Source organism: Sitophilus oryzae, unplaced genomic scaffold (assembly GCF_002938485.1).
Source record: "Sitophilus oryzae breed Bouriz unplaced genomic scaffold, Soryzae_2.0 scaffold_1058_pilon_pilon, whole genome shotgun sequence".
NCBI classification, from domain to species: Eukaryota; Metazoa; Arthropoda; class Insecta; order Coleoptera; family Curculionidae; genus Sitophilus; species Sitophilus oryzae.
The window spans coordinates 893,842-965,930 of record NW_022145680.1 but is presented as its reverse complement, the minus strand read 5'-3'; the positions used below and the strand labels follow the sequence as shown (position 1 = coordinate 965,930).

Sequence of the window (72,089 nt, the reverse complement as noted above, 5' to 3'; positions counted from 1 at the left end):
CAAAATTGTATCAAATTATATAAATTTATACCTAAAAAAATAAACCATTTTCGAAAAAAAAATATTTCAGGGGCTTAGCCGTGGGGCAGAAAATTGCCACTAGTGCAATAAGTAATGTAACCAAATCGGTAGAATATATCCAAAGCAAATTGGACGTGTTTGGGACTCTTAATTTGTTTGTCCAAACAATGCAAAAGAAAGTCAGTCCCGAAATTAAGAGTACCAAACCGGTCTAACTGACTTTGGAAAAACTATATAATAGGTATATTTGAGTTTGAATAAAATCTACATATTTCTAGTAGACAAGCAAACCCAATGTCCCTATAAAATGATACCAATTTATAGAAGGCGATTCTAGAACGCATTTGTGTTAACAAATGATGGCAATGTAAGATGTCATCCAGTTAGAACATGTTTTTTTTCTGTTGAGTGCACATTTACACCTGCCAGTAATGCTATTGGTTTAGAAAAAAATCTCACTATAATATAGTGACTATATGAAACAATAATATACGCAATATCCTGAAAATATGGATTTTGGGCAGCCATTGTTGATCATATCACAACTCCTTTTTTCACTTATAGTAATTTGAATGGTGATAATTACCACTGCTACAAAATAACACCATGCCTAGGATTAAGAAGTTCGAGAAAAAACCAACTCCCACAAAATTCAAGAAATCAATCCAGCCGAAAAGATATTTCCAATATATTTTTATCTTGAAGAGGAGGAGTTTCAGTCAAAACTTTCTAACAAATAACACCTCCAGAACACCACCATTTGCCAGGTAACCTACAATGCAGCGGAATACCATAATAAAGTTTTCTTCACAAATAAAATTGTATTTTAAATTTAGTTAGTAGTTAACGTAGCCCCTGCACTGTTGTATTAACATCTTTTAACTGCCGTACTATAAAATAAACGTTTATCCTCAAATTTGTTTTTATTTTAAAATATTTTTTATTGTAATTATAGAACATAAGTTTTTTCTTGCGTTAAAATTCTCAATCCCAATGAATGCACATGTTTATAGAAAACAAAATTGTATCAAATTATGTAAATTTATACCTATATTTTTTCGGCGATTTTTTTATTATAATTACAGAACATAAGTTTTTTCTTGCGTTAAAATTCTCAATCCAATAAAATTGTACCAAATATGTAAATTTGTACCTAAAAAAAATAAACCATTTTCGAAAAAAAAAATTTTCAGGGGCTTAGCCGTGGGGCCGATAGAAAAACTGCCACTAGTGCTATAAGTAACGTAGCCAAGTCGGTAGAGTATATCCAAAGCCTATTGGACTGGTTTGAGACTCTTAATTTGTTTGTCTAAACGATGCCAGCAAAGCCAGTGCCAAAATTAAGAACCCTAATCCAGTCTAATTTACCTTCGAAATACTATACAGATATATTTGAGTTTACAGAAAACACACATATTCCTAGTAGATAAGCAAACCCAATGGCCCTATAAATGATACCATCTCATATGGAAGGCGATTCGGGAACGTATTGGTGTTAACAAATGATGGCAATGTAAGATGTAATCCAGTTAGAGAATGTTTTTTTCAGATAAGTGCACATTTACACTTGTTAGTAATGCTATTGGTTTAGGAAAAATTCTCACTATATAAAACAATAATATACGCAATACGCAATATCCTGAAAATGTGAATTTTGGGCAGCAATTGTTGAACATATCACAGCTCCTTTTTTCACTTATAGTAATTTGAATGGTGATAATTAGCACTGCTACAAAATAACACCATGCCTAGGGTTAAGAAGTTCAAGAAAAAAACAACTCCCACAAAATTCAAGAAATCAATCCAGCCGAAAAGATATTTCCAATATATTTTATCTTGAAGAGGAGGAATTTCAGTCAAATCTTTCTTACAAATAACACCTCCAGAACACCACCATTTGCCAGGTAACCTACAATGCAGCGGAATACCATAATAAAGTTTTCTTCACAAATAAAATTGTATTTTAAATTTAGTTAGTAGTTAACGTAGCCCCTGCACTGTTGTATTAACATCTTTTAACTGCCGTACTATAAAATAAACGTTTATCCTCAAATTTGTTTTTATTTTAAAATATTTTTTATTGTAATTATAGAACATAAGTTTTTTCTTGCGTTAAAATTCTCAATCCCAATGAATGCACATGTTTATAGAAAACAAAATTGTATCAAATTATGTAAATTTATACCTAAAAAAATAAACCATTTTCGAGGAAAAAAATATCTCATGGGCTTAGCCGTGGGGCAGATAGAAAAGTTGCCACTAGTGCAATAAATAATGTAACTAAATCAGTAGAGTACATCCAAAACAAATTGGACGTGTTTGGGATTCTTAATTTGTTTGTCCAAACAATGCAAAGAAAGTCAGTCCCGAAATTAAGAGTACCAAACCGGTCTAACTGACTTTGGAAAAACTATATAATAGGTATATTTGAGTTTGAATAAAATCTACATATTTCTAGTAGACAAGCAAACCCAATGTCCCTATAAAATGATACCAACTTATAGAAGGCGATTCTAGAACGCATTTGTGTTAACAAATGTTGGCAATGTAAGATGCCATCCAGTTAGAACATGTTTTTTTCTGTTGAGTGCACATTTACACTTGCTAGTAATGCTATTGGTTTAGAAAAAAATCTCACTATAATATAGTGACTATATGAAACAATAATATACGCAATATCCTGAAAATATGGATTTTGGGCAGCCATTGTTGACCATATCACAACTCCTTTTTTCACTTATAGTAATTTGAATGGTGATAATTACCACTGCTACAAAATAACACCATGCCTAGGATTAAGAAGTTCGAGAAAAAACCAACTTCCACAAAATTCAAGAAATCAATCCAGCCGAAAAGATATTTCCAATATATTTTTATCTTGAAGAGGAGGAGTTTCAGTCAAAACTTTCTAACAAATAACACCTCCAGAACACCACCATTTGCCAGGTAACCTACAATGCAGCAGAATACCATAATAAAGTTTTCTTCACAAATAAAATTGTATTTTAAATTTAGTTAGTAGTTAACGTAGCCCCTGCACTGTTGTATTAACATCTTTTAACTGCCGTACTATAAAATAAACGTTTATCCTCAAATTTGTTTTTATTTTAAAATATTTTTTATTGTAATTATAGAACATAAGTTTTTTCTTGCGTGAAAATTCTCAATCCCAATGAATGCACATGTTTATAGAAAACAAAATTGTATCAAATTATGTAAATTTATACCTAAAAAAATAAACCATTTTCGAGGAAAAAAATATCTCATGGGCTTAGCCGTGGGGCAGATAGAAAAGTTGCCACTAGTGCAATAAATAATGTAACTAAATCAGTAGAGTACATCCAAAACAAATTGGACGTGTTTGGGATTCTTAATTTGTTTGTCCAAACAATGCAAAGAAAGTCAGTCCCGAAATTAAGAGTACCAAACCGGTCTAACTGACTTTGGAAAAACTATATAATAGGTATATTTGAGTTTGAATAAAATCTACATATTTCTAGTAGACAAGCAAACCCAATGTCCCTATAAAATGATACCAACTTATAGAAGGCGATTCTAGAACGCATTTGTGTTAACAAATGTTGGCAATGTAAGATGCCATCCAGTTAGAACATGTTTTTTTCTGTTGAGTGCACATTTACACTTGCTAGTAATGCTATTGGTTTAGAAAAAAATCTCACTATAATATAGTGACTATATGAAACAATAATATACGCAATATCCTGAAAATATGGATTTTGGGCAGCCATTGTTGATCATATCACAACTCCTTTTTTCACTTATAGTAATTTGAATGGTGATAATTACCACTGCTACAAAATAACACGTTCGAGAAAAAACCAACTCCCACAAAATTCAAGAAATCAATCCAGCCGAAAAGATATTTCCAATATATTTTTATCTTGAAGAGGAGGAGTTTCAGTCAAAACTTTCTAACAAATAACACCTCCAGAACACCACCATTTGCCAGGTAACCTACAATGCAGCAGAATACCATAATAAAGTTTTCTTCACAAATAAAATTGTATTTTAAATTTAGTTAGTAGTTAACGTAGCCCCTGCACTGTTGTATTAACATCTTTTAACTGCCGTACTATAAAATAAACGTTTATCCTCAAATTTGTTTTTATTTTTAAAAAATTTTTCGGCGATTTTTTTATTATAATTAAAGAACATAAGTTTTTTTCTTGCGTTAAAATTCGCAATCCAATAAAATTGTACCAAATATGTAAATTTGTACCTAAAAAAAATAAACCATTTTCGAAAAAAAAAAAATTTTCAGGAGGCTTAGCCGTGGGGCCGATAGAACTGCCACTAGTGCTATAAGTAACGTAGCCAAGTCGGTAGAGTATATCCCAAGCCTATTGGACTGGTTTGAGACTCTTAATTTGTTTGTCTAAAGATGCCAGCAAAGCCAGTGCCAAAATTAAGAACCCTAATCCAGTCTAATTTACCTTCGAAATACTATACAGATATATTTGAGTTTACAGAAAACCCACATATTCCTAGTAGATAAGCAAACCCAATGGCCCTATAAAATGATACCATCTCATATGGAAGGCGATTCGGGAACGTATTTGTGTTAACAAATGATGGCAATGTAAGATGTAATCCAGTTAGAGAATGTTTTAACATTGAAAATGTTTCTGTTATCCTATATAAGGGCGCCCAAATCGAATTAAAATGCTACATTTGCCACACCATGACGTCATATATACAAGGGTATAGGAAATCTCGGCGCAGCGGCGGCAGTCGGCCAGCGCGCGCAAAAACCATTACATCGCTAATTGTTTATTGATATATCTTTATTAGTTTAAAAGCAAAAATATGGGGTTTGCTTTGATACCTTGTCAAGACATAAGCAAAACTTTTAAATTGTTTCTTTTTTTCATTTAGGCCTTCGTTTTCGTTAAATGAAAGTTATATTAAAAAAATCTATTTTTAAAACCAAATTTTTCGCATGATTGAAATGATTATTCATGTTTAAAAAGTTTTTTTGGTCATAAGCGCTAATGGAAATGTTTTTCGTAAATAATTATAAAAAATTACTCCCTACGAAGACTTTATTGTGTACTGGATCAAAAAATAAGTATTTGTTTTCTCTATAAGGTGGTATTAATATATCGATTTTTGATGATAGTGCCCTTTTACCCGGTCTAATTTTGTACTACTTTCGGAATATGGGTCCCCATATCATGTACTGTATATGTATACCATATCATCTACCTACATCATAGGTAGGTGTAGGTACTCTAGGTATATTCTACCTAGACAGTAGCTGAACTAGCTGACAGTAGTAATTAATTTGTTATTCGATAAGTAGTTGTCATTATATAAGTTTAATCATCTTATAATACCTCCTATAACGGTAGGTTTTGGATTTTTCCTGATTGTTTTTTTATCTATCACATTTATCTATTAAAATCGAGATTAAAATAATAAACTTGCGTAACATGTTATACACGAGATAGAAAGTTTCAGAATCGATTAATACGCAATACGCTACGCAGTCAACTTATTCCTATGCGCGGATGAACGTCTTCAAGACTCTTCCTTCGGCCAGGGTCACGACGCCGCCGAAGAGGACTCGGCCTACGTTTGGCTAAACAGGCTGGACACGGTGGAGTAGTCGATATTAGGGATATTAGCGAGTCTGAATATTTATAAAAATTTGCAAAGTAAAATATGTTGGAAAAATAATTAATCCATACATATATAAAACCTCAAAGGGTTTTTTTGTTGCATCCATCCCGCCGAAACCGTTTTACCAATATTGATTCTTTTTTAAATGAAAGGTATATATGTGTAGATTTGTTATGAAGTATTTTTATAGTGCTTAATGACTATTTCTTTGTGTAAAACGACTAAATACTAAAACATACCTGAAAAACACCTACACACAATACCTCCAGAAATAAATTATTTGTCATTGTCAGTGGTGTGTCAGTTAGATTATATATTACGTTTTTAGATATTTTAGAGTGAGTTCATGCCGCCAGCTTTAGATACATAAATATTAGCACAAAGGTTCGTTCAAACGACATTAGTGAATTAGCTACACAAAGCGATTTTAGGTAATTCATCCTCTTAGAGAGTAAAATTATCTCGGAACAGTTTGTTGTATGAAAATTCCTTACTATTTGGTCTAGAAGAATGAAATCCTACAAAAAGAATTAGAAGAAATTTTTGAAATTCATCAACCAAATGGGTAAAGTTAGTAAAATTTATATAAAACTTGGTGACCTCTGGATTATACACATAAAAATTGGCACAAAGGTAAAGCAATTTATGAAATTTATACCCTTAGGGAGTAGAATAGGGAATGAAAGTTTGCTGTACGAAAATGCAATATTATAACATTATAAACCAGACAGTATAAAATTTTATACAAGGGGTTTATTTAGTGATATCATAACGAAATATATCTTCCTCAATTATCCTTCAAAGAATAAAAATAACCTATAAAGAGTAGTGCTCTTAATAAATAAAAAAGATGAAAAATAAAAAACATCTATGCTCACTAGCTCTCTCTATAAAGAAGTAAAAAATCATTTAAATCAATGCATGAACGATTCGAGGTGTGTAACGCAAACGTAGTCGCGAGAAAAAGCTAGTAATTTTATTAAATTATTTTATTTAACTCATTAATTTTCATTGAAAAGGAATTTTTGTAATTCGCCACTATATTAGTTAAAAACTAAAGAAACTCATATCAAATTTAAGTTTTGCGATTTTGACTTATACTTTTTACAAAATCTGAACACATTTTAAAAGAAAAAAAAAGTTTTTGATAATATTTGTGTAGATTGACTACAAGTTGTATAACATAAATTTCTACGACCGGTCTATCTAGTGGTCTGCAGCATCGCCTTGTGGTGCAAACGTGGGCCTGTGTTAATCTGTGACGTGACGCACAACAGCCAAGAAGAACAGAAGCGTGGCTAAGAATTTAGTAATTTAAAAAAAAGTCTTTTAGATACAGTAGTAGGTATTAAAAAGTTTTGTGTTTAAATGGGGTTGCGCTTTAACAGTTAAAAAATTATATCGTAAAGTGTAACTTTCCGTAAAATTATTTTTTTGCTTGCTTGTTTACGGATAGGTGCGATCGCATAATTATTATTGATAATGTTTTATTTAATTTTAACATTACTACTTTTTCAGTGAATCTTTAAATCTGTTGTTTTTTGTTAAGTTCGTTATTTAAACATATGTATGTAATACACTCATATTAACACTAATCATATTTTTACGTTTTTATTCATCATTTTCAATGCCCCCCCGGTTGCATCTTTGTAAAGGACTGTGAATTTTTTTCAGATAAGTGCACATTTACACTTGTTAGTAACGCTATTTTTTTAAAAAATTTTTCGGCGATTTTTTTATTATAATTAAAGAACATAAGTTTTTTTCTTGCGTTAAAATTCGCAATCCAATAAAATTGTACCAAATATGTAAATTTGTACCTAAAAAAATAAACCATTTTCGAAAAAAAAATTTTCAGGGGCTTAGCCGTGGGGCCGATAGAAAAACTGCCACTAGTGCTATAAGTAACGTAGCCAAGTCGGTAGAGTATATCCCAAGCCTATTGGACTGGTTTGAGACTCTTAATTTGTTTGTCTAAACGATGCCAGCAAAGCCAGTGCCAAAATTAAGAACCCTAATCCAGTCTAATTTACCTTCGAAATACTATACAGATATATTTGAGTTTACAGAAAACCCACATATTCCTAGTAGATAAGCAAACCCAATGGCCCTATAAAATGATACCATCTCATATGGAAGGCGATTCGGGAACGTATGTAATGTAAGATGTAATCCAGTTAGAGAATGTTTTTTTCAGATAAGTGCATATTTACACTTGTTAGTAATGCTATTGGTTTAGGAAAAATTCTCACTATATAAAACAATAATATACGCAATACGCAATATCCTGAAAATGTGAATTTTGGGCAGCAATTGTTGAACATATCACAGCTCCTTTTTTCACTTATAGTAATTTGAATGGTGATAATTAGCACTGCTACAAAATAACACCATGCCTAGGGTTAAGACACTCAAGAAACCACCAACTCCCAAAAAACGCAAGAAATCAATCCAGCCGAAAAAATATTTCCAATATATTTTTATCTTGAAGAGGAGGAGTTTCAGTCAAAACTTTCTAACAAATAACACCTCCAGAACACCACCATTTGCCAGGTAACCTACAATGCAGCAGAATACCAGAATAAAGTTTTCTTCACAAATAAAATTGTATTTTAAATTTAGTTAGTAGTTAACGTAGCCCCTGCACTGTTGTATTAACATCTTTTAACTGCCGTACTATAAAATAAACGTTTATCCTCAAATTTGTTTTTATTTTAAAATATTTTTTCGGCGATTTTTTTATTATAATTAAAGAACATAAGTTTTTTTCTTGCGTTAAAATTCGCAATCCAATAAAATTGTACCAAATATGTAAATTTGTACCTAAAAAAATAAACCATTTTCGAAAAAAAAATTTTCAGGGGCTTAGCCGTGGGGCCGATAGAAAAACTGCCACTAGTGCTATAAGTAACGTAGCCAAGTCGGTAGAGTATATCCAAAGCCTATTGGACTGGTTTGAGACTCTTAATTTGTTTGTCTAAACGATGCCAGCAAAGCCAGTGCCAAAATTAAGAACCCTAATCCAGTCTAATTTACCTTCGAAATACTATACAGATATATTTGAGTTTACAGAAAACCCACATATTCCTAGTAGATAAGCAAACCCAATGGCCCTATAAAATGATACCATCTCATATGGAAGGCGATTCGGGAACGTATTGGTGTTAACAAATGATGGCAATGTAAGATGTAATCCAGTTAGAGAATGTTTTTTTCAGATAAGTGCACATTTACACTTGTTAGTAATGCTATTGGTTTAGGAAAAATTCTCACTATATAAAACAATAATATACGCAATACGCAATATCCTGAAAATGTGAATTTTGGGCAGCAATTGTTGAACATATCACAGCTCCTTTTTTCACTTATAGTAATTTGAATGGTGATAATTAGCACTGCTACAAAATAACACCATGCCTAGGGTTAAGACACTCAAGAAACCACCAACTCCCAAAAAACGCAAGAAATCAATCCAGCCGAAAAAATATTTCCAATATATTTTTATCTTGAAGAGGAGGAGTTTCAGTCAAAACTTTCTAACAAATAACACCTCCAGAACACCACCATTTGCCAGGTAACCTACAATGCAGCAGAATACCAGAATAAAGTTTTCTTCACAAATAAAATTGTATTTTAAATTTAGTTAGTAGTTAACGTAGCCCCTGCACTGTTGTATTAACATCTTTTAACTGCCGTACTATAAAATAAACGTTTATCCTCAAATTTGTTTTTATTTTAAAATATTTTTTATTGTAATTATAGAACATAAGTTTTTTCTTGCGTTAAAATTCTCAATCCCAATGAATGCACATGTTTATAGAAAACAAAATTGTATCAAATTATGTAAATTTATACCTAAAAAAATAAACCATTTTCGAGGAAAAAAATATTTCAGGGGCTTAGCCGTGGGGCAGATAGAAAAGTTGCCACTAGTGCAATAAGTAATGTAACTAAATCAGTAGAGTACATCCAAAGCAAATTGGACGTGTTTGGGATTCTTAATTTGTTTGTAAAAACAATGCAAAGAAAGTCAGTCCCGAAATTAAGAGTACCAAACCGGTCTAACTGACTTTGGAAAAATTATATAATAGGTATATTTGAGTTTGAATAAAATCTACATATTTCTAGTAGACAAGCAAACCCAATGTCCCTATAAAATGATACCAACTTATAGAAGGCGATTCTAGAACGCATTTGCGTTAACAAATGATAGCAATGTAAGATGCCATCCAGTTAGAACATGTTTTTTTTCTGTTGAGTGCACATTTACACTTGCGCACTTGCTATTGGTTGAGTGCACATTTACACTTGCTATTGGTTTAGAAAAAAATCTCACTATAATATAGTGACTATACGAAACAATAATATACGCAATATCCTGAAAATATGAATTTTGGGCAGCCATTGTTGATCATATCACAACTCCTTTTTTTACATATAGTAATAATTTGAATGGCGATAATTACCACTGCTATACAAAATAACACCATGCCTAGGGTTAAGAAGTTCAAGAAAAAAACAGCTCCCACAAAATTCAAGAAATCAATCCAGCCGAAAAGATATTTCCAATATATTTTATCTTGAAGAGGAGGAATTTCAGTCAAATCTTTCTTACAAATAAAACCTCCAGGACACCACCATTTGCCAGGTAACCTCGCAGCCGATTACCATAATGAAGTTTTCTTAACAAATAAAATTGAATTTAGATTTAGTTAGTAGTTAACGTAGTCACAGCACTGTTGTATTAACATCTTTTGACTGCTGTACTGTAAAATTAACGTTTATTCACAAATTTGTTTTTATTTTAAAATATTGCTGCCACTAGTGCAATAAGTAATGTAACCAAATCGGTAGAGTATATGCAAAACCAATTGGAATAGTTTGGACCATGTTCTTATTTCTGATGAGTGCACACTTACATTTCACGAATATGCTAATAATGAAATTGGTTTAGAAAAAAAAATCACTATATGTAACAAAAACATACGCAATATCATGAAAAGGTCAATTTTGAGCAGCAATTATTCGTGATCATATCATAGCTCGATAATATACAGGGTCCGGCAATAGGTGCGTCGGGTATCTGTAGTTCCTAGTATAAAAAAACCTGAGAATTTTTTTTAAGTGCAAACCTAAAGTATCTACGGGGATGTATTTCAGGAAAATATTTTAACTTCTATAGAGTGGCTCAAAAAAGGGTGAGTGAAACGGGATGATTTTTTTTTAAATGGAACATCCTGTATATTATTGCATTTTTAGCTTCCTTTCAGATCACTTCCACATAATTATTCTAAAATATGAGTAAATAGATTTCGATAATTTCAGAGATGTTAATAAATAAATAAAAAATATGTTTTTTCAACTTTCCTTAAAAAAGTTATTACAAATACAAGAACTGTCCTGAAATCTAAAATTATAATAGGTATTTACTTTAGATGGTCTATACTTACTTTTCTATAAATAACATAATCTTAAATCATACAAGGTGTTCAAAATTCTACGCTAAACTTTCTTAAATATAAAATATTTTTTCTATATTATTTTTTTATTAGAAGAGAGTTAAAAAATGAAAGTTTTTGTATTTAAGGTAATTCAAAATGTTTAATGGTTTCGCATATACACGCAGTATTATTTCAAATGGCTCTTTCAACGGTCAAATACGAGAGAAAAATCATTGGGTGGCTTTGGTAAAAATTTACTGTGAAAAAGGCCATATGAAATATAAAACCGCGAATATCTGCGAAACCGTTAAAAATTTTGAAATACTCTAAATACAAATAATATTTATATTTTAATTGTACATCTATTGAAAAAATAATATACAGGGTGTTCCATTTAAAAAAAAAACGAAGAAAAATTATTTTAAATTTTACAAAGTTTGGCATAGAATTTTGAACATCCTATATGATTTACGATTACCATATATTTTATAGCAAATTAAGTACAGACCACCTAAAGTAAATACCTAATATAGTTTTCATTTTAGGTCAGTTCTTGTATTTTTAATAAATTTTTTAAGAAAGGCTAAAAAATAGTATATATTTTTTATTTATTTATTAATATCTCGGAAACTATCAAAATATATTTAATCATATCTTAGTATTATGTAAAGTGATCTGAAAGGAAGCCATAAATACAATAATTTACTGGGTGTTCGGTTTAAAAAAAAATTCCCATCCAATCACACTTTTTTGAGCCACCATATAGAAATTAAAATATTTTCCTGGAATACATTCTAGTACATACTTTAGGTATGCACTTGAACAAAATTCCCAAGTTTTTTATTCTAGAAGCTACATATGCCCGACGCACTATTGCCGGACCCTGTATTTTCGAGCCATGATATAATAATGGTAATTATAACAGTAATTTTTGAATAGCGATATTTACCTGCATGCACTGCTACAACATAATACCATGCCAACTTAGACAAATTTAAATACACATAAATTCCAACAAATACAATATTGTTCCAGCAAGATTGTGCGCCGCATTACGAAATGAATGTCTGCTAGCATCACAAGCGAATATTTTCAAATCGGTAGATATGGATCTCACCTCCCTCACCTCGATGGATTGGCCAGTACGATCCCCTGGTCTGACGTTTATTTCTTTTTCGACTTAGACAATTTGTTGCCACGCGTTATGGCCTCAGCTTGGCTCTGTCAAAGCTCAGTGTCATATAGGTAAAAAAAAGTAACAACAAAAAATAAGATTATTTATTTAGTTAATAATTGAGTTAACTATTGCAAGAAGTCTAGCTACGTACAAATTTATGCCCTAGCTCAGAAAGCTCGGAGGGTAGGGGTAGATTAAAAGCGCCATTGACTTCGAACGAAGACAATTCAGATAACGCCCTAGCTATTTTTAGGGCCTTACAAGTTCCACAAGAGGCCTGTTTACGTCAAAAATAGAGGAAATGTATATTTTATCACTCAGTAGTTTTATACAGGTACGGACAAAAAGTTATTACTCTTCGAAACAGTTAAAATTAAGTAGGTGGCGCCTCCTACAAGTAGGAGTCATATTAACATCGAAATCAAATTCAAATCAATGTCAAAAAACACCCAGACACCAATTTTCATCCAAATATCGACATTACTTTAGAAATTATTTTAAAAAATCGAAATAGAAATTCTACACCCTGTATCCGAAACGATTTGAAGAACTTTTTTATTTATTTTTATACGTGGCGCACCTCATTCGCCTCGGTTGATTATACGAAAACGGAAAGATGTAGAAACACATTTTTTTATGGGTATATGTAGAGAGACAATGTGCATAATTTAAAATTATTTTGAAAGGTACAGGGTGTGTCAGAACTAAGATCCATACCAAAGTTATATTTTTTCTTATGGAACACCCGGTATTTTATTTCACTTTTGGATTCTTGGGGATAAAATAAGGCATTTATTATAAGGGTTTAATATGTTTATATGCTTTGTTTTTTGAAATATTTAAAGATATTTAAATATGTATGCTATAATAATGCCGATGACACGCAAATATATGCAACTTACACTGCTGAAAATGCAGCAGCTGTTTACAATAATATTAATTCTGCTCTTGAGAAAATAAGTAAATACTCATTGAATCATGGTCTTCAGTTGAATCTTGGCAAAACTCAAATGATTTGTTTTGGTAGGGTACCCTTAGCAAAGGGATTATCTGTTAAACTGAATAACGAAATAATCCATCCATTAAAAACTGTCAAGAATTTGGGTTTAGCTCTAGATTGTGATTTTAGATTTCGAAATCATGTCAATTCGATTGTGCAAAAAAGTTATACAGCATTGAGGGGATTGTATAGGAATAAAAATATTATGAGTCAAGCATTGAAACGTAGCCTATGTGACAATCTGGTTCTTAGCCATGCCAACTATGCTGACATTGTCTATGGACCTTGTCTTGACGTGCACTCCTCTTCCAGAATACAGAAGATTCAAAATTCATGTGTACGTTTTCTTTGTTCTCTGGATAGAGGGGAGCATATCTCACCTTTGCTTAAAGAATTGAAGTGGCTTAATATGTATGAACGCCGTAGACTGCATTTGGCTACCTTTGTACACAAACTAATTAAATTACAGACACCATTATATTTAAAATCTAAATTAAAACTGCGCCAAACTGTTCATAGCAGAGACACTCGAAATATTAACCAGTTATATCTACCTCAATATAAGACCTCTTTATATCGACGATCATTTACGTATTCTGCGGTCTCGTTATATAATTCCCTGCCAAGTGCTTTAATAGCTAAGTCCCTCGGTTCATTTAGATGGGGGTTCAGAGATTTATTAATTCCATAATGTGAGTTGAGTATACTTTTTGAAGCCAGCCAACTATGCCTCTCCTCTCTTCATCAACACCAATACATGCCTGTTGCCTTATGTTATTGCATAATGTACTTATAAGTATTAATTGTTCTCTATGTGTGCTCTATGTGTTACACTAATAGTTTTTTTAATGCTTTATATTTTTTATATTTTTTTGTATTTTTCATTGTTTTTTTTTTGTTATTATATTTATACATTTGATATATTAATTTAAGATAAGGTAGTAGATATTGATATTATTTGTTAGGTTATACTGTAATGGTACTCGGTTAACTAAGCAATTATTTACTGAAATTCGCCGAGGATTATTAAAATAAAGACATATTATTATTATTATTAATAAAAAAATTGTCAACACCCTGTACATTACTTTTCAAAGTTAATTCTTGTGCTGACTTTGAAGCCAGAGAAATAAACTTTACTAAAAAAATGTATTGCTTCCTTAAATGTATACAGGGGTATTAAAAATTGCTGGTCTATTTTAAATATTTATTTTACATAAAAACTTCGTTATTTTAAATGCAACACTATGTATTTTTTACAATAGATCGAAGCAGATTTAAATGCTCTTTCAAACTATATTAGGGTTTCCTATACCTATCTGGCTCAGGTTTTGAATAAAAAGCGATTTTTCAATAAAATGACAATCAAGATGGCTGGTGCCGCCATGGCAATTTGCTAGTAACAGTTAGTAGCTATTTTCAAAATCGACATTAGTTTATTGACTATTTAAACTTATAACATTTTACTTTTATTTAATTTACCTACCATAGTTTAATAAGTAAGAATTTATTATTTTACCAAGAAAAATAAAGAAGTAGTTCTTTGATTTATATACGATGACTTATTATAATTAATGGTAAATAAGAATAATTAAATATGGATTTTCTATAAAAAAAAACAATTAAGGCAAATTCATTTTCTTCACTTCCAACGACAGGTTTCTGCCTAATAGGTTTTTCATATTATAGGTACATATCAGCTCTGCGAAATAGGAAAAGTAGTTTTTCAAAGAAACGCTTGTCAAGAAAATTCCTATTTGGATATCTTTGAGCATAAACCTTCAGGCCAACAAGCAATTGTCCTCACAAAATCACTAGTAACATACCCAATCCTTCTGCCAGCAGATACTCCTTCATTTTTCTTGATAAAATAATAAATAATTACTTATTAACCTTATAGTAGGTAAATTAAATAAAAATAACCTGTTATAAATGTAAATAAGGTCCATAAACTAAAGTCGATTTTGAAAATAGGTAAGTGTCACTAGAAAATTGCCATGGCGACAACAGCAATCTTGATTACAGTTTTATTGAAAAATTGCTTTTTATTCAAAATCCGAGCCAGATAGGTATAGGAAACCCTAATATAGTTTGAAAGAGCATTTAAATCTGCTTCAATTTATTTTAAAAAATAGAGGGTGTTGCATTTGAAATAAGGAAGTTTTTATGTAAAATAAATATTTAAAATAAACCAGTAATGTTTGGTACCCCTGTATACATTTAAGGAAGCAATCAAATTTTTTTGTGAAGTTTATTTCTCTGGTTTGAAAATCAGTACAAGAATTAATTCTGAAAAGTAATGTACAAGGTGTTTACAAACTTTTTTATTGTAGCATGCATATTTAAATATCTTTAAATATCTCCAAACCCAAAGCTTTTAGATATATTAAACCCTTATAATAAATGCTTTATTTAGACCCAAGAATCCAAAAATGAAATAAAATGCCGGGTGTTCCATAAAAAAATATAACTTTGGTATGGATCTTAGTTCTGACACACCCTGTACATTTCAAAATAATTTTAAATTATGCACATTGCCTTCCCACATATACCCATAAAATATTTAGTTTCTACATCTTTCCGTTTTCGTATAATCAACCGAGGCGAATGAGGTGCGCCACCCTGTATGTAGAATAGGCTGGCCGAAATTACATAAACATACTGGATGTGTCTCAAAAGTGACTCATCCCTATAATTTTTTAATTTTTTCAGATAAAAAAACGGGATTTAGCACGTTAGTATACCGGGTGCGTCTCAAAAGTTGCTCACCCCCTATAACTTTTTTATTTTTTCAGATAAAAAAACCAGATTTGGTATGTTAGTATATGACATAAATTAGGGTTGATTGACGTATTCAATTGTTTTCTCTCACTTCCTGTTTCACCGGGAATGACTACAACTTTTGATTTTTAAATGGCACCCTCGGTATTTTTTAACTTTATTCGATAGAAAATGACATTCTGAATAGAATGACATATGTCAATTTTTGACATTTTCGCTTAAAACAAAATCGTATTTTAAAATACAATCTAGAGTGCCATGGTTATGTTAAAAACACTAATTCTTAATCAGGGAGCCTTAGCAAAATATATTTGATCGTCTAATGTTTTTAGTGTCTTGTCCTGGCCAGTTAGAAAATGCCCAAATCGTATTTTAAATCATATCTCAATTTTTTCAAATGGAACGAGGGTGGCTCATTAGCATATTTTGAAAAAGCATTTTTTACGAATATTTTGATACCACACACTTGGTATTTCGAGTCAAATTTTCGTTACGAACCGCAAGATATAATTTCAAATAAACCATATGTAAAAATGTCAAAAGTTGACATATGATATGTCATTGTATTCAGAGTGTTATTTTCTATCGATTAAAATAAAAAAAAATGCCATTTAAAAATCAAAAGTTGTAGTCATTTCCGGTGAAACAGGAAGTGACCGAAAACAATTGAATACGTCAATCAATCCTAATTTATGTCATATACTAACATACCAAATTTCGTTTTTTTAACTGAAAAAATAAAAAAGTTATAGGGGTAAACCACTTTTGAGACGCACCCGGTATAACATAAATTACGACTGATTGACGTATTCAATAATTGTTTTTGGTCACTTCTTGTCTCACCGGAAATAACTACAACTTTTGATTTATAAATGGCACCCTCGGCTTTTTTTTCCTTTATTCGATAGAAAATGACACTCTGAATAGAATGATTTGAATATGTCAACTTTTGACATTTTCTCTTATGGTTTATTTGAAATTGTAATATGCGGTTCATAGCGACAATTTTACTCGAAATATACCAACTGTGTGGTACCAAATTATTCGTAAAAAAACGTTTTGTCTAGATATGGCTAATGAGCCACCCTCGTTCCGTTTGAAAAAAATTGATATATGATTAAAAATACGATTTGGGCATCTTATAACCGGCCAGGAGAAGACACGTAAAACGTTAGACGACCAAAACTATTTTTCCAAGGCTCCTTGATTAAAAATTAGTGTTTTTAACATAGCCATGGCACTCCAGATTGAAATTTAAAATACAATTTTTTTTAAAGCAAAAATGTCAAAAGTTGACATATGGTATGTCATTCTATTCAGAGTGTCATTTTCTATCAAATAAAGTCAAAAAATACCAAGGGTGCCATTTAAAAATCAAAAGTTGTAGTCATTTCCGGTGAAACAGGAAGTCACTAAAAAAAATTGAATACGTCAATCAATCCTAATTTATGTCATATACTAATATACCAAATATGTTCTTTTTATCTAAAAAAATAAAAAATTTATAGGGGTGGGCCACTTGAGACCACATGAGACGCACCTGGTATAATTATATTCAATATTGGAAGTACAAATAGCAAGAAAAAATAATTAAAATAAATATGAATTGTACGATACCACAGGGAATCCAGTTAAAACTGCTAAATAGATATAGATGAAGGTACAAATTAATTACCAGTTTGCTTCAAGTAAATATATTGCTAAATTAGTCTGCTGTCTTGGACTAACACTGTCGACTCCTGATCAACTTAAAAAAAGGGTCGATGCAAAAAAACTGCACCTAGAAAATGGTTGAATGAATATTTCTGGGACCCATAAAAACCTACGGAGAAAAAATATTATAGACTTCTTCATAGTACAAAATACTTAAATATACAGGGTGTTCAAAAAACATGTGCCATCTCTCCAAAATACTTAAATATACAGGGTGTTTCAAAAAACATGTGCCACCTCTGGTCGTGAGATTCTTCACGTAAAAATAATATTTATTTTTCATATCAACATAGGTCCGATTCTGCTTTGTTTAGTAGCTACAAGGTGTTAAAGACATAATATTTTTCGATTTGTTATAATTTTCTTCCAAGTACTTCTATTGATTCGAATGAAATTTTAAGGCTAAAAGTTGCTATAAATGGTAGAAAAAAAAACATATTTTAAAGCTAAAAAAGTGTCGACATATTCACCAGAGACGTGTGAGACGTGCATATAGGTTATCACTGGAATATTTTTCTAAGAAAAGCATGTACAGGGTAAAGGAAAACTACAAATACAAATTTCGAAGACAGGATTTGAATGGCAGTGTGTAAGGTTTATTTTTTCGTATTAAAACATTTTTCAACTTTTTTCAAAATGGTGGAAATGAGTTTTTTCACAAAGTCATCATTTTTTTTTCATATTCTATAAGAACATATTTTTTAAACAACTTTCATTAAAAAAGTTTTTCTCTATCTTTATTTGGTTACAAGCTATGTGACTCTAAATTTAAAAATTTTAAATAAATCTCAACTCACCCCGTGATAAGAATTAAGTCGGCCAGGTAACAAATGATCGTTTTAAGCTGATTAAACCAAATAATATTTTGTCAATAGTATCTTTTTTTGGTAAATTAACATTACTAACAATAAATGCAAAATAATTAATAATAATAATAATTAATTTAAAAAAAAAATTAGAGTCCCATAGCTTGTAACCAAATAAAGATAGAGAAAAACTTTTTTAATGAAAGTTGTTTAAAAAATATGTCCTTATAGAATATGAAAAAAAATGATGACTTTGTGACAAAAAACTATTTTTTTGACGTCATTTCCACCATTTTGAAAAAAGTTGAAAAATGTTTAAATACGGGAAAATAAACCTTACACACTGCCATTCAAATCCTGTCTTCGAAATTTGTATTTGCAGTTTTCCTTTTCCTGTTATAAGCCACGGGCAGGAAGTTTGAATCACCCTGTACACTGACTTTTTTTCTCTTGTTAGCGAAATAGTGTAAGCAGTTTAATGCCGATTAATTGATATTTTGTCGATTTCGGTCTCCTTGATTAGATAAACGCAATTATATTAATTTGCCTTGATCCAAGTCTAATAGCAACCTTTAAAAATTTTAATATCATTAACTTGCGAATGTTTTTAATAAGTACTCATTGATTCCTCATCAAAAAATATAAAAAAAGGTTCCTATAAACATGGGTATGGAAATGCATAGTTATTTTTGACTTACAGGACAACTTTTTTAAATTGTGTTTTTTGTAATTATCTTAAATACCATTATTTTTTTTTATTTGAAATTGCTTTATGTTGGACTAATAGTAATAATAAGTAATAGTAATAATATTTAATAATAAATTAGGTAAAATATATAATTTATTAATTTTAGTTTTATTTTAACTTAAAAAATTCATTGTGATTAATAAAATTGCATTTATCTCATCAAGGAGGCCGAATTCGACAAAATATCAAGAGACAACTTTTAATTGGCGTTAAATGGCCTACACAATTTTGATATCAAAAGAAAAAAGTCAGTGGCGCACATATTTTTTTTTTTTGAAAAATATTCCAGTGATAACCCATATGCACTTCTTAGCATTAAAATATGTAGCACTTATAGTAATTTTTACCCTCAAAATTTCGTTCGAATCACTAAAAGTACTTGAAAGAAAATTACAAAAAATCAAAAAACTATTAAGACTTACACCCTGTAGCTATGAAACAAAGCAGAATCGAACCTATGTTGATATGAAAAATTAATATTATTTTTACGTGAGGAATCTTCCCATGAAAGATGGCACATGTTTTTTGAAACACCCAGTAAATAAGTTATTTTTTTAAGAAAATAAAGTTATAAACACATTAATGTTGAAAATACGAATTACGTACTGCATATATCAGGATTTTCTTGCGAGTCTACAGGTGACTTCCAACAATTCTTCCCCCTTCTGCTCTACATGGAATGGAGTAGTATATAAGAAAAAAATCTTAGATTAAATTGTGCTCCCGCTTGGTGATCCACTCCAGCTGCTTGAGGTAGAAAATCCCATAAAATAACTGTAAACAACGTCCAAAAAACAAAAAGGTAAAATGGCGTGCTTGGGTAAATTCTGATGGCGTACTCGAAAATCTCCACGAGGGTAAAAATAAAAAACTTAACAAAAATAACCGAGTGGTCTCTGTATCTCACACTAGCCGAACATAAAATGATCGATCATACGATACCTTGGTGACAGTTCTAAAAAATGAAAACCTGTTTTGCTATAAATAAATACAGATAAAGAGCCCTCGATAAAATATTGACCACAAACTATGAGCTAAATAAAGACAGATATAAATAAAATAAGTTATCTTAGAGAAAAAAGCATAGACAATATCAGTTATTTATGCTCAATACAAAGAAAAAAAATGAAAGCTAGGTATATTGACCGTTTATCAAAATATTCAAAAATTAATTTAAACAAATACAAAGAGGCATTGCGCATTGTTGTTTTATGTGTTACAACAAAAATGTTATTAAATTTTATTATATTACAAAAATGTTATTATATTATATTCGGATCGTCTTTAAGGTGCCGTTACACGGCGCGTGGTTCCCCGAGCCTGAAACAAAAATGTTCGCGCTGCACTCCGTGTGGTTGGCTAGGTGCGACGATCTTCGGGCCACGGACCGGGTATATGTGCAGTTACAGGGCGCGTGGATCGCCGAGCCTGAAACAAAAAATACGCGCCACACGCCGTGCGAATGGGTCGGCGCGCCGATCTTCGGTCAGCGCGTCCTTCCCGTCGACTGGCGGTAAATTTCAAAGCAAACGCGCCGTGCGAGGTCTTCACCGATAATTCTTTTAAATTCAGTTAATTTAATTTGTTACATAATTTATTTAAATAACTCCATTTAATGCAAACATACATAATTTGATATCAGCTTAAAAAAATCTATAAATATCATATTTTAATTAGGTATAAAAATTACTGATAAATACAGGGTATACCAATAAAATCTACCAAGTTATTGTTTAAAATTATTATTTATTCTAAATGCTGTATAAAGGATATACTCGTATAGATAGATATAGTTTATTAGTTCTAAGTACAATAATATAAGTTACATAGAAATACCCCGAAGGGCGTAGAACATGTCAAAAATGTTGACTATTACTAGAAGGGTGTGAACCACTATATACATTTTGCTGAGGTGATTTATGTATGTGTAATAATTGTATTTGATACTTAATTTATACTTCTAAATTTTACAGCAGCTATAGAAATATTAATTCAAGTTTTGTGCAATTATGCTATTTAAAATTTGTATAGCTATACTAATTTATTGGTGGTAATTTGAATGGTGGTAATTGCCGATGATTATAACAATATATTATAGGTACCAATTTATCCCTCAGTGCGATTAGTTCAATACGACAAAAAATTGTTTACTTTGGACACAGTAAATATGTGATACATTTGAATTTATCCCTCAGTGCGATTAGTTCAATACGACAAAAAATTGTTTACTTTGAACACAGTAAATATGTGATACATTTGATTATGTAACCTACCATATCTATTGAAAAACGGAGATTCGAAGAATAATTGATATTTTACATATTTCGAGACAACATGTCTTGGTCGAACGAGACTATATCTGAGTTTTTACCCCTATATGAAAAAGAACAAATAACTTGGAACCCCAGAAATAATGCACATAAAAATAGAAATGAAATACAGGACGGCTGCCTGAGAATACATCAAAAGTTCAGTATCAATTCACCATGAACGAATTAAAAAATTAATTATTTAAAGAATTAAAAAAGAAGAAGAGTTGTCCTAGTCTTTTTAGTTCCAAAAATACAGGACGAATTTTAAAATGTTGCATTTTTCGATTCCATCGTATATCGGTTATCTTATAACTTATCGAAAAGGTGAAAACTCAGTCTCGTTTAGTTTTTTTACGTAGAATCCAGTGATGTTAACTTTTCGAAATCTGACTTCTATTTTTTAAATGAGACACCCAGTATATTATTTTTTTTATATTATTTGACTTGTTATGGGCTTTCTGAAAATATGATATACTCTAAAATTATATTTTCATAAATAAGGCAAAAAAAATATTATTTAACTTTTGAACATAAATAACCCTAGTTAAAAAAAGTATTATTATCTTATTTAATTTAATTTAACCAGATGATTTTGCTTTCCATCTTGTTATCTTAATAAACTGCACTGAAAATAAAGTTGCGGAATAAATTATTTGATTGTATGAATTTAAACCCAATTTAAACCGATAGTCTATGTTAAAAAGGTATATAATGTACTTTTTGTCTCTCAATCGCAAGTGCGAAAATACGCATTGGCGCGTCCCGGCTCGGCAATTCGCGCGCCAGGCGCGTGGATCGGCAAGCCACACGCCGTGTAATGGCACCTTTAGAAGAGGAAAAACTTTTTGAGTATTAACATTTTAAGAAAATTGCATATTGTATAAACACAAAAAAATGCTTGCTTTAAAATGATTAATCCGGTTTATATTTTTCCAAATTTCAATCTCCATACCGTTATCGAGAAAAATTAAAAAATATGAAAATACAGTTGAATTAAGTCCTAGAAACAAAATGCGCCTACAACCTCATACGCCTCGGTTGATTATACGAAGACGGAAAGATGTAGAAACAACATTTTTTGTGGGTATATACAGAGTGAGTTTCCTACGATGTTCTCTATGGGTATCTCGGAAACTACTGGAGATAGAGAGTCGGTGAAATGGGAAAAGAATTGCAGTTTTGTGGAGTCATAAATATGAGATTTTCAGATTTTTGAAAAAGTTTATGGCTTACTAGATATTTCGAAAAAAACAAATTTCGGCTATTTTAAAATTTGTCCCTAATGCCATTATAAGCTATTTTAGACAAAAAGTTTTCAGATAAAAGTTGTAGATAATCACATCCTTAATGAGATTGTTTCCTCCGTTTTTTTCTAAAGCTTGTCATTTTTGACATATGACACAAACATATGTTTTTTTAAATGGAAACCATAGTTGGCCATGACTTCAAAAAAAGCGCCATTTTTTAAGCTTTTTAGCGATATCAGCTATAATATGTTTTCTTCGAAAAATTACTGAGTTATAGCCAATTCTTATCATTTTTAAACAATTTCACTTAGTTAGCCATGGAAACCGCCGTTGCTCTCTCATTCAATCGCCTTTGCTCTCAGAAATGTAAAGCTGTCATATCCAAACTTTGTAAATTAAAATAAACAAAAATTGTAAATATGAGTTTTTCAAATGAAGAACAGCGTATAGATACTCGCGCATCAATAGAGTGGTTCCAACATGACTTTCATTATGACCACCCCCATAATGGAAGAAATATTAAAAATTATTTATATCATAATTATACAAACTCAGGGACAGGTAGAGGTGAACCAATTGCATGGGCCCCCTCGATCACCTGACCTATCCATTTTAGAGTTTTCATGCGGTATGGTTAACATTAAGGTTTACAAAAGAACTTGAAAGAAGTGGCGGTACGAGAGAAGTATAATTAAGTCGACCGGTCTTTCTGTGAGAATAGGTACAGTACGTCTGCTGGATCTGTGTCTATGAAAAGAATGCGGACAAAATATTTAAATAAACAGCAATTTATTTTATACGTCAACTTAACGAGTACGTCACTGCAAATCGCTCCGCCCACTCATTTTATTGGCTACTTGCAAATTTGTTGAATTTTTATTGATGGGACGTGTCATCTATTTTTTTACGAAAAACATCGAGAGAATATCGTTTCCCCACTCACGGATACCCCGTAGCTACAGAACGAACAGACGTACTGTAGTAATTCAGTTTTAAAAAGATGCAACTCAAAACAATGACGGATTTTTTGAACATTTTCTAAAAGAACTTAAAGTGTATGTAGTGATATTTTTTTTTAAGTTTTAGTTTGTATAATGTAAATTGTAAAAAACCGTTTAGTAATATATTCTGACTTTTCATAAGTTATAAATCATAACAGAATAAGAATACCATACCAGATTAGAATACCATCTAGGTGAAATCTAAGTGATCTAATGAAATCTAAGTGAAATTAGTCAAGATAGATAAGAATTGGCTATAACTAAATTTAACTTTTCTAACATGTCTTGAAAACCGTTCTCTAAAAAACGTAACATTCACCGGTCAACGTATTCTCGAAAATGTACATATGGTCAAGAAAAGTTGAACCAATAAGCCTACATGTTTTTCTTCATTTGAAAATTCATATTTACAATTTTTGTTTATTTTAATTTACAAAATTTGGATGTGACAGCTTAAAATTGATGAGAGCAAAGACGATTAAACTTGTTTCCATGGCTAACTAAGTAAAATTGTTTAAAAATGATAAGAATTGGCTATAACTCAGTAATTTTTCGAAGAAAACATATTATAGCTTATACCGCTGAAAAGCTTAAAAAATGGCGCTTTTTATGAAGGCATGGCCAACTATGGTTTCCATTTAAAAAAAAATATGTTTGTGTCATATGTCAAAAATGACAGGCTTTAGAAAAAAATGGAGGAAACAATCTCATTAAGTATGTGATTATCTACAACTTTTATCTGAAAACTTTTTGTCTAAAATAGTTTATAATGGCATTAGGGACAAATTTTAAAATAGCCGAAATTTGTTTTTTTCTAAATATCTAGTAAGCCATGAACTTTTTCAAAAATCTGAAAGGCGCATATTTATAACCCCACGAAACTGCAATTCTTTCCCCATTTAACCGTCTCTCTATCTCCAGTAGTTTCCGAGATACCCATAGAGAACATCGTAGGAAACTCACCCTGTATTTTCAAATGTACAGGGTGTGTCAGAACTAAGATCCATACCATAGTTATATTTTTTCTTACGGAACACCCGGTATTTTATGGGTTTAAATGAGAGACAAGCAGGTTTTTGCTTTTTTCGTTGCACACTGAAAGGTTTACTTTGTTTAGATATCTTTGGGGTCAATCAAACATTACTCAAGCTGGTTCTTGTTTCAGTTAATTTATTTATCAATCCTCAATATTACAATTTAACAAATTGCTTATAACAGCAGGAACGATGAATTGACAACAATAAATATTCTTAAACTAAAATAAATAGATCCAAAATTTGAATTGGGGTGAAACGGCCTAGTCTTAAGGGTAAAATTCAATGAAAATTCATTTATTACTACTGCCAAGCTTTCGAAAAATCTTTATTTTCTTCCTCAAGGCTACAATATGGAGATAGATATTAACATTAAATTAAATTACATATAAATGAAATAATAATTTCGTATAAATAATAATTTATATACAGGGTGGTCCCAACTGTATTCCGGAAACTTCGGCAGCGTATGCTGCATAGTTTAGATGCTATCGTGAACAATGTAAGATAGCATAGATGCTATCGTTGTTGGAATTTTATGCTTGAGTAAGTACGAGTATTTTATTATGAAATAATTTGTGGGTATTATAGTGTATTTTGTCATGATACAAAGAAAAATTATATTCTTTGTATCATGGAATTTTCACGTATTTTGTAAGTAGTTCTATTTATACAGGGTGTTTTGAAGAAGTGTCAAGGGCAGATAGATCTCGATAAAAGAAATATAATATTTTCTCTTTGCCTTTTACCGTTTTTCAAATACCTATGTCCATTCTGTTTTTTGTCAGATCCCTTTCCTATCTCTGGTTTTTGTTCCTCTATTTAATTAGCTTTGAATCAAAAATACTGAGAGATATCGAAGACACCAATGACTAAAGAATATAAGGACATGTAACGCCCCTATACGGGCTGCAGCAGAATTTGTGACCTTTTTTTTGTTTTGGTGGCAAACAATGAGTCATCATTTGGACACCAGCGACAATTTTAGCTATTTTTAATAGTTTGTGTCTAGTAAACTTTGTATAAACTTTATTACAATGGTGATGTTCAGCATTCAAGTGTAAAAGCAGCAGCGATAAGAAAGAGCCAGGAGTTACGTTTCATAGGTAAATAAACAGTCCACTCCAACTTTTTAGCGTTTTCTTATTGAATTCGATAATTATTCTTCAATTTCAATTAACATCTACATGTACTTTTTTTGAATTTTTTCGTAATTAACTAGAATGATACACCAAAGGCGTAGTCAAAACAATTATCAAAAAATATAAATATTGCTTCAAACAGCTAGGTTAAGAAAAATATGTGCCACGGCACTGTTTGGTGACATCGTCACAACTTTCTCTCGGGTGTTGTTTGTCCTTGGATTCTTTAGTCATTGGAAGACCCAGTCGAAGATAGGAAGAATTGTTGTGGCTGATTTTAAGAAATCAGAAAACAGTCATAAGATAGACGCAAAAGAGAATGGGGACTATAGATTTTGTTTCGATAACAAATTTAGTTCCATCAGTACAAAAACAGTATTTTTTGAATTGATTGTTGACAATAGTGAAGAAGATAAATGGGGCTCTGACGAAAATTATAATTTTGATGGCATCGAACCTGATGAGATATATAATTTAAAAATTGAAGATGTTCAGGAGCTGGTGAACAATGTGAGAGATCATCTAAATAAAGTACGACATTTACAGGACATGATCAAGTCAACAGAGGCTCGAGATAGAAATGTTGCAGAAGAAAGCTAATTAAATAGAGGAACAAAAACCAGAGATAGGAAAGGGATCTGACAAAAACAGAATGAACATAGGTATTTGAAAAACGGTAAAAGGCAAAGAGAAAATATTATATTTCTTTTATCGAGATCTATCTGCCCTTGACACTTCTTCAAAACACCCTGTATAAATAGAACTACAAACAAAATACGTGAAAATTCCATGATACAAAGAATATAATTTTTCTTTGTATCATGACAAAATACACTATAATACCCACAAATTATTTCATAATAAAATACTCGTACTTACTCAAGCATAAAATTCCAACAACGATAGCATCTATGCTATCTTACATTGTTCACGATAGCATCTAAACTATGCAGCATACGCTGCCGAAGTTTCCGGAATACAGTTGGGACCACCCTGTATATAAATTATTATTTATACGAAATTATTATTTCATTTATATGTAATTTAATTTAATGTTAATATCTATCTCCATATTGTAGCCTTGAGGAAGAAAATAAAGATTTTTCGAAAGCTTGCAGTAGTAATAAATGAATTTTCATTGAATTTTACCCTTAAGACTAGGCCGTTTCACCCCAATTCAAATTTTGGATCTATTTATTTTAGTTTAAGAATATTTATTGTTGTCAATTCATCGTTACTGCTGTTATAAGCAATTTGTTAAATTGTAATATTGAGGATTGATAAATAAATTAATTGAAACAAGAACCAGCTTGAGTAATGTTTGATTGACCCCAAAGATATCTAAACAAAGTAAACCTTTCAGTGTGCAACAAAAAAAGCAAGAAAATAGAAGGATCTATACTCACGGTAAATTCCTTTTCGAAACTACTCGCCAATTAACTGCACGACAAAATACAAAAATATAATTTTAGATGTCATTTTGAAATGTTTTTAAATATTCACGAATTAACTTGACTTCTAATTGTGATAACATTTAGAAACACTCGATAGTTAACTCAACTCTTCCACTAAAAAAATACAATTATATAAATAAAGAATCTATATTTAAAAAATCAAAATAATTTAACTTACTGAGTATTAACCTAGCTTTCAATAATTTTCAAACTTCAATGAGTTCTATGCCAAACTTCCTCATGAAAATTCCTAAATACATGGAGGTGGGTCTTTTAGGGTGGTATATTTCGAACCTAAGGAGGCGTCCATGAAATTTCTTTTTATTTGGCAAAAATTATTTAGAAAATTTTGTATTTTTGACTTTTTTGAATTTTCAGTTAAAAAACATATCTTAAAAAGTTGGCAACATAGCAGTAAATTCAAATTCAGGAGTCAGAGATATGGAGAAAATCCACCCTTTTCCATATCTTCGACTGTGTCTTCCAATGACTAAAGAATCCAAGGACAAACAACACCCGAGAGAAAGTTGTGACGATGTCACCAAACAGTGCCGTGGCACATATTTTTCTTAACCTAGCTGTTTGAAGCAATATTTATATTTTTTGATAATTGTTTTAACTACGCCTTTGGTGTATCATTCATTTGGTGTATCAATTACGAAAAAATTCAAAAAAAGTACATGTAGATGTTAATTGAAATTGAAGAATAATTATCGAATTCAATAAGAAAACGCTAAAAAGTTGGAGTGGACTGTTTATTTACCTATGAAACGTAACTCCTGGCTCTTTCTTATCGCTGCTGCTTTTACACTTGAATGCTGAACATCACCATTGTAATAAAGTTTATACAAAGTTTACTAGACACAAACTATTAAAAATAGCTAAAATTGTCGCTGGTGTCCAAATGATGACTCATTGTTTGCCACCAAAACAAAAAAAAGGTCACAAATTCTGCTGCAGCCCGTATAGGGGCGTTACATGTCCTTATATTCTTTAGTCATTGGTGTCTTCGATATCTCTCAGTATTTTTGATTCAAAGCTAATTAAATAGAGGAACAAAAACCAGAGATAGGAAAGGGATCTGACAAAAAACAGAATGGACATAGGTATTTGAAAAACGGTAAAAGGCAAAGAGAAAATATTATATTTCTTTTATCGAGATCTATCTGCCCTTGACACTTCTTCAAAACACCCTGTATAAATAGAACTACTTACAAAATACGTGAAAATTCCATGATACAAAGAATATAATTTTTCTTTGTATCATGACAAAATACACTATAATACCCACAAATTATTTCATAATAAAATACTCGTACTTACTCAAGCATAAAATTCCAACAATGATAGCATCTATGCTATCTTACATTGTTCACGATAGCATCTAAACTATGCAGCATACGCTGCCGAAGTTTCCGGAATACAGTTGGGACCACCCTGTATATAAATTATTATTTATACGAAATTATTATTTATTTATATGTAATTTAATTTAATGTTAATATCTATCTCCATATTGTAGCCTTGAGGAAGAAAATAAAGATTTTTCGAAAGCTTGGCAGTAGTAATAAATGAATTTTCATTGAATTTTACCCTTAAGACTAGGCCGTTTCACCCCAATTCAAATTTTGGATCTATTTATTTTAGTTTAAGAATATTTATTGTTGTCAATTCATCGTTACTGCTGTTATAAGCAATTTGTTAAATTGTAATATTGAGGATTGATAAATAAATTAACTGAAACAAGAAGCAGCTTGAGTAATGTTTGATTGACCCCAAAGATATCTAAACAAAGTAAACCTTTCAGTGTGCAACAAAAAAAGCAAAAACCTGCTTGTCTCCCATTCCTATACAAAATTTTATGACTATTATGATGACTATTTTATTTGTATCATGTGATGACTATAATTACAGGACCTGTCATTCCGTGAAGTTGCTTCAATAAAACCATAGAATAAAACCTTCAATAGCAAGTTAATTATATTATTTAGGTACCTAATAAACATTTTAGATCAGTTAAAATTCTGTATTAATATTCAGTCTGCAATAAGCGAGAACAGCGTTTGCTACGTCGTATACAAACTTGTAAATATAACAATAAAATAAAAATGAACTATTGTTATAATCCCGTCCTCATTTTAATTAAATTTGTAATATTAGTTTATGAATGTCCCATCTCTTATAAAAACCTTCATACCTTTGAGCTCATAAACGACCCTACAATATAATTCTAATTGATAACTTTAACTATTACTTTTGGGAGAGAATTTTGATCATAAATTTATATAGCTTTCGCAGACGTCTGTCTACCTAAACAATATAAGTTTAGGGCAGTGTCGTCCACTGCTCTGAATATTAGATTTAAGGATATATAAATTGTACTGTACGCCTCTGGCATTTCTGTAGCTTAAATACTATTTAAGGAACTGCAAGACAGGCCCTCAGACTCTTTTTGCTAAAACCCTGTTTCAGTTACAACACATCACTCTTTTGCTTTTGCTCTCCAACTCTCTTTTTACTCTTCAACACATTATTATTTCTCACAGTTTCCCTCAGGGTAACTATTGTAATTAGTTCATCATAATTAAAGTTAAGTTACATAAAAAGAACAGTGTATATTAATTCCATACCCGAAAAGACCCTGAACAAGTTGGCCCTACTGAAGAGGACCACAACAAAAATTGGCGTTGCGGAGAGGATAAGGATTCAGGATTGGTTAGGCCAGTTCAGGACAAGACTGGATAGTACGGGACAAAAGGATTCTCAAGGAGGAAAAACAGGAAACTGGTCCAGGAGAATACCGTTAGTAAGTGGAATTTGTATATTTGTTTAGATTTTGTATCGAGCGTATATAGCTTACTAGTATTTTTTTTAACTCCGTTAAAAAGTACTTTACAAAATTTTATTAATCATTTTTTTTAACTAAATTTATTAACAAAATTAATCATGAATACCAACTCAAATACTGATTCATTATCGTTAGATTTCATTTGTAAGTTGATTCCTTTCGGATTTAGCGGTAATAGAAACGAATTAGGTCAATTTTTAGCAAATTGTAATAGTGCTAATGAGTTAGCCAGTGAAAATCAAAAATTGCCTCTATTATATTTTATATTATCAAGAATATCAGGTACAGCAAAAGAGCAACTAACATCACAAAGCTTCGAATCTTGGGAAAATCTACGACAAAAGTTAAAAGATTTATATAAAGAGAGAATACATTATGTCCAATTAATAGAAGAGCTAAATAACTGTAGGCAAAATTCTAATGAATCCGTAGATGATTTTTTTCAACGTTTAGAAGTTTTAAACCATCGTATAATTTCTTCTGCTCAGCAGTCGAGTTGTCAAAACGATGCCGAATTACCGGGTAAAACTCAAACAATACGCGATTTAACTTTAAATAGATTCATTTACCATTCTAAACCAGAAATTTCACAAATGTTAAGATATAAAGGATTTAATTGCATTAAGGAGGCTCATAATGCTGCCCTATGCGAAGAAAGAATATTAAATATGTTGAAAAAAAAGCAACCAATACTGTAAAATATGTCGTAACAATTCGCATTCTACAAATAATTGTCGCAAAAATTACCCGCAATCTAATGAAAATTACCGAGTTTAACACAATTCTAATAATTCTAATAATCATAACTTTAATCATACATTTAATCAACCTTCTTCAAATAGTCAACATAATAATATTAAACAATACAAATATTGTAAAAAGTACGGACATACAATAAACGAATGTAGAAAATTACAATATAAAAATTCTCACAGTGTATCGAATCAAAACACAAATTCTAATGAAATACAAAATAAAAATTTTCAAAGGGTATCGAATCAGAATATACCTAATCAAATCTAATGAAGCATCAAATATTCGTTCATTCACAGATACTCAATCAAATTTAAAAATTCTTAGTGACGATAATAACTCTATATTTTTAGAACTTAAGTCTGATTTTTCTAATAATAAAGATAAAACATTTCGATTTGTATTAGATACAGGTGCAGTGGCGGACTAAGCCTGTCAGGGGCCCGGGGCAGCGAAGCTAAATGTGGCCCCGGTCTGTTTAGATAATGATATACTTCTAATGCACATTTTGCAAAAATTGAATGACGCGACGTATGTGTAATGGTTGACAAAATTCAAGTATTTATACAGGGTGTCCCAGGCTGAGCCTGCGTTAGAAGTTTAGAGAACTACGATATCTAGATACGAGATTTTGTGCATATCATTGTTTCACAATGAGATCTATCGATTAAAGATATTTTCATATGGCGGCAATTTCGAAAGTACCGGAAGTTGACAACAACTTTCTTATTTTAAATGGGTGACATTTTTATTACATACTTAAATTCTCTGTAAAATTTTATGAATTTTGATATTAACACTCTATATCTAATGCTAACCGTTTTTGAGAAAAAAAAATATTTAGAATTTTTGGAGGAAAAAAACTGCCTGTCAAAAATATGTCTATAGCCTAAACGCCAAATTTAGTGATTGCCACAGCTACTGTACTGTGACTGTACCATAAAGAGAAGACATATGGCTATCTATATCAAAAATTAAATTGTCCGAATGTCATATAATAATGGCCGCAGTTGTCATGGAATTGAGCGATTAAAAAATTATCATATACCATTTTTTTTTCAAGTGGAAATTCACTTTTTTATTTCACTCGTGAAAAGACTTTCGTTACTTTCGTTTTTAAAATTTGTTACTTTTTGACTATACAAGTACAGGTTCCTGACCCTAAAATAAATCGTTTTTAAGTTATTTAAGATTTAGCTTTAAAGAGTATATTTTTCTTGATTTTAACCGGTAGTCTATGATTCAGTATATTATCGATCACCATTTCCAAGCTAACTTTGCGCTGTTTTTTTTTCGATCGTACGGTATGTTATTAAAATATCAACTATTAGATATCACTAAAGAACGAAAATACGAGATATGTTTATATAAATACACTTTTTAAACTTTTAGGGGGGGGGGGCAGCAGTAGTTATAATATAGGAAATTCAAATAATTCATTTTCTGACAGATGGAAATAAATTGTCTGACTGTTTGACACTTAATGTCAAAGGAAGCTAGATAAAATCAAGAAAAATATACGTTTTCACACTAAATCTTAAATAACTTAAAACGATTTATTTTAGGTATAGGAATGTCTAGTTAAAACGTAACAAATTGGAAAACCTTTTCACTAGTGAAATAAAAAAAGCGGATTTCCATTTGAAAAAAAAATATTTATGATAATTTTTTAATCGCTCAATTCGATGATAGCTACCGCCATTATTATATGGTATTTGAACAATTTAATTTTTGAAATAGATAGCCACATGTCTATTCTTTATGTCACAGGGGCTGTGATAATCACTAAATTTGATTGACTTTTAGGCTGTACAAATTTTTTTGATAGGTAGTTTTTTTCGTCCAAAAATTTTAAATATTTTTTTCTTAAAAATACTCCAGGGAAATACCGCGAATCACGATTTTGTAAGTCCTCCAAGATCCGAGGGGCCCCTTCGCTGTCTCAGGCCCGTGGCCCGAGTTATACTAAAGACTGCTCATCATCAGTAATGAAGCTTGAATACAAGTTATGATGTGCATTGGTTGTAATTTAAAATGTTTATTCAGGAAAAATAAATAATGAAACCATTGAAAAACAACTTAAAAGCTAAAATAAATAAATTCAGTCTCAAATATATAAAAAATAATAATTATTCGATATTTTAAACAAAGAAAATTACCCCTTGATTTAATTTCCTAAATAGAAAATGCCATTGACAATTACTGGGGCCTGATAATTGATAATTAAGTAAATATCTGCTTCCATTTATACTGTTTATAGTTTGCGCATATGTATGGTTTGCATACTCCTCCTACAAACTGCTTTATAACTACTGGACACATATTGGCCTTGTTTGCCAGTTGAATAAAAATACTTATTAAGATTCGGAGGCCCCTAAAGACGAGGAGCCAGGGCGGACAGCCCCTACCCCCTTAGTCCGTCACTGTACAGGTGCTAGTGTATCTTTAATCAAATTAGATAAGTTAAATCCTGAAATTACTAAATTATTTTATATTATCTCTATCACGAAATATCAACATTAATATAACATCTAAAGACGACAATTATCAAAATTTTATTAAATATCATTATCAAACCTCAGAAATTACCCCGAAATATTTATTTTTCTTCAGATCTGGACGAAAATAATCCATTTTCGCAACACATTAAAGATAATTTCGACTACAAAATTAATCACATAATATCTCCTAATTTATATTCAATTTACAAATTAAAAAATCATAATAAATTATGTTATTTAATGATTACAAAACATTTTCATTTTGATAAATTAAGCTATAAGGATGTATTTTATTCTCTGCCTAATTTAAGAACTCAGTTAATAAAAGATAATATGAAAACAATAAATTTACCTGAAACACCTAAAAAAACTATCTACAGGGTGGACCATTTTGGTTGTTTCTATAGGGTATCTAGGAAACCGTGAGAAATATTCAAATTTTGATACTGCAGTGTCGGGTTCTTTTTTTGAAAAAATTACAATGGCGCAAAGGGATTGTGGCTATCTTGATCGGTTTCGAAGCTACAGAGCGATTCTCAAATTTTGTACTTTTTGAAGATGTTCGATAGTTTGTTTATTTCAGCAACCAGGAAAAATGAATTATACATTCTAAAGGCACTTTTCTGTGTAGAATGCAGTGGCGCAGTCAGACTTTTTTCGAAAGAAATATGTTTTGAGATATTAACTATACTTATGTTTTTTTTAAATAGAACCACTGTATATTTTTAAATTTTCTTATTCAGCTTGGCATGGGCTTCGCGAAAATATATAACACTCTATATTTATTTTCACTATTAACCTCAACATTTCAATTTTTTCTTAAAATATCCACTTAGTAGATAGTAGGCCGCGCCGAGTAACAAAGTAAACGGTTGTCATGGTAATCGGAACATACCTTTGATGAATGCGGGACATTTCATTTCAACAGATTGAAGTGTGTGTATTTTAAATAGTAAAAAATGACTAAATTTGAAACTTTTGAGAAATATAATATATGTTAAAAGGTTATATTGAGTCTAACAAATATAAGCAAATGGCAGCTGATTTATATTTTGAGCGGTATCCAGGGCACGAGTAACCAAACTCAGCCATTTTTAAAAGGTTAGAAGATAGTTTAATCAAATCTTGGATCTTTTCAAAAACCGCGTCCGAAAAATTATCAAAAAGGAGATAAAGAAAATCAATATATTAATGTCCTCGGAGCCGTAACACTAGATCCAACAACATCAAGTACAGCTATTGAAATATTGAAATGCTGTTAGCGGCGCGGCGTGTGGAGACGTACCAACTCTGTCTAGATAAATAATGGGCAGCAGTCTGAACATTTAATGTAGTCTTTGTGTTTTTATTTTTTTTTATATTAACTGAGAAGCCCGATTGAAGTAACCTCTTGAGTTTATATTAAAATATGTTCTTTTGTTTCTGTCACACTTATTTTTTTATTTACTTCGTATTGTTGTTCGATTTTATTTAATTGCTAATTCATGTATCGGCTCCGAGGACATTAATATATTGATTTTCTTCATCTTCTTTCTGATAATTTTTCGGACGCGGTTTTAGAAAAGATCCAAAATTGATTAAACTATCTTCTATCCTTTTAAAAATGGCTGGGTTTGGTTGCTCGCGCTCTGGATACTGCTCAAAACATAAATCAGCTGCCATTTGCTTAGGTTTGTTAGACTCAATATAACATTGTAACATTATATTTCTCAAAATTTTTAAATTTACTCATTTTTTATTATTTAAAATACACATACTTCAATTTGTTGAAATGAAATGTCCCGCATCCATCAAAGGCATGTTCCGATCACCATGACAACCGTTTACTTTGTTACTCGGCGCGGTCTACTACTAAGTAGATATTTTAAGAAAAAATTGAAATGTTGAGGTTAATAGTGAAAATAAATATAGAGTGTTATATATTTTCGAGAAGCCCATGCCAAGCTGAATAAGAAAATTTAAAAATATACAGGGGTTTCTATTTAAAAAAAAACATAAGTATAGTTAATATCTCAAAAAATATTTTTTTCGAAAAAAGTCTGATTACGCCACTGCATTCTACACAGAAAAGTGCCTTTAGAATGTATAATTCATTTTTCCGTGGTTGGCTGAAATAAACAAATTATCGAACATCTTCAAAAAGTACAAAATTTGAGAATCCCCCTGTAGCTTCGAAACCGATCAAGATAGCCACGATCCGTTTGCGCCATTGTAATTTTTTCAAAAAAAGAACCCGAGACTGCAGTATCAAAATTTGAATTTTTCTCACAGTTTCCTAGATACCCTATAGAAACAACCAAAATGGTCCACCCCGTATTACGAAATAATTCATTATTTATTTAAAGATACTAATATTAACGTACATGTCATTAACAGAGAAAAGTATAAACCTGAGACTAAGGAAGAGATTAAACAAATCCTAAAAGAAAATCACGATTCTAAATTAGCCGGACACTCTGGTTATACTAGAACTTATAAAAGGATTAAGGAAAATTATAAATGGAACAATGTGAAGAAAGATATCAAAAAATATATTAAACGCTGTCCTTCGTATCAAATAAATAAAACTAATTATAAACCAAATAAGGTCCCTATGGAAACTACATCCACCAGCCAAAAGACTTTCGAAAAATTAGCGATTGATATAGTTGGTCCATTACCCATTACCGAGAATAGAAACAGATTTATAACTCAAGCTAAAAAGAATATAAATAAATCAAAAGAATATTACGATCAAAAAATTAAAACGACTATTTATAAACCTAATGACCTAGTATATATATTAAATGAACAAATTTCTCCAGGCTTAAGCAAAAAATTATCCCCTAATTTTAAAGGCCCGTATAGAATAACAAAAGTACTTAATGAAAAAATGTTCAAATTCAAATTGGGAAAAGATATATTATTTATCATACTAACATGATAAAACCTTTTGTTTCAGATTAAAATGTTCGCCTTATTTTTATACCTTATTGTAATTTTTCCATTACCCTCTAACACTTCTAATTATCATATAACTTATCTACCTGGACAAGCGGGAATATATTACCATAAATTGGGAAATGCAAAAATATCCGGTTCTGAAATTATTCTTTTCACATACCTAAATAATTTATCTTATTATAATGATAAACTAAATTCTCTCACGCATATCAAAGATCTTTTAATTTATGTCATAGTAATGAAGATTCAGGTTTCGATAATAATTTTTGATATAATAATTTGAAAAGAGGAATTTTTAATGGCGTCTCATACGCTTTTAATTGATGGTTTGTATACCTGATGCAAAATTTTATGATCAAGCCATAAAAACTATTAACCGTTAATTACGAAACTCAACTTACTATGAAACAACAAATAAGAATTATTTCAAATACTATTCAAAATTTTAAAGCTAGTATTCACAAGTTTTAACTTAAATTAACAATTTTTAAATATATATACAAAATTCTTTAATCAACTCAGTAATCAAACTAGTAAGATATATTACGTAGCGATGTGGGATCTATCAAGTTCTACGAAAACCACCGAAAACAAATTCATATGCAAGAATCCCCAAGTTATAAGAATTCAAGAGTTTAACTTAACCCCATCAAATCGCGAGCCAGTGAAGATAACGAATTAGAAATTAGATGAACTGAACTTCGCTAATCACAAGCAGATGGACGATCTTTTAGACATAGAATTGAAGAAACCATTTATTGTGCAACATTCAAACTGGGACACTGTTGAACTATCTGCAATTGGTTCAGTTGTAACAATCATCTTATTGACTAAATCAGTGTGGACTGTTCAATGTTCAACCTGCTAAGAGATTACTATGCTGTACCAAGGAACCCAGGACCCTCTCTGAAGGTTGCTGTATTAAACTATTTAATACAAATATTAATACTCCAAATCTATAACTCAGGCCCAATTCGAACAAATATTGGAAGAAGAAGCTGGAAGAAGTGGGCTCCCAAGTAATCGTTCAGCCGTGAAATTTTTAAACTTAAGTGGTCGACGCACTACTAGAACACCATCAGTTCATATGGACTAATTAAAGATTAAAATGTTCAGTGTATTTTTTTTTTATTTTTTACACTTTTACTCTTAGAATAGTGTAGTTATATATTGTATTGATTAGTGTATATTTTAACGATTTTTTCTCTCTGTATTATAATTCTGTATTAATATTCAATCTGCAATAAGCGAGAACAGCGTTTGCTACGTCGTATACAAACTTCTAAATATAACAAAAAAATCGCATAAAATCAAAATGAACTATCAATGTTTTTTATCGAACGTGTACGTAGTGTTTTTGTTATTATTAAATACCTACGCTTCTGAATATGGCGATTCTAACACAGAATACTGTTTGTGCGTACCATTCTGGTAGTGCAAGGCGGACTTCAGCGGTTTGGATGACAACGGCTTGGCAGTAGACGTGAGGCATATAAGGGAAAAAACCCTAAGCAACCCCAGTGCCACATCCTGCACCGGCGATTACGACGTGTGTTGTGAAGCAAAATGCGGCAAGAAAGGCAACACCGTAGCACCCACAGAGAACAAGGAAACAGTCCAGCGACGGATCCTAGAAGACGCAGAATTATCGGCGGAAGAAATTTTTATACACCCTGACTACCATCCTCCATCTTTACAGCACGACATCGCTCTTATTCTCCTAGACGCACCCTTCAAGCTTATGAGGAACGTAGGCATAATATGCCTGCCACCGAAAACTCCTAAAGTGATCCTATGTGAAGCAAAATGCGGCAAGAAAGGCAAGAAAGGCAACACCGCAGCACCCGCAGAGAACAAGGAAACAGTCCAGCAACGGATCCTAGGCGACGCGGACACCACAGAATTTGCTGAGTTCCCCTGAATGTTAGGCATCTAAAAAGGACTCTTCTACCGATGTAGGGCGTCTTTAATCCATCCTAAAGTGGCCCTAACAGCTGCCCACTGTGTTCTAGCGCCCGCCGAATACACCGTGAGAGCTGGTGAATGGTAGTGGGAACGCGAAAATGAACCGCTACCACATCAAGACCGAACGGCAGAAGAAATGTTTATACACCTTGACTACCATCCTCCATCTTTACAGCACGACATCGCTATTATTATCCTAGACGCACCCTTCAAGCTTATGAGGAACGTAGGCATAATATGCCTGCCACCGAAGACTCCTAAAGTGATCCTATGTGAAGCAAAATGCGGCAAGAAAGGCAACACCGTAGCACCCGCACAGAACAAGGAAACAGTCCAGCAACGGATCCTAGGCGACGAGGACACCACAGAATTTGCTGAGTTCCCCTGGATGTTAGGCATCTAAAAAGGACTCGTCTATCGATGTGGGGCATCTTTAATCCATCCTAAAATGGCCCTAACAGCTGCCCACTGTGTTCTAGCGCCCGCCGAATAGACCGGGAGAGCTGGTGAATGGTACAGGGAACGCGAAAATGAACCGCTACCACATCAAGATCGAACGGCAGAAGACATTTTTATACACCCTGACTACCATCCTCCATCTTTACAGCACGACATGAAGATGACAAAGAAAGGCAACACCGAGAGCTGGTGAATGGTACAGGGAACGCGAAAATGAACCGCTACCACATCAAGATCGAACGGCAGAAGACATTTTTATACACCCTGACTACCATCCTCCATCTTTACAGCACGACATGAAGATGACAAAGAAAGGCAACACCGTAGCACCCGCATAGAACAAGGAAACAGTCCAGCAACGGATCCTAGGCGACGCGGACACCAAAGAATTTGCTGAGTTCCCCTGGATGTTAGGCATCTAAAAAGGACTCTTCTACCGATGTGGGGCATCTTTAATCCATCCTAAAATGGCCCTAACAGCTGCCCACTGTGTTCTAGCGCCCGCCGAATACACCGGGAGAGCTGATGAATGGCACTGGGAACGCGAAAATGAACCGCTACCACATCAAGACCGAACGGCAGAAGAAATTTTTATACACCCTGACTACCATCCTCCATCTTTACAGCACGACATCGCTCTTATTCTCCTAGACGCACCCTTCAAGTTTTTGAGAAACGTAGGCATAATATGCCTGCCACCGAAGACTCCTAAAGTGATCCTATGTGAAGCAAAATGCGGCAAGAAAGGCAACACCGTAGCACCCGCAGAGAACAAGGAAAAAGTCCAGCAACGGATCCTAGGCGACGCGGACACCACAGAATTTGTTGAGTTCCCCTGGATGTTAGGCATCTAAAAAGGACTCTTCTACCGATGTGGGGCACCGTGAGAGCTGGTGAATGGTACTGGGAACGCGAAAATGAACCGCTACCACATCAAGACCGAACGGCAGAAGAAATTTTTAATTTTACACCCTGACTACCATCCTCCATCTTTACAGCACGACATCGCTCTTATTCTCCTAGACGCACCCTTCAAGCTTATGAGGAACGTAGGCATAATATGCTTGCCACCGAAGACTCCTAAAGTCATCCTGTCGCAGTGCATAGTGATCGGTTGGGATAAAAACTCTATTCAAAAAGGTTCATACCAGCCTATTTTGAAAAAAGCTACTATAGCTCTGGTGTCGGGAAGCAAGTGCACGGAGGCGCTGAGGGGTACAAGATTGGGGCCTGGTTTCACTCTACACGACAGCTTTATTTGTGCCGGTGGACACCCTTATGATGCATGTAAAGGAGACGGAGGGGGACCTTTAGTATGCCCGGTGGAAGGAAACGAAGAAGAACGGTATCAACAAATAGGAATTGTGTCTTGGGGAATAAGATGCGGCATGTCGGAAGCTCCGGGAGTGTATGTAAATATATTGCTGTTTTTGGACTGAATAGAACGGCAAAAGAAATTTTTATATACCCTGACTACCATCCTCCATCTTTACAGCACGACATCGCTCTTATTCTCCTAGACGCATCCTTCAAGCTTATGAGGAACGTAGGCATAATATGCCTGCCAGCGAAGACTCCTAAAGTCATCCTGTCGCAGTGCATAGTGACCGGTTGGGGTAAAAACTCTATTCAAAAAGGTTCATACCAGCCTGTTTTGAAAAAAGCTACTATACCTCTGGTGTCAAGAAGCAAGTGCACAGAGGCGCTGAGGGGTACAAGATTGGGGCCTGGTTTCACTCTACACGACAGCGTTATTTGTGCCGGTGGACACCCTTATGATGCATGTAAAGGAGACGGAGGGGGACCTTTAGTATGCCCGGTGGAAGGAAACGAAGAAGAACGGTATCTACAAATTAGGAATTGTGTCTTGGGGACTAAGATGCGGCATGTCGGAAGCTCCGGGAGTGTATGTAAATATATTGCTGTTTTTGGACTGGATAGATATGAAAGTTAGTGAACTAAAACTACATAGTGACGTTTATAAAAACTAACAATTCATTATTTTTATAATTCAAAAGACAACCGACCAATGCCTGGAAACTTATATAGTGACAATATAGTTTTGATAAAATAATTTAGTACTTACTAAAAACACAGTTTGTCGCTAGTGGTAGGAAATATAATTTTTAGAGGTTACTAGTTTATTTGGTTGCCTGTGATGCATATACAGGGTGTTTCCTAATTAATCTAAAAATAAAAAAAAATCGTTAGAAAACGGCTTAAGGCGGGCTCTTAATAAGTATATTTATTTTTTTTCTCAGCAACCGTTTGATGAACAAGAAAAACTCAAAAGATCAATTTTGTTGAAAAAGGATGGCCAGTCAAGAAACAAAATATATTTTCTTTAAAAAAGCAGTAGTGTACCATTTATGTTAAGCAAAATATCAATTTTTTTAATTTTTAACACCCTGTGAATCAGAAAGGAAGTACATTAGACCCAATGGTTATATAAAAATTGTTTTAAGAACACATGAGGAATCACACCACAATTTTTTAAACTAATTAGAAAACAACCTGTATATTGTTAACTTGACAATGATTGTTGATAAATCAAAAAATACCTTTTCTGTGAAAAAAGCCCGATTTTCGCAGGAAAAATTTTGGTTTTTATTGAATTTGGGCCTGCGTCTGCAAATACCGGTATGTTTTTTAATGTTCTGTCTATCTAAATTTTAAATATCATAGTCAGAAATAGTTTTATTATTTATTAACTGTAATAATGGTATACTTATAAGTTTTATCAAATATTGTGATTTACTTTCTACCTTGTAGTCCAAATTTATATTTAATAAACTGTAAAATATATATATATTCTTATGTTTTATTAAAGTGACTCTGATATACTAATATATCAGTGTAACTTTAAAAATAAATTCTTTGAAATCAAATATAAACATAAAAAATATTTACAGCAGAAAAGCCGAAGGCGCTGGGTTAAACGTAGTCTCTACTAAGAACACGGAAGGGCGCTTTGACCTTTGAACACACGCTGGGTTTATTACTTTCTAAATACATACGAAATAAAATTTACACCTGGGTATCTTGAGGCTACAGACTTCTTATATGGAAATGTACACAAAAATGCATTAGCTAAAGCCACGATATTTGTAACTGAGATAAACTTAATGACCTGTTACGATTTTGTGCTAACAATGGAATTCCACAAGGAATCAACTCTGGCAATCTTAGAGCAAGTTTAATAATTCTGGGTAGAATTGTTTTAAAGAAATGTGATTCGTCTTCTTGTAATACCTTAAACGCATATTTTTTAATAAAATTCTATAAAACTTCTATTTAGTAATAAATTTACCTCACTAAAAAAGTAGTGTAATAACTGAAACTTTGGTAAAGACGTATTATACTTGTTTAAAGCAGCCTCAAACATACAGGGTGTTTCAAAAACATGTGCCATCTCTTAAAATTAAGATTTATTTTTCATATCAACATAGGTCCGATTCTGCTTTGTTTCGTAGCTACAGGGTGCGTAAATCCAAACCAAACCCTACGAGAGATGGCACGTCTTTTGAAACACCCTCTATATGTTATAATATTTTGAATAGATTGGACCTTCAGATGAGAGGGTTTAATTTTATTCTATGTTAACGACAGATTGTCAACTAAGGATATAGGTATCTATCTAAGCACCATCATCTCAGCTAAGGTTTTATTTAAAAGAAAGAGGATTTGTCAACTTTTTAAAATTATTTAATTAAACATAATAATATTTAGCAACTATTTCGTAGAGCAGATTGAGGTAAAATGGCCTGAAAAAATAAAGTGTATAATATCGATAAATATTTAAAATAATGGAAAAAATAAAAAAATAGTGCCAACGCAGCGACGTTAAAAATTTTTACACAAAATTTGTTTCAGAAAAAAAAAGATTGGAGTTATTTCACTTTTAAATACTCTGATTTAAAAAAAAATACGTTTTAATATAAACGTCAATTTTTTTTTCTTCAATGAAACATGTTTAAAAAGTTATCACAGTGCCTGAACTGAATGTTTTATACTCTGGTTCATTCTAAAAAAACATAATGCTCCTTCCATAAACCCTTTCTTCTGTTCAGATATACAATATTTCAGGATGTCATACGACCGAAAAAAAAAACGGCGCCACAGTGACCTTTAAAATGCCTAAATATTAATTTTTAACAAATCTTTATGTCATTTTTTTATAAAAGTTTTCATCTATAATCATTGAGATCGTAGACCACTAAGACGGCGTTTTTTTTCGATCGTATGACGTTTGGATACATATGGGAAAAATATTTTAAGTGTCTCGGAGATTTGAATTCTTGATATAAGTCCTATAATCCTATCAAACTACTAAAAACATAGATTGAAAGTACATAAGATCTTTGAGTGTGTTTCAGCTGTGTTCAATATCAGTTTAAGGACTTTGAGTAGAATCTCACAAAAAAAAACAGATTAATGTTAAACAATTAGTACTTTACGTTATTCAGCTTTTATTCAGAAAACTAGCTACTATCTTCATTTCATTAGAATTTATGTAATAATCATGGACAAAGTAATAATAGAGATACAATATGTATAATGATGAGTTCATACTTCGAGTATTAAGCTTGATTTTTATGCATCCGTTATCCGGTGATACGATATTATTTGTTAGAAAATTGCACAGTTTTTAAATTTATTGCATTTTCATGCCTCCGTTCATCGGATGTACGATTTGCTTGTGATTGGGTGTCATTTGATATTTACATTTCCATAACGATTTCGCTGTTTTACTTATAGTCTTGAGCTAGCAACGTTTTGGACGTTTCAAACACATGAAAATGGGATATCCTGTACAGATGTGATGCACAGTAGTGAACCGCAGTAGTCTACGGGCAGCCAGACGGTCCGCACTTTGGTCAGGAGAGCATAGCAAAAGATATAATAAAGAATCAACTTTCTTAAAATTCTCGTTTTCCCGACGTTGCTAGCTCTTGTACTATTATATTTTTATTAAGGTTAGATTAAATTTGTCAAAAAGTGTCAAAACGTCCGTTATCGTACGATCTTTCTCCGTTGACGGACTGAAGAAAAAATATACGGATGAAAAGTGGCGCGAAAACTCTGTGACCAATCAGAGCGCCGTCGGACCATCGTATCACAGCATTGTTTTTTGCGGTTCCAATTTTCGGAGTCGCGCACTAGTTAGGTTACTAGTTCGCGCATATAGCACGCCCATTTATGGCCTCTAAAATTGTGCACCGCGCCTGACCGGACCAGTTATTACGCTGTTTAAACGCGAGTTTTACGCACAGGAAATTTTACTCGTTTGCTCATCGTCATAAAAAACAATTTTCATACAACAAATTAGGGACAAGATTTTTATCTGTATACATATTTATAGTATACCGAATCTGTGATCGTATCAACGGATAACGGTAGTCCTAAGATTGCCCTTAACATTACTCTAAGAAATTAAGCTCAAGAACTTAAGGAAGTGCCATTCATACTTCTACTGATCTTAAGAATATTCTAGTAAGAGCTTGCGCTCATATGAAATATATGTTTTGAACTAACCCAACTTCACAAATATTTTTAGAATTTCGAATACTAGAGACACTAATTCTTACATTAATAATTTCTAGACCAAAAAAAATAAATAATTTATTAACTTTATAAACCGTCAAATTCAACATGTGAAATATTATTTCGAGAATTCTTAAAACCTCTAGTTTTGAGCATGTATGTCTTAGGACCCATTAGAACTAGGGCTACTGTTAAGATCAATACGTTGCAAGCATGAATACCACCGTTTGTTAACGTTGATTACTTTTCATTTTGTTAAAGTATTTTTCTTTCCACGATAAAGCGATTTGGTTCTATACAAATTCGACTAAAGCAGGTCTCCGTTTACGTTCTGGCCAGGCTGAATTTGGGCAGACATAGGCCGAATTTAGTCTCGATCCCCGAGAAAATGAGAACGGAGACTGAATAGCCCCCCACATGGTCGGGATTGGATGGGGCGCGGTCGCCACCTATCGACGTCACTTTCAGTTCGGAGCCGGTTGGTCGACTGCAAGGAAAAACTGTATTAGTAGAAGAAAAAATCACTAAAATACAATTGAAGAGTCGCCTCAAAGAACGTTGTAAGTAACAATTATCAAATTTTTCAGAAGCTAAAAACGATTTCGTTCTTTAAAAAATGAGCGAGTTTAAAAAATGAGCGATTCGGAAAATATTCCCTCTGACATTGAAGAAGAGGTATTCAGAGCCATTTCTGATCAAGATCGAAACAGAAGTATGAATATACATACTCTAAATATGAAAAATAGTGCACCGAAAAAAAGTACACAACTATGGAAATGAAAAGGTACTCATAATATGTTTTTCCAACTTATCCGCTGCTTATAAGCCTTCGTCTATTTGGGCTTTCTATTCAATGATACGTACTATGATATCTATTAAAATGAATATAATATGCTTTATCAGGCATTTACTTGAAAGGTTGTTCAAACTCTATCATTAACCTTTATAATAAATAAGTTTTCATTTTTTTATAATTATTATCCATAGAACAGTTTATTTGTATTTAGTAGGTATTTAGTGCAAAATAAATGTTTTACAAAATATTTTTTTCTCTTTGGTAGTCATCTAAACAAGGAGTGCGGTAATGAAAATGCGTGAGTTAAGAAGCTCTTCCTCCCCCTAGGTGCCGTCTCGGTTGAGGTTGGCGACCACTATGGCAAAATCTTCCCTATGTTGGGCTCGATGTATTAAAGTATTCCCGTTTGAAATATTTGTCCAATCTCGTATATTTCCAAGCCACGATTTCTTCTTCCTTCCTATGCCGCGCTTTCCCTTCTTTTGAAGTATTAGCTGAAGCTGTTCGTAGTCTTCGTGTCTCATTATATGCCCGAGGTAAGCGGTTTTCCTTATTTTTGTTGTGTTGACTAAGTGGGTACGGGTGTTTATTCTGGTCAGTACTTCCACATTTGTTGTTCTAGTGGTCCAGCTTATACGTAGCATTCGCCTATAAAGCCACATTTCGAATGCTTCCACCTTCCTGAGGTTCTCCTGTTTTAGGGTCCAAGTTACGCACCCGTACAGCAACAAAGGCCAAACGTAGCACTTGAGTGTTCTCAACCTTACCCCTATGGACAAACGCGGGTTGCAGAGTACGCTTCGCATCTTAACGAATCCTGCAAGAGCGATTTCTATTCTCCTTCTAATCTCTATAGAGTGGTCGAGCTGACTGTTTATTTCCCTGCCCAGGTAACAGTACTTTTGTACATTATGTAAAGTGGTGTTATTAACAACAATGTCTAATTGAGGGTGATCTTGAGAGGTCCGAGAGGTCCGAGAAAACACCATAGTTTTGGTGTTAGATGCGTTTACCTCCAAACCCATTCTGGTACTGTGCTCTGTAGCTGTTTTTTAGACTGTCCGATCACTACGGTGTCATCTGCGTAACGGAGGTTGTTAATTACTATTCCATTTAGTTTAGCTCCTTCAGCTCGATCTTCCAACGATTGTTTGATTATGTACTCCGAGTACACATTAAATAACAATGGGGAGAGAAGGCAGCCTTGACGTACCCCTCTTTGGATATCTACGTAAGAGGTGTTTCCAGTTGATGTTCGGACGCATCCCTTATGGTTCCAGTATATATTACGAATTACAATGATGTCATGGTTATCTACTCCGATTTCCTGGAGGATGTCTATTAGTTTTTCATGTTGTATGCGGTCGAAAGTCTTCATGTAGTCTACGAAGCAGACATAAAGATCCTTCTTTACCGCCAAGTATCTTTCAGCTATTAAGGTTAGGCCCAGGATAGCCTCTCTTGCTCCTGTTCCTTTTCTGAAGCATACTGCGATCGACTTAGGTAGTTGTCGCACTTGGAGCGTATCCGATTAAAAATGATCCTCATCATTATCTTAGCAGCATGGCTCATAAGGCAGATGGTTCTGTGGTCCTCGCACTTCCTTGCTTTATTTTTCTTTGGAAGAGGTGCGAACGTAGAAGTCAGCCAGTCCTGGGGTAGGATACCGCTTTCGTAGATGACGTTCATTCAGAAGCGCTTAACTCACTCAAAATGCGTGAGTTAAGGGCTTCTTAACTCACTGAAGTAGATAAAAAACTTTACCTCACGTAATAGTGTACTTACATCGGTATTCCATGAAACAAACTCCATTTCGTAAAATATGTTAGTTACAACGGTCTTTGAGCCGACTTTTCAATTATTGCTTTTGTTTTTTTTTTAGAGACGAAATTGAAGACTAAAGGGGAGCTAAAAGTATGTATAAAATTCGTTAATATTTGATCAAGGAATATGTGCATAAAGGTTCCTTAAATGCTGCAACTGAGCATTAAAATGCAATTTTCGAAAAAAAAAGTAAAATGGAATATAACTGGGAGCAACATTATTTTATTTATTATACACTGGGAGCCCGAGTCTTTATAATTTACAAGTAGTCGTACAATAAAAAACTTTCTCGGTATTTTCAAATAAATTTGGAAAGGTATACACGGTGTTCCTTAATGACATGCTAATATTTAAGAAAGTGATTCTTGGACCTATTCTAAGAAAAAAACTTAAATGTATGAATATATGTCCTAAACATCTTATCTTTTGAGATGATGCATATTTTGAGATACAAAAAAGCATTGCTCAGATCACGTCGGGGTCACCAATTATGGGTACGGGGTCACCATTATGGGTGCTCAACGCTGGGGCCGTTCAACACCTTCAACTAAACACTTCTCAATTTAACAACTTTATTCTTAATTCAGTTATTATACATCGAACAATGCCATGAGATCATAAGCATTATGGAGCACACACACAACCAAAGAGTCTCTCTCTCTCTGTCTCTCTCTCTCTCTCTAACCTAAACATAACCCTAGTTAATCCTAACCACAGATCATATCTAAAATCTATCTCTAGACGTACCACAGACTTGGTAAATAGGGAGGGTAAGATCACATGACCCCACAATTATGATATTGTCGCGCCATCTAGTATTCTACTTGTGCAATTTTAGCTCTTTCATTTCGAGTATTTTTCTGTTGCGTAGCTAGATATTCTGTGCTGCTAGTCATCCAATTTATGTGGTTTGGATTTTAGTGCGTGTGACAGAGAATAATATAAATGACGGGTTGACTGACGGAGAAACAAAATCAAAAGCGACATACAGTGTTGCCGATTTTTTACGTTTGTAGAAAAATGTGTGTAGAAAAATATAAAGTATTTTAAAAACTTTCATGTACACTACTGAAATGATGATAATATATCTATACTAAATATAATCTATTACAGCCGTAGTAAAATGAGTAATTAATAGTGAAAAATAATGTTTCAACCCTGGATGCAACATTTTTCGTAAACGCCTACTTGTGCGGTTCGAAATTTTGATGTAAAATCCGGCAATACCGCATAGAAGAAATGGGTCGACCCAATTTATATAAATAATTTAATACATTTGATTTTCCATTAAGCTGTCTACATCACTGTCTTACACGTTAAAATCCAGACCGCACAGTTTCGATGACCAAATCGGTATATTCGTAATGCTTGTTTTTTACTAAGTATATGTTTTGTATTTTTTTGGGAAATCACTAGTAAAATATATAAACCCTGTTTTATACTTACGTTCCTCCAAAATCGACGTAGATCGTCCTTTGAAGAAGTTCATAAGTTAATAGAGTAACACCAAATTGTGGGGAAGATCTGAACACACGGGCTATTAAAGAAATACATAATTTGTTTTATATATCATCGCAATTACCTACAAATAAAATTTTAATTTAATATGACGTTAAAAATTATTTGTTATAAGCAGCAATAATATCCAAAAAATATATAATCTATAAATTATAAATCCCGTGGCGTTTTACAAACAATAAAAGCTTTGTTTCTTCAATTTTTTCCTTTATTTTATTATAGTGGTGATATGCCCAAATTTTGACGTAATGGACACCCTAGAGAAATATCTACAGAAGAATAAGCAATCTTTATACTTAATACTGCTTTAGTATTCAATCAATTCAGTTATTGAATATTAAAAAATATAGATGTGTATTAATAAAAACTGTAATAGTTTAGAAATCAAAAATCATGATGAATGATGAAATGATAACCTTGAGACCTACTTATTATAACATATGATAAAAAAACGGTGTCAAAGACTGCTCGTGAATAACAATCGGTAATAATTTTGGCAAGGTCAATCTCTATACGTCATTTATTAAAAATTGACATAAAATTTGTAAGAATTAACACAAATTATAGAAAGATTAAAAAGGATAGAGCGCTGCTGTCAGACACACAAATCTATTTCCAAAAAAATATTTTTTCTCGAAATTTAAACTACACCATTTAAAATTCATTTTTACTCAATATAAAAACAAATCACAACCTTCTTAAGGCCAGCTCCAGTAAGCGCCATTAAAAAATAAAGAAGAGTATGAGCTATTGTGATTCCTTTTTCGAGTGCATGGTATTATAAAATAATTATCGAAGTATTCTAATTAATAACTTACCAACTGAACCTTTCCAGAACGCCCTGAAACCTTCCTCTCTATAAATCTTCCTCGTGGCATCTAAAACTCCACTGCAGGTCGTTTGTCCCGCTCCACACTGGTTTAAAGCCTACCAAAAGCGGCTGAAACATCTTACTATCTGAATAATTGGATGAAACCCGGTATACCCCCGTTTTTTGAAGTGCTAAATTCAAATTTTAAATCTGTTTTGGACTAAAAAAATGTCTAGCCCGCAAAAAGCAATTTTGAAAATATTTTTGAAGGTTTTCTTGCAATTTATCCATCTTAATCTTCATAAAACCTTGGTCAAAAAATTTCCTAAATACCAAGTGGGGTACAAATGCACCCAAACTTTTTTTTTCTTGAAATTCGTTTCTTCTAGCAGGCACAAAAATACCTTTTTATTGTAAGAAATAATATATTATTATGTTTATTATATAAGTATTCAGTGAACATCGATAAAACAAATAATGTACCAACAGATACATACCCAATATTGTAATATACAATATGAAATGATTATTATTATATTAATAGGAAAAAATAATATTAGTGTTATCGACACCTATGATCCTTATGATAGGCAGTCATTTTCACGCCGTGCCTGCACCCCGTGTCCGCTGATGTTGGCGAGTAGCGGAGTAGTAGGCTTTGGAAACAGTTGAATGTCGGAGATTGTTGATTTCGGCCGAGAGAAGACATTGTTTGTCAAGATAGAATTATATTTTAAATATCAATTTCTGTTAAATATATTAATCTCCCGATTACATTAGTGCCATTTTTACCGCTCTAATAATCAACTTTTTTTCATCTGCTGATAATGAAAATTGATTTTCCAACCATTCATTCAAGCCCATATCCTTTATTATAACATCGCACAACTCCCGGTATGAAACTCGAAAACTCTATATGTATTACGAGGTATCCCGTTTCACAAACTTATACTCACACGCAAGCTAGAAGAAGCTATTTGTTTTTATTTTGGGTTTTTTATTAATAAACCGTCATTGAAGTCTTGTTGAGCAGGTTTCCGTGGAGCAATGGGTAAAGTTTCGGGCCATGAAGCGAAAGACCTTAGATCGAATCTCGGACGGTGCAAGGATATTTTATTTATTCTGTTATTTTTTTTTTGATATCTGGTATTAATGTAAATTGATTGTGGGCTATACTATGTAGTAAGGTAGTATGTAGTACGGCTAGTATGTAAGTAAGATAATCTTTAGTTATTGACGCATTACTAACGAAATTAATAATTTTTGATTAGATTAAGATGATTTATTAAATGTTTTATAATTAGTAGGATATCCCATGGCCGAACAACACACTTATTTGCTGGAAATAATATTAAAAATATTTCTTCGTTTTACGGTAAAGGAATTTGAAACGATTTTTTTGCTCAATAGGCAAGTTTAGGCAGCTGATTTTTGTATAATTTGTTAGATTACTCTTTGTAGAATGTAAATATAGCAACTAAAACACAAAGGAGCGTAAAGGTTTTTTTAAATGACCTAAAATAGAAGAAATTTTAAACCAATCGTAGCTATTGCCCTAAAAACCTTTTCAATTAAAATTTTCGAAAACCCAATATTTTTAAATAATTGACAGAATTATATATTATGGTTATAATAAAAGAGTAGATCAGTTTTTAATGCCTACCACAATAGCGAAGAGAATTTTCAAAGTATTGTCATTTTTGCATATTTTTATCCTTCCATTTCCACTGATTATTTACACACGAAGAAAGCTTTTATTCAAAAAAGTTGTATCAGTGCTGGATTCTACGGGAAATATACTATAAGAAACGAGTTTAGAATTAACGAAATCTTGACTTCTAAAAAATAGGGTTTCTGCCGCCTCTGAACCAGTGTGCGCTCTAGCCACCACTTGTAACCGCGTCTTGATGACGTCAGCAGGTGTGACCAAGGAAGCTGCGGGAATACCAGCGATCGCACCAGTGACTAAGAGCGATATGGGAGCGTTATAACCGTTTTTATCAGCTAAACTAAAATATTTTTTTTCGGTATTATTATTAGATTTTAAGTTCATTTATTTTTTTTGAATAAAATATGATCTTTTAATTTTATTTAAAAGCGTTTTTGGCGTGCATCGCACCACGTGCCACCACTGGTTTAATACTATACAGAATATCGGCATGAACCTAGGAAATACCATGAAAATTTTAAAGATGATGATTAAGTTTTTTCCATTTTATTTTACAGAGAAAATTATTTGGAACTTTTTAAAAAAACTCCATAAAATGAAGCAAATTGTTAATTTTCAATAGCTTTTACGAATTCCTTTTAGAGTCATAAGCAATCATGCTAACAATTTCACAGCTTCAAATTGAATTTTTTATTCTATTCAATGAAATTGGCGTTATTGTTACCAAAAATAATTTTAAAAGAAATCTTTTTTAATGCCATATTGACTTTATACGTGCCAAAAATAATTTGTAAATATAAAGTACACAACTGATGAAAAAATATGTGGTATTGGAGGAAATAATGTACAGGCTGTAAAGGATCCTTTTCTGTACATTTTCCAAGTAGACCACACTGTTATTAAAGACTAAAAATGTAACGATAAGAATTCTGACAGGAACAATTATTAAAGATTGTAAATATAAAAATATTAATATTGATAAGGATCATAGAGAAGTAATAAATGGAAATGAATGAAATATTCTGTTATAAGTGGAAAATGAAAAACAAGTAGTACCAGAATACTTGAATAAATAGTTGAAAAACATCCTACCACTGCTTGGCGAATTTTGAACCAGCATAATTTTAAGTCATTTAAATATTCCGAACACCAAGATATATTGGACGGGGGTGAAGAACGTAGGGCAGATTTTCTTCATTTTATAATACACAAGGACTTAATTTTGTGAATCGTTTAGTGTTTAATAAATAAATTTTATTTTGAAACAGTGTGTTTACTTATCTACGAAATACAGGTGGCGCACCTCATTCGCCTCGGTTGATTATACGAAAACGGAAAGATGTAGAAACCAAAATTTTTATGGGTATATGTAGAGAGACAATGTGCATAAATGGGCATAACTGGAGAGGGCATAACTTGATTATATAGTATGTAGTAACAATTATTGTTAGTCGTAAGAATATATTAGTTTTAGGAATTTATTTGAATACATAGGTATTGAGTATTAACTTTGTGTTCATTACATTACTGTTATGTTTTTGCAATTCTAATATTGTTGTGGGTTGAGTATGAGTGGCTAATGTAGCCAGACTTCGCCCATATATATTTTTCAATAAAGACGTTTATTATTCTTATTATATTCAGGGTAGAAAACACCTCTGCAGAGAGACATGATGATGCAGAGAGACATCATAATGACAACGAGTCCTATAAAAAATTTAAATATAACCTTAAAAAATATTTACTGGAAAGGGCATAATTTGATTATATAGTATGTAGTAACAATTGCCAGTCATAAGAATATATTAGTAGTAGGAATTTGTTTGTATACATAGGTATTGAGTAATAACTTTGTGTTCATTACATTACTATTATGATTTTGCAATTCTAATATTGTTGTGGGTTGAGTATGAGTGGCTAATGTAGCCAGACTTCGCCCATATATATATTTCAGTAAAGACGTTTATTATTATTATTATCAATAAACAATTATTGTGATAGAAATAACCTTTTAACCTTTTATAAAAATTTTTTAACATTTTAATTTATTTTGTGATCGTATTTTATAATTTTGACCTCTGTTTGACTATTGGAATTTTCTATTATTCTGATTGTAATTGTTTTAGCTTTCTGGGCCTGATGATGGAAATTGTTTAAGTCCCGAAACATGTCGCCCCCTGCTTTTTTTGAAGCATTTAAATTTAAATAAACATCTTAAAGATGGTGAGTTATTTGTCCCCTTACCCGCCTTCAGAGGTGTTTTACTTTGATATTATTATTATATTCAGGGTAGAAAACACCTCTGCAGAGAGACATGATGATGCAGAAGGACATCATGATGACAATGAGTCATCATGATGTCCTTCTGGTCAATTTATAACACCTCCTAACTTTAAGATGGAAGACTATCGCACAGCCATTTGATTATATAGTATGTAGTAACAATTGTCACTCACGTAAGAATATATTAGTAGTAGGAATTTTGGTTTGTAATACATCGGTATTAATTATTAACTTTGTGTTCATTACATTACTATGATGATTTTGCAATACTAATTTTTGTTGTGGGTTGAGTATATGGTGGCTAATGTAGCCAGACTTCGCCCATATATATTTTTCAATAAAGACGTTTATCATTATTATTATATTCAGGTAGAAAACACCTCTGCAGAGAGACATGCTGATGCAGAGAGACATTATGATGAGTATGATGACAATGCGTCATATAAAAAATTTATATATAACCTTAAAAAATATTTGGAGATGGCACAGCTGGAGAGGGCATAACTGGAGAGGGCATAACTTGATTATATAGTATGTAGTAACAATTATTGTTAGTCGTAAGAATATATTAGTTTTAGGAATTTGTTTGAATACCTAGGTATTGAGTATTAACTTTGTGTTCATTACATTACTATGATGATTTTGCAATTCTAATTTTGTTGTGGGTTGAGTATGAGTGGCTAATGTAGCCAGACTTCGCCCATATATATTTTTCAATAAAGACGTTTATTATTCTTATTATATTCAGGGTAGAAAACACCTCTGCAGAGAGACATCATAATGACAATGAGTCCTATAAAAAATTTAAATATAACCTTAAAAATATTTACTGGAAAGGGCATAATTTGATTATATAGTATGTAGTAACAATTGTCAGTCGTAAAAATATATTAGTAGTAGGAATTTGTTTGTATACATAGGTACTGAGTATTAACTTTGTGTTCATTACATTACTATGATGATTTTGCAATTCTAATTTTGTTGTGGGTTGAGTATGAGTGGCTAATGTAGCCAGACTTCGCCCATATATATTTTTCAATAAAGACGTTTATTATTATTATTATATTCAGGTAGAAAACACCTCTGCAGAGAGACATGCTGATGCAGAGAGACATTATGATGAGTATGATGACAATGAGTCATATAAAAAATTTATATATAACCTTAAAAAATATTTACTGGAGAGGGCATAACTTGATTATATAGTATGTAGTAACAATTATTGTTAGTCGTAAGAATAGATTAGTTTTAGGAATTTGTTTGAATACATAGGTATTGAGTATTAACTTTGTGTTCATTACATTACTATTATGATTTTGCAATTCTAATATTGTTGTGGGTTGAGTATGAGTGGCTAATGTAGCCAGACTTCGCCCATATATATTTTTCAATAAAGACGTTTATTATTCTTATTATATTCAGGGTAGAAAACACCTCTGCAGAGAGACATCATAATGACAATGAGTCCTATAAAAAATTTAAATATAACCTTAAAAAATATTTACTGGAAAGGGCATAATTTGATTATATAGTATGTAGTAACAATTGTCAGTCGTAAAAATATATTAGTAGTAGGAATTTGTTTGTATACATAGGTACTGAGTATTAACTTTGTGTTCATTACATTACTATGATGATTTTGCAATTCTAATTTTGTTGTGGGTTGAGTATGAGTGGCTAATGTAGCCAGACTTCGCCCATATATATTTTTCAATAAAGACGTTTATTATTATTATTATATTCAGGGTAGAAAACACCTCTGCAGAGAGACATGATGATGCAGAGAGACATTATGATGAATATGATGACATTGAGTCATATAAAAAAATTATATATAACCTTAAAAAATATTTACCGGAAAGGGCATAATTTGATTATATAGTATGTAGTAATAATTGTTAGTCGTAAGAATATATTAGTAGTAGGAATTTGTATGAATACATAGGTATTGAGTATTAACTTTGTGGTCATTACATTACTATGATGATTTTGTAATTCTAATTTTGTTGTAGGTTGAGTATGAGTGGTTAATGTAGCTAGACTTCGCCCATATATATTTTTCAATAAAGACGTTTATTATTATTATTATATTTAGGGTGTGTTATTATTATTATATTATATTCAATGACACCTCTGCAGAGACATCATGATGACAATGAGTCATTTAAATATGTATGTTTGTATACATAGGAATTGAGTATTAACTTTGTGTTCCTTACATTACTATGATGATTTTGTAATTCTAATTTTGTTCTGGATTGAGTATGAGTGGCTAATGTAGCTAGACTTCGCACATATATATTTTTCAATAAAGACGTTTATTATTATTATTTTATTATTATATTCAAGGTAGTTGTTATTATAGGTTCGGATAGATGTTTTCCAACTTTAATATATGGGTGGTTGTCTCTATAGAGTTCATTTATAATTTCTATTAGGTTTCTATCAGTTACTATTATTTCTAGAGCTTCCCAAAGTTTCGAGCGTGGTACATTATCGTATGCCTTCTCTAGATCTATAAAGGCTATGTGGACTTCTCTATCTACGGCAATTTGTTTTTACAGTAGTTGTTGTAAGGTGAACAGGTTATCGACACAAGACCTTCCTGGCCTAAATCCGCTCTGGTCTTCTCCGATTTTGTGACCTACATTAGCCCGAAGTTTATTTTGTATTATTTTACCATATAAGCGACTTAACGAGCTATTGATGCTAATACCTCTATAGCAGTTTGGATCTTTTCTGTTGCCTTTTTTGAAAATGGATACAATATGTGAGACTTTCCATTCCGTAGGAATTTTGATTTGGTAGCAAACCATATTCATCAGATTAGTGATTCGCTCTAGTAAGTGGTTTCCTCCATATTTAAGTAGCTCTGCCGCAATATTGCCTGGTCCAGGCGATCTTCCATTTTTCATAGTGCTTAGAGCTTTTTTCACTTCTGCAATCTCGATTGTTAACCGATTGGCGTGAGTAATAGTAGGCGTTTCTTGGCTAGTAAATTCCGGTCTTCCCTCTACAAATAATGTCTTATAGTGTGTGTGCCAATTGTCTAGACTAATCCATTTATCGAATAGTTCAGTATTTGGTGTTTTTAGCTTTTTTATTACTTCACTGCTTTGTGCTCCTCCGACAGTGTTTTCAATTTCAATGCATTTATTTTCCCAAGATATGTTCTTTTCCTCTGTTATAGCTGATCGTAGTTGACGGTTTTTTAATTTGTACTGTTCTCTGTTTTGAGAATTTTTTTGAGTCAGCCATTTCTGGTAGGATTGCAGTTAGTTGGTAGGATTGCAGGCAAGGTTGCAGTATATCTCCATTGCTCTTTAATATATACATAGAAGTTGCATTAAAAGAGTGGAAACGAAAATGTGGTGGAATGGGTATACCAGTGGGAGAACATATTTTATATTCGCTCAGCTTTGCTGATGACCAAGTGGTGATCGCTCAAGATTCTTACGACCTAGAGTTTATGTTAAACAGGCTACATGAAGAATATGAAAGATGGGGATTAAAAATCAGCTTTAAGAAAACCGAATTTCTGGTGTGTGTGGTTATCCGAGTTAACCACACACACCAGAAATTCAAACCAATTTCGAACTTCTGCTGAATGTTGAAGTGCAGCTTAGCCAGGTAGAACAATTTAAATATTTGGGCGTTAATATTAACAAAAGAGGCCTCGAACAACAGGAAGTTAAGATAAGGATTCAGAACGCAAAACGAGTAATCGGATGCTTAAACTGAGTTTGGTGGGATAGACACATATCCAAGAGGAATAAAAAACGACTTGGACAGAGCCTGGTTGAATCCGTCTTGTGCTATGGATGTGAGGTATGGACGGTTAACTCTGATTTGCGCAGAAGACTTCTTGCCACCGAAATGGACTACCTCAGGCGAAGCGCACGAGTATCTAGAAGGGAGTGCGTGCGCAACGAAGTGATAAGAAGAAGAGAGAGAAGATCGCTGAAATGGTTTGGGCACCTCATGAGAATGCCAGATGATCGATGGCCAAAACGAGTCTTTCAATGGGTTCCGCCACAACGAAGAAAACGAGGAAGACCACGACGATCCTGGAACGACGGAATAAGAGAATCCATGGAAGCTCGGCAATTAGAGGACGATGATGTCTTTGATAGACTGGCTTGTAGACGGGAAACGGGAAGACTGCGTCAGCAGTAGGAGACTTACCCTAATGATTTGTTTGTTATGGTAATGGTTTCCACCCATATATAATATATATATATATATATATATATATATATCCTCATGATATCCAGAACAAAATTAAATTACAAAAGCAATCATAGTAATGTGGAACACAAAGTTATTACTGAATTCCTATGTATACAAACATACATCTTTAAATGACTCATTGTCATCATGATGTTTCTCTGCATCATCATGTCTCTCTGCAGAGGTGTTTTCTACCCTATTCTATAATATACTAATATATCTACTATATATATATATATATATATATATATATATATATATATCCTTGATATATATATATATATATATATATATATATATATATATATATATATATATATATATATATATATATATAGTAGATATATTAGTATATTATAGAATAGGGTAGAAAACACCTCTGCAGAGAGACATGATGATGCAGAGAAACATCATGATGACAATGAGTCATTTAAAGATGTATGTTTGTATACATAGGAATTCAGTAATAACTATGTGTTCCTTACATTACTATGATGATTTTGTAATTCTAATTTTGTTCTGGATGAGTATGAGTGGCTAATGTAGCTAGGCTTCGCACATATATATTTTTCAATAAAGACGTTTATTATTATATTCAGGGTGGAAAATACCTCTGCAGAGAGACATGATGATGCAGAGAGACATCATGATGACTGCAGATTAACACAACTACCCCTTTTTTGTCCCAACTGATAAGAGTCTATGGTTTATTTATACACACCAATTCCATTCTTTAAATAGCTAAACTTCGCCCATATATATTTTTCAATAAATACGTTTATTATTATTATTATATTCAAGGTGGAGAACAGCTCTGCAGAGAAACATGATGATGCAGAGAGACATCATGATGACAATGAGTCCTATAAAAAATTTAAATATAACCTTAAAAAATATTTACTAGTAATGGCATAATTTGTTTATATAGTATGTAGTAACAATTGTCAGTCGTAAGAATATATTAGTAGTAGGATTTTGTTTCAATATGTAGTATATATTGAGTATTGACTTTGTGTTCATTACATTACTATGATGATTTTGTAATTCTAATTTTGTTGTGGGTTGAGTATGAGTGGCTAATGTAGCTAGACATCTCTCTCTCGCCCATATATTTTTTCAATAAAGACGTTTATTATTATTATATTCAGGGTAGAAAACACCTCTGCAGAGAGACATTATGATGACAATGAGTCATATAAAAAATTTAAATAAAACCTTAAAAAATATTTACTGGAGAGGGCACCATTCTTTAAATAACTAGACTTCGCCCATATATAATTTTCAATAAAGACGTTTATTATTATTATTATTATATTCAAGGTGGAAAACAGCTCTGCAGAGAAACATGATGATGCAGAGAGACATCATGATGACTGCAGATTAACACGATCACCCCTTTTTTGTCCCAACCGACAAGACTCACTGGTTTATTTATACACACCAAGGTAAGTAAAGAACCTTAAGACATATTTACGTAGACTTATTTTAAGTACTTATTGTATAAAAAAACACTAAGGCAGGTTATACATACTTTATTATGTTCTTAAAAACTAAATATTTCTAATATTTTTAGGTATTACCGGTTTTGCGATTTTACGCATCGGGCAGCTACCAGGAAATTACTGTATCAAACAGTTTTGTGGCCATTAGGTAATCATCAATTAGCCGAGCGATAATGAGGTCACAAAAGCACTAAACCGGCCTGAATTTGATAATATTATTATAAAGTCTCCTCAAACCATTAATGAGCTGCAAACTATTCGAACCAGATAATATATGAACGTGAAATCGAAATGCCCAGAAATATTTTTTATGGTGATTTATTAAAAATCGTTTTAAAAACAGTTTTCTTCTTCTGATCTACAGGCCTTTAGATTTCATTAAAAGTACGAGTTTCCTGGAATAATTGGCTGCATTGATAGTACTCATGTGAGCATTGTGGCCCGAGAGACGACTAATGATGAGCATGTCTATATAAATAGGAAGATTTTTTATTTACTTAATGTACAGCTCGTAAGTTTATTAGAAAGGAAATTTTGAACAGTACCTTTCGCATGAATATATTCCTTTTCAGATTTGTGATGATATTCTTAAAATGTTAAATGTCAACTCAAGATTCCTCCCCCCTATATTTTACATTCTATAACACTGTCAAAATTAACTAACTAACGTTTTAACGACTAACTAGTGATAATTCATTCAAATATAAGGTATTTTATGTATATTGTAACAAATTATATAAATAATTTAACAACAACTCACCAAGAAAAAATAAAAAATAACAATATCAAAAAACATCTAAATTATTTTCTAAAAATCCAGACATTAAAATATTGAGAGCAGATAAAACCAACAAAACTGTTATTATGCATAAAGTACATTGTAGTACAACGCAAAAACGAATAATCTACTTACCAAAAAAATATATTAAAAAAAGCAGTATCCCACAAATAACTACCAAAAAAATCTAATAAAATTGTTGAGGAATGGGAAAAAATTAATATATTTCTCCCCAAATAGCAAAAAAAAATAAAAATTGGAAATGCTGTTCCAATTTACGGTCTTCCAAGATTGCCCAAGACGGAATACCCTTAAAGCCAATCGTTTCTTGTGTCCAGTTACCAATGCAAAATTTATGATTTTTTTTAAAGCAAATACTAAGTAATATTGTTTATCAAAATGAACTATTATCTTAAAAATTCTAGACAATTTAAAGAAAAAATTAAACATATGAATATTCCAGAAAGTTATGTCCTAATATCACTTGATGTTGTATCACTTTATAGAGTCATGTGGGGTAAGCATACGCGGCGAATAAGTGTCCGCAGTACCTATCCTGCGAATGCTACGGATGACAGCTTGTCGAGACTTATCGTGTTTAGTTCGGGTCTAACCACCAAGCGAGAATGCTGTGTAACAAGCGTGCAGCACAATGCAATGGGAGCTTACGCGCCAATATTGTTTTTACGCGGATTTGTTATTTATTTTGTTGAAATTGATTTCCACACTAAAGGCAAGTTAATAGTCGGATTGAATAATATAGTGCCTGGGAGCAGGACAAATTAATCAATTATTTGTGTCAATCTACGTATTTTGTCTAAGGTAAGTAATACTTCGAAATTTTATTATTTTTATTTTACATGATGGGATGGGGTAAGTGTCCGGAGGTAACTGTCCGCACAAATTAAATGCGTATACTTACCCCGTCATATTTTTTTTGCCTTCTAGACTGAAAATGCCTCGCAAATATATAAGGAAATGTCCGGACCGGAAAGTCTGCACACAACAGCAGATTGATGCAGCCAAAAAGTTAATGGAAGAGGGAAAATCGAAAAGAAAAGCCGCAGACATTGTTGGAGTCGATGAGAGTACTCTGAGAAAACGTCTGAAACTAAATTCCACTGCAATATCAATGGGAAGATATAAACCAACATTTACTCGTGAACAAGAGGTAAAACTAATCGAACTTATCTAAATTTAATGCTAAGCTATTAGTAGGTACTTATTTTACTTATGTTTTAAAAAATCATCATATTTCTGTTGCAACTATATTTCATTTGTGAATTTATTATTTTGTGAACAGAGACGTGCATTTAAAAAAATCCCGTTATTTTCAACTACATCAAGCATCGTCACCATCGTAATAAATACAGTAAGAATGAAATGCGATTTTATTTTGTTTTCAGGAAGAAATTTACAACCATTGCAAAGCTAGTGACGAGAGGTTCTACGGTCTCACTTTGAACGCATTGAGAAATTTTAGTTTTTTTTTTTTTTTTTTTTATAAAGAATAATTTGTTGCTAAAACGTACAAAAAATGGCAGGAAAAGACTGGTATAATGAAGTTTCATAAACAGCCATCGAATTTGTCTTTAAAGCAAACTACACCTACAAGCATAGCAAGAGCAATTGGTTTCAATAAAGTACAAGTAGATAGATTTTATGCCAACTTAAAAGAGCTTCAAAAAAATATAACTTTGCTCCAGGTCGAATATATAATATGGATGAGACTGGTATCAGTACGGTTCCCAAAAAAACACCTAAAGTCATATCCCTGAAAGGGAAAAAAAATGTTAACAAAATAGTTTCCGGAGAACGTGGTCAAACTATAACTGCAGTTTGCTGTGTCAGTGCTACTGGAAATTATGTGCCGCCTGCATTTATTTTTCCTCGAAAAAGAATGAAGGGGGAACTTATGGATGGAGCTCCTGCTGGTAGTATTGGCATGACATCTGATTCCGGGTTCATCAACGGGGACTTATATTTACAGTGGCTGATACACTTCAAGGACTACACTTCACCAACTGTCAATAATCCTGTGCTACTGATTATTGACAATCATTCGAGCCATATTATCCTGCAAGCTACTCTGTATTGCAGAGAGAACAACATCGTTGTGCTTACCTTGCCACCACATAGTAGTCATAAACTACAACCCTTGGATAGGGCCATTTACAGTCCTCTGAAAAGTCAGTACTCAATCGAAGCTGATAAATGGATGGCACAGCATCCTGGTAGATCTATTAACCAATATCAAGTGACATCTATTTTCGACAGAGCGTTTAAGAAACTTGCTACTGTGAGTAATGCAGCTTCAGTATTCAGGGTCACTGGAATATATCCTTTCGATAATGATATGTTTACAGAAACAGACTTTGCACCGTCTGCAGTTACGGATATGTTTAGTCCATCTGCTGATCCTGTAGCTAGAAATATACCTTCTCCGAGTTCTGTAAACGCAGTAGACGTTCTGGAGACGCAAAGCCATGAAGCTATATCTGTTGCACCTGCTGCACAACCATCAATTTCTTCTGCGACTGTTGATTTAGAAGATACTCAAGAAATTGTGGGGCATACCATTACGATTACTGCTGAAGTGCATCACCAACCAAGTTCGCCACTACCTATACAACATATTAGTTTGACTGTTGATGAAGTTTCGATGGAAACTGCAGCTGGGATTAACCAAGCCAATGACCAATTACACGCCCTTGCTGACCCATTGGACCGAATAGATACATATCTGGAAGAACCAATTACTTCGCCTGCTGTTCTCCAAAACATTTCCAATACTCTTGAGTCCCACATTCCCTTAATAAATATAAGCCCACTACCAAAAGCAACACATATTCAGACACGACGCAAAAAAGCTAGCAAGTCGGAAATAATAACTGGCAGTCCGTTTAAAAAGATTTTAGAGGTGAAACAAAAAAAAATTGAAGAAAAAACTGGGACAAAAAAACCAAAGACCAGAGGCAAGCCAAAGAAGAAAAATGATACTAAGAAAGACAAAACTACCGACAAAATAACATCTTCAAAAGAAGAATATTACTGTCCGTTATGTAGAGAAAAGTATGGAGATACAGCCGAGGTGTGGATACAGTGCTCAATTTGTAAGTCTTGGTGGCACGAGGCCTGTACCAGTTACGAGAAGGGCATATTTACATGTGATCTTTGTGCAATTAGTAATTAACTTAACTTGCGTACACTTTGTCGATGGTGCGTACACTTGGCCGAAGGTGTGCGGACACTTTCCCACCGATGCGGGTAAAAACCCGCATTTTCTTTGTTGATTAAATTATTAAGTAAAACTTATAATTATTGTTAGAATTGTAATTTTATGTTTTGTTGTTCTTCACAAATGTATAACAAAGTTTTTCTTTTCATTATTTTTTTTTTTTTTTTTTTTTTTAATTTAATTAAAAAATGCGTACATTTACCCCACATGACTCTACTAGTATCCCGATAGAGGTAGATTGTGAAATCACCAAGAAAAAATAGAAAAAAATATGCAGATATTCCAGGGAATAGAATACAAGCAATTAGAGGGTTGTGCTATGAGGGCTTCCATGTCGAATATAGTGGCACAGAATGTGATGGAACATTTTATGACAGTTAGAGTACTACATTCCTTTTTTCCATAGATATGTAGACGACTGTATTATAACTCTTCCAAAAGATAAAATTGGAAGTAGAGAACTAATTTCAAACAAATAGATTATTTCTGTGGACGTCACAATTTGATAATAAAACAAAAACTAGAAACCGAGTTGCTGTACTAAGAAAAGCCCGGTAAATTTGAATTTCAACTCAAACCACTCATTATCTCAGACAATATCAGAATAATAGGTTAAAGCGAAATAGTGTTATTTTTGTAGAACGCGCGAATAACCGGGTGCGTCTTAAAAAAGTGCCATCCTACATCTTTTTTATTTTTTTTCAAAATAAAGAAGAAACGAGAGATTTGGTCGTCGTCACTTCCTGTTGACTTCCAATGACTACAACTTTTGAATTTAAAATGGCTCCCTCGATATATTTCTACTTTATTCCTCTTCTTCTTCAGAAAATAATTGAAGCCAGAAGATTACAAAAAAGATAATAGCTGATGGCATTGCGAAATACATAGATACAGAATTAGTAATTATCACATTCGAAGGTAAAATTATCCTCCAGGCTATAAAAATCGAATACTGTGAAGTAAGAGTGGACGTATATGTCAGCCCTGTGATCTTGTGCTTTAATTGTATGGGGTATGGGCATTCGATTAAGCAATGTAGAAGCAAAACAGGGTGTTCCTAAATGTGTCGAAAGAACATGGAATATCCCGTTTACACAAGATAAAGATGCGCCTGCATTTATTGTAATAAGATAAATCACGTCACCACAGGATAACTGCCCAGAGTTACATAGGAGACAAGAGAGCACAATAAAAGAGATAATGGCGGCAGAGAACATTTCATATTTCGACGCTAGAAGTAAATTACCTATCAGAGGTCATGAGAAAAACAATGGAGGCGTCAGGTGTCTCATTAGAGATATCACAATATGTGTTGGAAAAAATGTAAGTGGAAACGCTCAGATAGATAATACAGAGACTAATATTTCCTTGGAAGATATGGAGTTGGAAGTACTTCCGGGAAGTTCAGAACATACACCCTTAATAACAATGGACACCCCTAATAACAAAAAAAGTTTAAAAATCATATAATAATACGAATATACGCGTACAGTCAGAAATTTGACAGGTGGAACGAAATTTATTTATTAGACCTTAAAAATGTGTGTGTGTTTTTTTTTTTTTTTATTTTATTCTTATTATAAACGAAGAGATACGAAATCTCAAGGCAAAAAAATAAGAAAATTACATTTTTTTGTGTTTTACCGATGCAAAATATCAATGAGTTTTTAATACAAATAGAGCCACAAATCAAATTACCCACATAGGTGCCTGAAAACCATTTAAAATCTGGCCACAACTCAAATTTGTATCTAAAACTGCCTTAATTCGAATTATTTTCTGCAAACACACACTAATATATCAGAAACTACGCTATAACTCTAGTTACGGCACTTTTATAATCGTAATCGCAAATGCGATATCAAGTTAAGCCACATTTATGGCGCTTTTTATCGGAACTTATTTGACAGGATTATTTTTAAACTAAGCAACAAGTTGAAACGCGACGATTATTATTCATCGTTCTCTCTACTTTATCATTGTTATTGGCTGAAACACATACAATCATTGTAATTTAAAGTGTTTTTAATATAATTAGTAATAAAAAAAAAAAATTATTTTGTTGTTTTTTACGTGTTATAACATGACTGAAACATCCATGTTGAAAAGAAGTTTGTTGTTAGCCCTCAAAAACATGGAAAGCTCCAACAAGGAAAATAAGGTAAGTACTTAAATGGTATGGATTATCGTAACTTATTTTTAGTGGTAACAAACTACATAATAGGTTACCAAAAAACTGTCTAGTAGACGTTAAAAAAAATTCTACATTCGAGCCGTCCCGAAACTAAAACTTTCGCTATGATTTTTTATTAATTCAAAAATGTCACTTTTCCTGCAGCAGTCAGGAAAAGACAACTTCTGGTATAATTTATTTAATAGAAAATACCACTTTACTTAAATAATGTAGGTATCGAAAGTAGCTATTTCCGGGCCAATTTTTGTTTTGTACGGAATGTACTTTCGGGGCTGCGTTCACGGCAGGCTATAACCAAACCGAAAATGGCATTACCAATACCGTTATTGTCAAAAGCCAGGGATATGTGACAAGCTGCAGCCTATTTGGAAAGCAATTATGTCGATTTTGGCATGACTATAGCTTGCCGTGAACCACAGAGTTCTATAAAGTTTCGCTTCCGTGAACGCAGCTCGGGACGATTTTGGGCATTAAGTAGGCGGCCTTGGAAATAACGTCAACTTGGTTTTTATTATATTAAAAAACCGTTAGGTAACCATAATAAACCAAAATCCATTAGGTATGTCGTATGACCAGCGACATTTGGGTGATTTTGCTTTTCAATCTATGTTTTCTAACGAAAAAATATTGTACGTAACGCGAGCTAAAGGTGGTTTTACGAGAGTCGGGGGATTCCAAGACTCGCCTACGGCTCGTACTAGAAACTACTTCTCCCGTAAAATATTTATTTCAGAACTTGTTACCTAAATTACTATTACACGTAACATTACCTAAATCTTAAAAAAATATTTTTTTCAGTTATTAGATTCGTCAGAATCTGGTGTTACTGCTAATCACCAAGAAATAAACAATATTAATGTCGAACCAGAAATGGACACCCTGATAGACCAAAATGTCAAGGTACTTTTTATTAAAAGTATACACAATACTAAGGGCTGGCAAAGATTAGTCTTGGGTCAATATTTCCGTATATAAGAAGAGTACAATGCGTTTATAATGCACTGAACAAAGAAAGAACAGTAAACACGTTGCCAAACGTATGAAATGAATCGAGAAACTGTGCACATTGCTAAGAGACGTGAAAGGGGATATAGCAGATTTGTCGCAGTTGACCGGTCGACTCAATCAGTACCTCTGTCAGTACTTAAAATTCAAGGGAAAGGTGTACATCATGCGTTCAGCTTCACGATTTAATTACGTCTCGTGATACTTTCTTTGTTTATTTATTAACGAGTCGTTGTAATTTTCCTTATAGCTTGAAAATTTTTAAGTGCAAGCTAGAAACACTTGCATTTTTGGTAAAAATAAGTGGAATTGAGTTGGTTTTCGACAGTGGTCGGGCTATTAGAACTCTGAATTCAAAAATCGATATCTCGAAATCTATTAGAAATAATTGATTGTAGTTTTTTCAAAAACTTTCTTAATATTTCTGCTGTATTTTCTTCATAGACAATAAGTGAAAATCTTTATCAAAAATTACACGACTGCTGAAAATTGCTATGCTCTAAAAGTAAATAGATGGGTTGTTTACAATTTTTGAATGGAAAAAAACAACCTTATCGATTTTTACTTATGTAAACATATTGTAAAAGATCCTATCTTCAAAATAAAAAAGTTTCAATATCTAAAGTGTTTCTTGAGTTATGGCGTGTTATGTGTTAAAAAGTTCAGTTTTTAAATTATCGCGATTACTGACGTTTTCTCGTTATAAAAAAAATGACACCTTAAAGATATCCTTATAATTCCATTTCAGATGCTCAGAAACATTTCTAATGATTTTATCTAGTTATCTTTTCGAAAAAAAAAGTCTTTTAAAAATAAGCGGTTTGCGATCGTGATTTTACTTTACTTGATAGGGAAAGGCGTACCGGCAACGCCGCAACAGCACTCGGTCGCATTTCTCTCACTCCGACTTAGTAAAATCCCTATGCGATTTACTTCCACACATGTAAATACCGACCCAAGAGTAACAGTTGTCAGCACGGTATACTACAAATAACTTGAAAATTGAACTAAGACTTTGTACTTTATTTTTTGTAGGTCCTGTACATAGAGCCTATAGCTCCTAACGATCCCGATGTAGTTGAATTTGTTCCTGCGAGTAAGTTTAACATTGAAACCAACAATGTTGAGATTATTTACCGACCCATAGAAGAGAATATTAGTCTTTCAATCAACATTGCTTCTGATGACCTCAACAAAGACATTGATTTGGATTTTTTTGACAAAGAAGTTATTAATTCAAATGAAGAGTTCCTTCTTGAAAATGAAACTACGGATGTCGCTGAAATTATTTCAAATGAAGTTCCATCAAGAGCTTTCAGAGAAACAAGTACTGAAAAGGGTAAGTGTTGCACGCTATATACTAAAAGACACTAAAAATATTTTTCTTAATGAAGGGGTGATGCTGGAAAATAAAAATGTGGTTGAAAAGGGTACCGAAGAAATTTCCAGTACTTCACAATTAACTACTAATACTGACAAGGACTACATTCCAGAAGATATTGAAAATTGAAGTGTATCATCTGTATCATCAATAGATGTAGAAACACAGAAAACAAATCGTTCTAGAAAACGCAAAAGAAATGAAAATAATTGGAAGCAAAATCAAGTCAAGAAAAATAAAAATGAGGGTAAGTCATATATAAGTTCAAAAGGACGGACTATTCCGGAAAAAAAGATGGGCCCTACTTGTGAAGAAAAATGTAAGTACAACTGCTCAATTAAAATAAGGGAAGATCAGAGAAACCAACTCTTCCGAATGTATTGGGAATTGGGAGATGTCACGAAGCAAAGATCTTTTATTTCATATAATACCAAAGAAATAAAACCAAAATACAGATCGTCTACAAATAATTATAGATCGCTTAATAGAGACTTTTTTTTAAATTTTCCTATTGATGGGAACAAAGACAGGGTGTGTAAGAAGTTTTTTATGAAAACTTTAGGTATATGAGATAGAACCGTTAGGACTGCTTTTGCAAAAACTGATTTTAATGGAATAGTAAAGGGTGACAATAGGGAAAAGCACGATAGACATAGAGTGGTTGATCTTAAAATCAAAGAGTCCATTAGAGATCATATTAACTCAATTGACAGGGTCCCTTCTCATTACTGCAGAGCTGATAGTAAGCGAGAATATATATTTGATGATATTACATTAAGTGAGCTATATCGAATGTATGTTAATTGTTGTGAAGCTACAAACATACTTCCTGGAACAAAGTCACTTTATTCTAATATTTTCAACAACGAATTCAACATAGGATTTCAACAGCCAAAAAAGGATCAATGTCAGCTCTGCATGCGATTTAATAATAGCACAGAGGAGCAGAAAGAAACGTATGAACGACACCAACTCCAAAAAACTTTGTCTAGGGAAGAGAAAAACAACGACACAGAGACCACAAAGACTGACAAAAACACCAAAGTATTTTGTTTCGATCTAGAAGCTGTTTTACTCACCCCCACTTCATCTCTTCGATCCACAAAAAGGACAGTAAGAAAGAGTGTTCAAATTATAGAGGTATATCGGTAACGAGTATATTTAACCGACAATATGGGAAAATTTTGAGGGACCTAATAGAAGAAGAATATCATATAAATGAAGAGCAATCTGGATTCCGTTTGTTGTAGTGTTTTGACAATTTATTTTTCAGATGAATATGCGAATTCCGTCAATGATGTGCGAAGATTGCACCAAAAAACTTCTCCAGACACATGCCTTCCTATCGATGGCCGAGAGCTCTATGAGAGTTTTAGAGTATGCGCAAGAACCGGAGAATGCCGAGGAACTGAACTGCGCGTAAGTTGAAGCCATAATTAGAGTTTCTGTACAAGTGCTGTTGTTCTATCAATTATAATTCAGTTATCCTTTTTCTCTTTTTGTCCATCCCTTATATCCACAGAAATACCGAAGATAGAGACAGAAACCAAGCTTCAATCAGGGTAAGTTATTTAATAATTTTTTAAACAAATTACTTAAAAATTGGCAACCAGCGAAACTTATTTTACTTATACAGGTCCTTCGATTTAAAAGAATTGAAATAGACATTAGAAGTACCTTAGAATTTTGATGACGGTGAGTGAGTCACTGTCGAAGTCAAAGAAGTTTGGGTGGCACTAATTCATAATCCTTGAATTATTAAAAGGCAAACATGTAAGAAACTAAATTAAAAATCATCGAATTTTCATAAACTAATTTACAATTTTTATTTAATTCTGCATTTTTATACTAACTTTTAACGTTTTGTATGTGACTGGATCTTCAATTCATAATTTTTACAGGAAAAGGAATACTCTTGTATTACCTGCCTACAGAACCACTCTTTAAAGAAGATGGATAAATCCCTCGTAATTGTATATGAGAGCGTGGCCAAAAGAAAGGTGTAATTTATTGTATTTCTTGTGTTGTAGTGGTTTGACAGTTTATTTTTCAGTTGAATATGCGAATTCCCTCAATGATGTTCGAAGATTGCACCAAAAAACTCCTCCAGACACATGCCTTCCTATCGATGGCCGAGAGTTCTATGAGAGTTTTAGAGTATGCGCAAGAACCGGAGAATGCCGAGGAACTGAACTGCGCGTAAGTTGAAGCCATAATTAGGGTTTCTGCACAAGTGCTGTTGTTCTATCAATTATAATTCAGTTATCCTTTTTCCCTTTTTGTCCATCCCTTATATCCACAGAAATACCGAAGATCGAGACAGAAACCAAGCTTCAATCAGGGTAAGTTATTTAATAATTTTTTAAACAAATTAAATAAAAATTCGCAATCAGCGAAACTTATTTTACTTATACAGGTCCTTCGATTTAAAAGAATTGAAATAGACATTACAAGTACCTTAGAATTTTGATGACGGTGAGTGAGTCACTGTCGAAGTCAAAGAAGTTTGGGTGGCACTAATTCAAAATCCTTGAATTATTAAAAGGCAAACATGTAAACAACTAAATTAAAAATCATCGAATTTCCATAAACTAAATTACAATTTTTATTTAATTCTGCATTTTTATACTAACTCTTAACGTTTTGTATGTGACTTGATCTTCAATTCATAATTTTTACAGGAAAAGGAATACTCTTGTATTACCTGCCTACAGAACCACTCTTTAAAGAAGATGGATAAATCCCTCATAATTGTGTATGAGAGCGTGGCCAAAAGAAAGGTGTAATTTATTGTATTTCTTGTGTTGTAGTGGTTTGACAGTTTATTTTTCAGTTGAATATGCGAATTCCGTCAATGATGTGCGAAGATTGCACCAAAAAACTCCTCCAGACACATGCCTTCCTATCGATGGCCGAGAGCTCTATGAGAGTTTTAGAGAATGCACTAGAACCGGAGAATTCCGAGGAACTGAACTGCGCGTAAGTTGAAGGGATAATTAGGGTTTCTCTACAAGTGCTGTTGTTCTATCAATTATAATTCGGTTATCTTTTTTCCCTTTTTGTCCATCCCTTATATCCACAGAAATACCGAAGATAGAGACAGAAACCAAGTGGGTAAGTTTTTTAATAAATTTATAAACAAATTACTTGAAAATTCGCAACCAGCGAACCAGCAAAACTTATTTTACTTATTAAGGTCCTTCGATTTAAAAGAATTGAAATAGATATTACTAGAGTTGCCGCGAGACGAGACGAGACGAGATAAGAACTTATCTCGTCTCGTCTCGTAATTTCGAGATAAAACATTATAGAGACGAGACGAGACAATGTCGAGACGAGACGGAATTAGATCTTATCTCATCTCGTCTCGTTTTTTTTCGACTTGTTTAATATATCTCAATAATGCTTTGTATGTTGCCTAAGGGAGGAAATATCCCTTAGGTAAAAAATGTCAGGATTGAAAAAAAAAATTATAATTTTTTTTTGATTGATAAATTAAAAAATTTGATAATAGAATTAGAGCAGAAGAAAGAACGTCTACCAAGCAACCAAATATTTATTGAAGCTTTTAAAGTAGGTAGAGATTTTATCTTAATCGTTACATACGTTAGCATTTTATGCTTAATCGTTACTACAAACCTACTACACCGATTAGGCCAAATTCAGTTGTACAAGAAATTGAGGAAAGATCTGGCTCAGATAATGATATGGATATTGAGTTTTTATTCAAGAAGCCTACTTCTCAATCAGAAACTGAAGAATTTTGGAAACAAGAACTGAACGCATACTTCTATTCAGACAGAGCATCAAAGGGGAAAAAATTACTGGAGTGGTGGAAAAGAAATGAAGCAAATTATCCACACCTTTCTAAGATAGCAAGAGACCAGAGACCTGCTAAAGTATTACCGCTACGAGCGTTCCTTCAGAACGCCTTTTTTCAAAAGAAGAATTAGTAGTCACTAAACTTCGAAAACTAAATGCGGAGTCAGCTCGCTTATTATTATGTCTAAATTCATAGTATACCTGTACGTTAAAATAAAAACGGAACCTTAATTTGTAAAACTCACCTAAACATACTCTTACCGCTACGAGCGTTCCTTCAGGACGCCTTTTTTCAAAAGCAGGATTAGTCACTAAACTTCGGAATGGACTTAATGCGGAGTCAGCTCGTTTATTATTATATCTAAATTCATGGTATACTTGTACGTTAACAGAAAAACTGAACCTTAATTTGCAAAACTCACCTCAGCCTTCTGGCATATTCGTGCTAATAAAGTTGAATTTACGGCCGGTATTATAAAAATATTGTTATACGAGGCCTAACAAC

At 32.6% G+C, this 72,089-nt stretch overlaps 2 protein-coding genes, 3 long non-coding RNA genes and 2 pseudogenes across 5 annotated transcripts; 5 read left to right on the top strand and 2 right to left on the bottom strand.

Moving 5' to 3' along the window:
• Nucleotides 1-17,571: 17,571 nt before the first annotated feature.
• LOC115875957 lies at nt 17,572-27,808 on the bottom strand. Its single transcript, XR_004049074.1, has 4 exons — nt 27,699-27,808; nt 27,473-27,634; nt 19,937-20,104; nt 17,572-17,885 (listed from the first exon to the last, which is right to left on the bottom strand). It is a non-coding gene; the product is annotated as an uncharacterized LOC115875957 (long non-coding RNA).
• Nucleotides 27,809-39,860: 12,052 nt separating this feature from the next.
• LOC115875775 lies at nt 39,861-40,996 on the top strand (annotated as a pseudogene).
• A 3,639-nt stretch (nt 40,997-44,635) lies between these two features.
• Nucleotides 44,636-50,032, bottom strand: LOC115875952. Its single transcript, XR_004049073.1, has 3 exons — nt 49,490-50,032; nt 48,600-48,690; nt 44,636-45,020 (listed from the first exon to the last, which is right to left on the bottom strand). It is a non-coding gene; the product is annotated as an uncharacterized LOC115875952 (long non-coding RNA).
• A 6,778-nt stretch (nt 50,033-56,810) lies between these two features.
• Nucleotides 56,811-57,610, top strand: LOC115875769. The gene is made up of 2 exons (XM_030891276.1): nt 56,811-56,975; nt 57,227-57,610. Exons 1-2 carry the CDS (start codon nt 56,811-56,813, stop codon nt 57,608-57,610), a joined length of 549 nt encoding a protein of 182 aa, XP_030747136.1.
• A 1,113-nt stretch (nt 57,611-58,723) lies between these two features.
• Nucleotides 58,724-59,936, top strand: LOC115875962. Its single transcript, XR_004049075.1, has 2 exons — nt 58,724-59,109; nt 59,238-59,936. It is a non-coding gene; the product is annotated as an uncharacterized LOC115875962 (long non-coding RNA).
• Nucleotides 59,937-61,664: 1,728 nt separating this feature from the next.
• LOC115875762 lies at nt 61,665-62,866 on the top strand (annotated as a pseudogene).
• A 3,276-nt stretch (nt 62,867-66,142) lies between these two features.
• On the top strand, nt 66,143-68,959 carry LOC115875943. The gene is made up of 3 exons (XM_030891551.1): nt 66,143-66,276; nt 67,417-67,720; nt 67,776-68,959. Exons 1-3 carry the CDS (start codon nt 66,247-66,249, stop codon nt 67,889-67,891), a joined length of 450 nt encoding a protein of 149 aa, XP_030747411.1. The 5' UTR covers nt 66,143-66,246; the 3' UTR covers nt 67,892-68,959.
• Nucleotides 68,960-72,089: the final 3,130 nt, after the last annotated feature.

Coding starts and splice junctions, on each gene's coding strand:
- LOC115875769 (XM_030891276.1), top strand. CDS start 56,811: ATGGGTATACCAGTGGGAGAACATATTTTATATTCGCTCAGCTTTGCT. Junction 56,976..57,226: donor TTAAGAAAACCGAATTTCTG/GTGTGTGTGGTT, acceptor CGACTTGGACAG/AGCCTGGTTGAATCCGTCTT.
- LOC115875943 (XM_030891551.1), top strand. CDS start 66,247: ATGGACACCCTGATAGACCAAAATGTCAAG. Junction 66,277..67,416: donor TGATAGACCAAAATGTCAAG/GTACTTTTTATT, acceptor TATTTTTTGTAG/GTCCTGTACATAGAGCCTAT. Junction 67,721..67,775: donor AGAAACAAGTACTGAAAAGG/GTAAGTGTTGCA, acceptor TTCTTAATGAAG/GGGTGATGCTGGAAAATAAA.